Source organism: Hermetia illucens, chromosome 3 (genome assembly GCF_905115235.1).
Source record: "Hermetia illucens chromosome 3, iHerIll2.2.curated.20191125, whole genome shotgun sequence".
Lineage (NCBI taxonomy): Eukaryota > Metazoa > Arthropoda > Insecta > Diptera > Stratiomyidae > Hermetia > Hermetia illucens.
Window position 1 is genome coordinate 124,070,249 of NC_051851.1, and position 72,089 is coordinate 124,142,337.

General features: G+C 40.3%; 1 protein-coding gene across 7 annotated transcripts; it reads left to right on the top strand.

Annotated features, from left to right (window-relative positions):
- The first annotated feature begins 7,008 nt into the window (after positions 1–7,008).
- Positions 7,009–44,799, top strand: LOC119651159 (glycine-rich RNA-binding protein 3, mitochondrial). Of its 7 annotated transcripts, none has more exons than XM_038054571.1 (7): positions 7,009–7,146; positions 7,214–7,317; positions 9,187–9,258; positions 19,594–19,855; positions 29,806–29,877; positions 29,977–30,139; positions 44,107–44,799. In XM_038054571.1, the coding sequence occupies exons 3-7, from the start codon at positions 9,210–9,212 to the stop codon at positions 44,293–44,295; spliced, it is 735 nt and encodes a 244-aa protein (XP_037910499.1). In that variant the 5' UTR covers positions 7,009–7,146; positions 7,214–7,317; positions 9,187–9,209; the 3' UTR covers positions 44,296–44,799. The 7 variants fall into 7 exon arrangements, with proteins under 7 accessions (XP_037910499.1, XP_037910506.1, XP_037910501.1 ...); XM_038054572.1 differs by lacking the exons at positions 7,009–7,146; positions 7,214–7,317 and adding exons at positions 8,833–8,975; positions 9,047–9,122; XM_038054575.1 differs by lacking the exons at positions 7,009–7,146; positions 7,214–7,317 and adding exons at positions 8,833–8,975; positions 9,047–9,101.
- The last annotated feature ends 27,290 nt before the right edge of the window (positions 44,800–72,089 follow it).

The window sequence follows — 72,089 nt, forward strand, 5'->3', positions numbered from 1 at the left end:
TATGCTGGTACTGACGATCATCTTAGAAGTCTTTCGCGAATAATAGACATGTTCAGTCGTGATATTCGGATGGAGTTTGGATTAGACAAGTTTCGAATCTAAGCCACCACGAGCCGCATGCCGGACATAGCATTGGTGACCTCCACATCGAAGCTATGATCAAGACAGACTTCTACAAGTACCTAGGAATTCTGCAAGGTACCCATGCTCGAGTTGGTGATCTGAAGAATGCTCTGCTGTCCGAATTCCTGCGACGTGTAAAGCTGGTGCTGAAATCGCATCTCGCCGGGAAGAATAGAATAAGCGCATTGAATGTATTCGTTACCCCTTCACTGGCTTATGCAAGACCGATCGGGAAAACGTCCAGCGGTGGATACAGACAACTATGTCCAAATTCCGAATGCATCATCCAAAGTCTGCCATGGAGCGGATGAACCTGCCTCGTGACATCGGAGGTAGGGGCGTGGTTGATGTGGCGACACAACGCCATCGCCAAGTCCACTCGCTGCGCGCTTATTTTTACAGCAAAGAGCAGGAGAGTCCCTTGCATGCGGCTGTCTGTAAAGCAAATTGTGGACTGACTCCACTTAACTCGAAGGATCGATCTTCGTTTCCTCTGAGTGGTGTGAAGTCGGACCAAGTGCGGATTGATGGATGGAAGTCGAAGGCAATGCACGGTGAACACGTGAATTGTCTTTGGTAGCCATTTGTCGAATAGATGGCTATGTGCTGTGGAGCTCTTTGCTGAAACGGAGGGATTCATGTGTGCCATTCAGGATGGCGTGGTTGCCACCCGAACTTATAAAAAACTCATTATGAAAGAACGGGTGGAGAACGGCCAGTGCAGAATGTGTGGTTCGCCGTTAGAAACGTTGGACCATCTCATTTCTAGCTGTACTGTTATGGCTACCGGTGGAATACATCACTAGGCATAATACTGTATGTAAGGTTAATTATCAAAGCCTTACATACAAGTATGCGCTGATCACGGGAACATGTCCAGTCTTCTGCTCTGGTTCTGCTTACAGCATGTATTGGGACCGGCAAGTTCCGACTGATCGCCATACACCACATAGCAAGCCTGGCGTACTGTTAGTTGACAAGGCGGGCCGCGTATATTATTGATGTTGCGGAAAATCAAGGAAATTTGGCGTCCCGAACGGGTTGTTGTAGTTCTCATAAAATTGTCAGCTACAGGTATTGTACCTAAATCCCTCATGGCTACCCTTGATATCCTAGGACTTTCACAAAGTCTGGTTCCAACCATGCAGAAGCACATCATTCTGAATAGGTGATCGATGTTGCGAGGAGTACACTACAGTACTCTGTAGGAGGCAATGCCGTCAGCATTGCGCTACCCCGAGATTATTACACCCCGGCGGGCAAGATGAGAATTCAGAGGCAAGGGATGTTTGTCCTTTTTGGCTTTTTTAATTTTTTATAATAATAAGGTTTTGTCTGAAACAAAAAAAAAAGTTTGAAGGAAATTCAACTATTATTAACAAAGTTTTAGAAGGTGGAATTTTCGTTGATTGCATTGCAAGACGTGTATGACGCCATATAAAGTGGGCTTATTTGAACAACAGGAAGCATGTGAATATCTTATTTTTAGCTTTTTTTGCCTTTTCAGTGTTAGTTGTATATCAGCATCAATTAGTCAAGGTGGACACATGTATATGCTGATGAATGTTTGATGATTGTTTCTTTTCTGGGTAGCTAATTGTTGGAAGTTTGAATAGATTTCAACTACAAAACAATCTAAATTTTACAGAAATGATACGAGATTTATACGATTACTAATGTTCAGCCAAACTATGAATCTGATCGATCACATTCAACTAATAGATAGAATGTAAAATTACATGTAATGGTGATAAAATTGATGGTGACCCTAGTGATGTTTTCCTTGAGATCTGAGAGATTTAACAGAAAAATGTACGCATGGGAAACGCTGTTCACTCAATACTCTCTTTAATTTGAGATGAAATTACGCCCGAATTTTGTCGCTTCCTCTCCACCTTGGCATCTTTAGGTCTAATTCATATGAAAGATGCCTCGCAGTCGAAAAGTCCTACTGCGAGTTACGAGAAGAGGAAAAGGGGGTCCTCTAAATAAAAAGAAGCTTGAGTTTGGTTATTTTGAGCTAGACAAAAAATGTAGGAAAAAATTCAATAAAAATATAAAAAAACAGCTGAAAATCGTACAAGGTCTCCAATTAAGGAAATAATCCAAAAACAGAAAAAGCTGATGGGAACCGACCCAAATGCAACCTAAAACAGCGGTGGCTCGGCACGTGTAACTGTTTGGCTCCACGTTGACAAACCACCTCAGCTATCGAGCAAGATAAAGACTAAGGAAGAATTTCCTACGTTATGACGGATTCATGGATGCCACCGCACTTGGTACAAACTCCAACATCGGCAAATGTTTGGCTTGATTTTGGGGACCAAACATAGCCATCCACATGCTTTCAAGTGTGTTAGTGTTTTCTAAACAGGCAAGCATAGCGGATGACTTTGACTTTGCTCCGTGGATTGACTACTTACTTTTATCTTATGATCAAACGTTTGGATGCGACGCAAACGTTTGGGGCAAATTTTCTTTCATTTGTGCCAAAAAAAACGACACTCGATCAGATCGGCTGTAAGCGTTTGCAAGCCTACTTAAACCAAGCCAAACATTCTATTCACACATTTCGATTTGCGACGACTTGTTGAGGTTTGGCATGCGTGTAGATCTGTCATAAGAACATTTAGGTACAGGGTTCTTCCATTTGCATGTAGCTCGTAATGAATATGCATTGAGCATGTCAGACCATTCATGTTAGAATGATCTTGAGTTACAGTAAATTTGACAGGAAACTGACAATTTTGATCTATTACAGTTTAGTCAACATCAGAAGGTTATGGTCATGCTTCAACTTATGGTTTAGACTGACACTTTCGTAGGGAAAAAACGGACGCAATCCTCCTCTTTACCCGTCATAAGGGAAATTACACTCGTATTAAAATTGAGGATCATTACTAAGCCGGCCATCGAAAACTTGCGGGGAATAAAAGATGCGAAACTCAGTTTTAAGCCATATGCTTGCGACAAGGCATCTGCGGCAAATATGGGTCTAGCAAAGATAATGCCGAATAGAAGAGTATTTTTGCAGGCTACTTATAACTAGGATGATGAGCTCGATTTTGCTCTATGCAGTCTCAATTTTGGGAAAAGGCATTTCAGTCGTGGAGAAACTGAGCACACATTTTTCCACCAGACCAAAAGAGCGCGGCCACAAACGCCTTGTATAGAAGAAAGGAGATCAAAGAGCCAGTTACATCAGTAGCATGATGTTATCCCTTATGGGCAGGGGGAGTGTCGAGGATGGTTTTAACGGGTAGAAATCCCACAAACTGGCATGTCTAGGCTAGTGTCTTTTGAAGAGTTTCGTCGTCTCACTAAAAAAGGCAGTAAACCGATTTCAATAAGGTCTTATTTTACACAAAACCTTGAAAATTATTACTTCCTTTTCTTTTTGAGCTCTGAGGAAGGAATGACATAATCAACAAAGCTATAAATCTTTTTAGTGCCATCTTTTAGGGCATTAAACTTTGTTTATTTCCGATATAACTGTAATTCTGTCAAATTCTCTGGTAATATTAGTGATTTTTTTCTTCTATCATTACTGCAATATTTATATATTGCAATGAATTTAAGGTAACGTCAAAGTGCTAGGAGACACTACAGCTAAGAACTATACGCTATTGTTTAGTTGAAGTGAGGGATCCTAAGTTCACAACCACTTGCTATTGGACCGGACCACATGGAGAGCAACTTACTCTCACGTCTTTTTGGTCCATGGATCCCTCGTTTGGGGCATGCCACCCAAACATTCAAGAAAAAAAAGGACAAACGATTTCTTCCAGGACAGAGGGAACTCGTCAGACGATGCCTCACCTCTGTCCTAGGAGCAGCGTGACCGTGAGTGGCATTAGACGGAAAACGCTCCTTTGTATATTAGGAAAAACACGGCAAGGGTGCGAATTATATCCAATTGAAACTATTGGCAACTTCAAAGTGAACTACAGTAACTGTTTAACTTTCTAATTGGTTGACTGTATGTTACACATTCGTAGAAAAGCTGAAGGCATTCTGCTTTTGTAACACATGGTTTTATATTCGGTATATTAGGGAAGTCAGGCCCTTTTGGTTCTGCATACCGGCACATTGGACCCAGTGATGTAGAAAGTACTTATCAAGACCTTTAATTTCACATCCCACTATGCTATATTCGGAGAAAAACCGCTCAGACCCACTTTTTTGCAATTCAACAAAAAAACGTGTCAATCACTGTACGCTTGGAATTTAACATCAATCTTTACGAAAAGTGCGTATAACAGATATGTAAAGACTTTATAATGCCCTAGAATACAGTAAATTAACGCAAAAAACACCATTTGATCCATCATGGCTTTGTTCACAACAACAGGATTTCCACTAAACTTTCCAATAACATGTACTATTTTACAATTTATAACATACTACAAATGTCCGATTGGCTCAAGTGGTTAGAGCTCTGGACTGTCGTAGCAGAATTTGTTATCGCGACTGGATGCCGCATACCAGTTGACTCAGCTGTAATGGGTACCTGAGTCCAAACAGGGTGATCATTTCGGGCGAATGCAATTCTGACCACATTGCCACATACAGTGTACTGTAGTGTGCTGTTATGAAATGAAGTGCTCTAACGCACTTCAAGGCCCTGGTGCAATATGGATTGTTGTGCCAACGATTATTATTAATATTTATATTACTACAAACGCTGTACTTATAGGAGAAACTTAAAGGGGACAGATCCGGGGATCGGGGTTATTTTCAGGCCTGGATTCAAAGTGTGCTGATTTGTTTTAGACTTTTCGGATAATTTATTGCGTTTACGTTCTGACTCAACCCCTTCCCATTCCTTTCCGCAAATAAAAAGAATCAAAACTAAGACAGACCCGTTTAAGATCTTCTATTTTATAACCCATATGGCTATATTCAGAAAAAATTTTGTCTCGGCTTGAGTTTATTAATAATTGAATTGCTTTCATGGAATGATTCTCATATATGAGTGAATCCCTTAAGGGGGTCATCCCGTGTGAAGGCCGTTTTTTTTTAGAAATTTTTTGTGCAGAGCTGGAGAAAGATACAAATACGAATTCTTCACCATAGATTTATTAATATCTTGAGCGTGCATAGTAATTTTTCCAGCCCGATTACATAGTTCCTTATTGAAACGCAGAGCAATTTATACACCCATCTCCAAAAAAGGTGTTTTCCTGCTGGCACGCTAGAAGGCGCTGCGATCATCTTAGAGAAAAAAGTAAACGGCATTTTAATGTACAGACTCAACTACAGTCCGTAAACTAGAATTATTAAAAAATACTAAAAACTAAATTTTTGGTGGCGTGTTAAACTTTTTTTTTAATTTTGGTGTTTTTTTACGGCTTCTTCAGTGCATAAAAAAATAACTACTGAATGAATCGCAATTATCCTAGTTTGCGGACCGTAGAAATATGCTTTGAATAGGTCGTGAAAATTTCAAAGAATTTGGTTGGATAGAATTTGGGGTATGGTGGCAGCCGATTTTCAACATGCGGTTTCGAGAAAAACGCATTTAAAAAGTAGAATGCAATTTTTAGCCATAAAACCTTAACTGACCATTAATCTGTTATACCTGGTCCATAAACCTTGGGTTTCTTGAAGAAACACATGTACGGCCTTCTTGTCCTTTCAGCGAAGCCATTCGAACGTCATTTGGACCGATAAACACGAGCTTTATTACGGCGATCGACATAAATCTGGCATGTGACGTTTTACGTGTTTATCACTATAATTTCCGAATGACTCCGAATATCAAAAAATCGCTTTGCCCATATATTCTACTCTATATCTAAATACAATTGATGCTTAAAAAGAAATTCGATTCCGCGAATCCGGCACACGGGAAATCGGAAGCTGGACGCTCCAGGTATGAAAGATTTTGTGTATTTTTTTCTAATAATATATTATTTGTGCATTTGCCTCATTAGTATGTAGCACTTAATACATGTATATATTATGTGAGAATATCCACATTCAGTCTTGAATTTGCAAAGAAGCGACAGCTTTGATCTATTATAACTTTGTTACTAATTGTGCGATTTCCACCAAACTTGGTAGGATCATGTTCCATATTATAACTTCATTTGAACAGATATCGGTATAGCAGGCATTTCGGAGCCTAGACACCATATAGTGGCAGCCTCCTGATTTTTTTTTTCAGATTTTTCGGTTGGGTACAATTGTTTCTGAGAACGGGTCCGTTAGAAAAAATGATCACTTTCGACCCCCCGGACTCCACACCTTTCCAACAAATGTCAAAGCTAAGACCGGATTCCAAAAGTACTAACTGAAAAATTTCATTTGATACCCCACATGACTATATTTGATGAAAAAAAATTACACCCCCCTTTTCTATGCAACTCACTGTATACGTGAGCGTTCACAGTTGCCACCTTTTCACTAAATTTGGTGTGAATCGCTACAACCGTCCTCGAGAAATATATGTGATGGACAGACAGACAGACAGTAAAGTAAAGAAGAAATTTAGGGGAGAAAGTTAGAGGAGTCAATGAAAAATTGTTGGTTGCGAGTTCGTCAATCTTTTTGGGTTATTTTTAAAGAAGTAAAAGCTATAAAATTTCCTGGTTTGGTTGTAGCTTTTTAACGAGTGAGCTTACTTATTCTATAACTCGGTTCATACCCTTATTTTATAAATGAATAGCCTAAATATGTAGACAAACTCACATTATCACTAGATGAAGTAGGAGATATTGCCCACGATAACAACTATTTTCCCGCTAGTGATTTTAGCGTCTTAACAATGTATCCACAGAAATGCATGTATGTATTGCCATATGTATAGTTGAGATGTTGCGGATTATTTGTAAACACATCCGTTCATGCTTAGAAGTTACTGTGATGTGAACAACAAGTTCAATAATATTAGCACCCAGATTGCTAATCTTAGCGACCACACAATTAACAATGATTTGACTGCTTCAAAGATGGCCTGGCGAAATACCGGTTCTTAAACGTTGATTTTAGATTTTTTGGATATCTCTGCACGATCGCCGGGTGAGAGAGTGATTATGCTAAAAACAAATCATTTTATATAAAAGACATCGTCTACCCCATTCGACAGGTAATTGTTGATGTGAGGTGTGTCGTACGGACGCGAATTGTATCTTTTGTGGAAATTAAGCTGATTTGAACAACAATTTTTCGCCTGAGATCCGGTCAATTGGTGTAAGCATACGTTGAATATTTAGCACCTTTTTATCTCTTGTGAATATGTGGTATAAGTGTCGTGAAAATCAGATGCATACTTTGCAGTGCAGGTGAATGTATCCTAGTTCTATCGTCTCTGAAGCAGACATTGCAATAGTGCACTCTATAGTTACGTAGTTCCTTTCTATCCGGGGCAAATGCAAAACGAATATGTAGACTGGCAGCCAAACTTCAGTAAGCTGAACGGCATGACGTGGTCTTGTTGTGATGAAAATGTTGACCAGATATACTCGTACACGTATGTTTACCTTTTGAAGGTGATCTATAAGATTCAGCGCCGAATAGTGTTGAGTTGGTTACGTGCCTGTATGCGGTTTGTTTTTATTCTTCTCTTTGATTGTTCCCATGGTTTAGCTTGACCATGAAGCGTCATAAATGAATAATATTTATGAGAATTCAAATCCAACTCCACGGAGAACAGCGTCGAAACTAGTTAGCGCCTTCATAAATAATTTTTTTTTTTGAGTAGATTGGATTTACTTGAAATTTGGCCCTGTACAAGTAGCGACTAAAGTGCCACAGGTGTTCATTTTAGTTAGATGCCATTTGCCACGATATATTTGATCCTTTTCATTTGAAAATTAGCAACATTATAAAAAGCGATTTATCACTGATACTTCATTGAGCCCACCAGTATCTGAATGTTTCAATAATTTTCGCTGCCTGGAGAGATCACGATATACTACCAAGTCATCTTCTGAATGATTCACTGCCAATACTTTCCTCGCATATATGTATGTTTATCAAAACCAGCTTCAACTTTCATATGCCGTGGGAAGATGATATTGACTGCAATGAACTGCATTGTAATATTGATTATTAACCATCTGAAAGTGTCTTGAGCGAAAGTCAACTTTTAGGGCATCAAACATCTCCATATTTTAACATACTGTGATTTTTATGATTAGGTAATGGTTTATAGAAGAAAGACCGGATTCACAGTCATGCCTAGCTTAAATGAACATTTGAAAAGGTGATAGATGACAGTAGATTATACGTTTCAGAAGCGGCTTCTATGAATAAAATCAGTAAATTATAAAGGTAGATACGGTAACTAATGATTGATTATACGTAGAATAATCTACAGGTAAGAACCATCTTTTCATTTGCCATTTACCAATAACTTTATTTATTTTATCGCGTTTGTGTCGGCAAAGTTGTTATTAGCATTTGTATTCTGCAATAAGTTTATGTGATCATCGTCAAAGCCGACTACATAGTTGAAGCGCAATTACTAATTAAATGGGAAACTAACCGCAGCTATCAAGCAATTGTCCTAGAACCTGTGATCGTTTACGGAAATATCGCATCAACATCTTCCAATATAAACGTTTAAAAATAATCTAAAATTAGCTACGAAAACACGTCTAGTGAAAATGACTTAAACAGTCGTGAGTGCCACGAGCAATAAATTGTCTATGATCAGCAGAAATTGATAATAAACGTAAGCAAAAACGTAATAATTTGCTGTAGTATGTTCGCAAATTGACAAGTTATAGGTCGTGCTAACCCTAATCGGTTTGGTTTTTGCAAAAAGTTCTAGTGGGTGTTTCATTGAATTATAGGTAGGAGTGATCAAATACTATAGGGAACAGGGATCGTTCATCATCTATAAGGTAAAACTGCACTAATCTTAAGGTACGCATTAATTGAAGAGAATATGTGCTAAGGTCACTTCTTATCGCAGTTGTCTCCTGTATTTGTATGTATACCAGACGCAAGAACCACAAGTGAATCTAAATGTGAATCTATTTTCAATCTTTGTAAATATTATATTACTCGTAAGTGATCAGAGCAGTGAATTGAATAATTTGTTTTGACTTACAGATCTAATAAGTGAATTGCGGACCATGAAGTCGTTTTTGTTATTCCTAGCGGTGTCGATTGCATTTCAGTCAGGTAAGTCACTTTAAAATATTACGATTCCTGGCCTTCTTACCAATTGTACCTTTGCTGAGTGCCCAAATCTCATCGCATTATATTGTCTATTTAATATAGAAAGTCGTATGTAATGATTTCAGCTTCTTTCGCGTCACAAATTTTTAAGATTTTGTTTTAACAATTATCAATATTGAAATCTGTTTACTGTCTGTCTGTCTGTCAAACGCATTTTTCTTGGAAACTGTTATAGCGATTAACACCAAATTTGATGGGAAGGTGGCAACTGTGAACGCTCAGGCATATAGTGAGTTACATCATTCTAAGTCGAACTTAAAAGAGGGAGTTCCCATACATACAAAAGGGGAGTGTACTTGTTTTCATCAAATATAGTCATGTTAGGTATCAGTTTTGACATTTGTTGGAAAGGTGGAGAGTGCGGCGGGGTCGAAGGGGATCATTTCTTTCACGGCACCCAACCGAAAAATCTGAAAAAATCAGGAGGCTGTCACTAGATGGTACCTAGGCCCCGAAATACCTTCTTCTTTTTTTCAGCGTTTGCCCCGTTCACAAGCGGGATCGATTTCGCCATTTTATTTGATCAAATCCCCATTCAGCGTATCAAGTCACCATTGTTTCGGCCGGCCTTTTGGTCGCCTACCATCGGCTTCGATGTTCAGACCAATCTTGACAAGTGAATTCTCGTTAGCGCACAGTTTTTCCACGATCGATGCAACCCCATATCGATCGCGGATATCCTAATTTCGATTGTGATCAAACTGATTCACGCCAATACTGCAACGCAACATCTTCGTCACTATTACCGCAAGACGCCGTTCATCGTCTTTTATAGTGGGCCAACACTCAGAACTATGTAGAGCGACAGTGATTGTGGCTGTTTCATGGGGATCGGTGGTCAAAAACTCAGTTTTATTGCGAAATACCTTCCATACTCAAATAAAGATAATATAGTATATTATTATGATTTTTAGTAATTGACAATAAAAGCCCTCTTAAGTTCACTCTAGAATTATGAAATTTCACAGCAAATTAGCATAAGCCTACCAAGTTTGGTGAAAATCGCACTATTAGCAACAAAAGTGATAATAGGTCCAAGTTGTCGCTTTTGTGCAAATTCAAGACTTTGCATGTCAATATCACACGAAAGTGGATATTCTCACATAATATATACATATATTACGTGCTAGGTACTAATGGGACAAATGCACACTCAAATATCTTTATAAAAAAAATACACGAAACCTTTCATACCTGAAGCGTCCAGTTTCCGATTTCCCGCCTTGTTCTATTTTGCTTTAAAGATTTGAAACTGACTCGCAGCCCCTTTTTCGAGTTTCATTCTTTAAAGTATATGGAAGGTTTAAAGTTTTGTGTAAGAGGCATCGTTATTGAAATAGATTCATTATTCATTTACTATACTATAATAATCAGATGTTAATGCGAAAAATATAAAATGCCGTACACATTGCATTAATTGCATAATTTTAAGGGAATCCCAACCCATGTGAAACAGGGATAACACACTTTTTGCTAGTAAAGCTGTGATAGGTATAAAATGAAAAATTTCTTGGAACGGTGCCATTATATAATATTTGGTCTTGGCTAAAAATAAAAATATAGTAAAGAGTCCAAAACTGCAGTCTGCAAAGAATGACGAACCACGTAATTAGAATCTATTCTGGCTAAATATAAAAAAAACGCTTGACGAAGCCTTAACATCAAATCTGAATCTTAAAATACAAGTCATCCCCATATAGTATCGTAATAACATTCTGAAGGGGAATACACAGGGGGTTTAGAAATGAGTTGAACTGTATGCCAAGTGATTCTTCATGTAGTTCTAAACAAAACTCACGTTTTTTTTCGGTTTGAGTTGCGATAAGTATTATAATTTGCAAAGGAAATCGCCGCTCCTAAACTACAAAACTAGGAATAACTCAACAGCGACGATAACTGGAACATTTAAGTGAATCGTATCGTACATAAGGCTTCACTCCAAAAAATGATAATTAACCTCTAAAATACAATATATTTGTGAGATTAACAGCTAAAGAGAAACATTTTGTTTGTCTACCCGAAAATTTTGTTTAGCTTCCTGGAATTTTAACATACACAATTACTAATTTTCTAACTATACATGAATCTCTAATTGTAATAAACTTTATCAAAATTTTATCTTAATTTGGAAATGTGAACCATAAATATGAAAAACACACTGAATTTCGCATGCTAAAAAAGAACCTTTAGGGGAACAAAAAGACATAGTGGACATTTTCGTGAAAGAAAATTTAGAGATGAATGCTCTTAATTAATTTTTTTTTATAGAAACTACTCAAAACGTCCACTGCTCCCTTATTGAACAGTTTGACAACATTTTGCTTGATATGTTTGCAGCATTAGCAATTTTAGAAAAAAAGAGTTTCTACTTTATATACAGTTCCGCAAAATGCTGAAATTTTCTAAAGAAATTTTTTATTAATTATTAATTTATTAATTAAATTTTTATTAATGCTTAATTTATTAGTCTAATAATTATATGTTTATATATGATTTGCTAGCAAATTTTATATAGAACAAGGTGTGTAGTATCAATTTTTGAAAAAAGGGGCCTTAAACTAACCACTTTCATTCTTGCCCTTTTCGTCGATATTTTGGGCTGAAAAAACGTGCTCGAAGTAATTTTTACAATTTATGGTTGATTTATCAAAAAAAAAAAAATTGTTTAAAGTAATTTTCTTAGTTTATTGTTGATTTATTGTGTTGTTAGAGAACAATTGCCCGAGAAGCTGAAACTCTTTGTGGTTAAAGTGGTACTCTCTAAGGAATTCAGCATCTCGCAGTCCGATTCCGTAATACGAACCCCATTGCAAGAACGATGGATAGTGGATGCCCAAGGAAATCAACTTAGGCCTTAGGCCTCCGTTTGTCCGTATTCTGTGAAAAGGTCCGTTTAAAATTGCGTCCTCATGCCTCAGCTTACGCCGACAACCCGACATAACATTATGTCTAGGCATGCAAAACTGATTGCCATTAACATCGGACAAAAACTATTACGCAAGATTATTTTACGCAAAAGAGCACATTGAATGGAGTGTCATAGGCTGGGCCGCTATATCTTATGGTTCGACGACCCAAAATGTATAGCCTTTTCAACAGAAGAGATGGGTCATATCCGAATACCTCTTGGAAAACGCTAGGACTATTTGACGTCCTAACGTTTTCCAAGTGCCGGTAGTTAAACATGAAGGCGGATCTCTAATGGTACCATCTTGTCTTTCTCATGAAACTGTTAGTCTAATGTTTAAGCTCGTAGGTGTAATGACTGCAGCCAAATACTGTAATTTTTACTGCGATCTTATGCATGACAATAATCCCAAGTTTTCGGCTTCAATGACGGCCGACAACCATGAACGTCCTTCAATGGCTTGCACAAACCTTTGATTTGAATTCCACCAAACATTTCCCGAAAATCGTTGGAGAAAAGATTAAGGAACGTAATTTCACAAAAAAAAAGCAAGTCGGGAAACCGGAAGCTGGACGCTTCAGATATGAAAGGTTTTGTGTATTTCTTTTATAAAGACATTTGAGCGTGCATTTGCTCCATTAGTATGTAGTACGTAATGCACATATGCGTATGTTGTGTAAAAATATCGCTTCGGAGCCTAGGCACTATATAGTGGCAGCCGTTTGATTTTTTTCGGAATTTTCGGTTGGGTAGTTTCTGAGAATGGGTCCGTTAAAGAAATGATCACTTTCCACCCCCGCAATGCCCACTTTTTCCAAAAAATGTCAAAACTAAGACCGGCTTCGGAAAGTACTAACCAAGAGTTTTCATTTGATACCCCACATAACTATATTTGATGAAAAAAAAATGTATACTCCTTTTCCGTGTGTGGGGAGCCCCCTTTTCCCCCTTAAATTCGACGTGTAATTATGTAACTCACTGCATGCGGGAGCGTTCATAGTTCTCACTTTTCCACCAAATTTGGTGTCAATCGCTACAGCCGTCTCCGAGAAAATATGCCACAAATTATTGAAGCCCAATTGTTATTTTTTTCGTACTCGTTAAAGTTTTTGACACAAAAATCATATTTCATTTAATTTCGGCTTAAGTATCGACGAAACGATAAGAATGGAAGTGATTACTTGCTAACAATGATTTTCAAAAAGTGAAATTATACGTCTTATTCTGTATAAAATTCTACAGACCATCGTGCTGACCCACAACGGCTCAATTTTCCACTGAATCGCGAAACCACATCCTGCAAAGAGGATGTGTACTCTACACCTACCTAAGGTCCTATAAGTCGATCTCCAATGATGCCTCCCAAATATTTCAACTCAATTCGGTTTTCATAATGTAACCAGTAAAAAGGGCACAATAGTTCCTCAAGGACGCGGTGCGACTTTCCCTTAACAGAATAATAATAGTAATGACGATGCAACAAAGAACAGTTCCTCTGTTTTCTATAGTTAATTAATTAAAACACTTAAAATTAGATTCCAATTATACTGTAGATTGATTCTCTACTTATTTAGGATTTGTCGCAAACACATGTTTCAGACACAACATGTGTCTTTCTTCAGAGCTAATTATAGAATTGCATCCTTCTCTATATTAAGCAATAAAGAAGGACAAATTTTATGAAGTAAATCATAGTAACATTTATAATAGCAAACCAATTTATCTGTAAGTTTCCTTTCTCAGTTTAACTGCTCTTAGGAAACCCTAGTAATTAAAACTCATTCTAAGTGAAAGTTTAAGGGAATCCTTTAATGAATAAAACTTTAGACAAATCAATTTTGTCAATTGCCTATTACGGAAAGTTTTCACCTATTTGGTGTCTTTAAGTTCAGATATTTGATGAGATTTCCAATAAAGGGTTTTCCATTTATATTAAGGTAATGTCTGCTTTTTCCTTCACCAGCACGACTGAATCACGCGTCCGTCGCGCTTTTCAGGATCGATCAAATTCCTAGAATGCTTGCGATTACCTTTTCCGGAATTATTTCACATTGCTGCCATCCCCTGCACAGTTATTTTCTAGTAGCTTTTTAGAAGTCTGCAGTCACATCGCTAATTTTCTATGAAAGACACAGTGCGCTTAATTCGCTAGAATGATCCAAGGGAATCATTTCCACGATGACACATACTGCCTGATCTTCCCTGGTGCGATTGACTGGTATGCCGAGCTCACCCGACTTCGGTTCACTACGGTCTCCAGTGCTCTCATTCAGATAGGAGCCTTGTATAGCGAGATGGATTTCGCTATTCCTGCGATTAGCAGCCGGTGACTATATTTTGGCCCCTCCCTTATATTAGGCATCATTCTTGCTAGGGATGAACTAACATTTGCTGCCTTTTCTCGCGCATAGTCCGAGTGCCCCTTCATGCTCAATTTGGCATCGATTATTACCCCGAGGTATTTAATGATGTGAGTGTCCGGATAGCTCAGTGAATAGAGCACTAGGCTGTCGTACGGAAGGGCATGGTTCCAATCTCACTGGTGGCAGTGGGACTTGAATCGTGACTTGACGGCGGATACGTGTCGACTCAACCGTAAATGAGTACCTGATTCAAATCAGGTTAATAATCTCTGGCGAGCCACACTGCCTCCTACATGGTACTGTAATTCTGTAGTGTACCGTTACGGTTTTGAATGAACTCCTCTAACACACCTCAATGCCCTGATTCGTCAACGATTGTTATTATTACTTACTGATCGATTTTGAAATGACCTCGTAATTACAAACCCGGATTTTGACAGTATTTTTTTGCTGCGGTTGGTAATAAGGACCGCCTTTGTCTTTTCGTCCGTCAGGTCCATTTTGCAACCATTCTTTCATGGCATGAATAGTTTCATTCCCATAAACTTCCAAGTCCTCGGAATGCTTCGCAATTACCATCACCGTTGGCTGAATAAAAGACATTCCTGACATCTAGCGTTATGCGTAAGCAGTCCCAATGCCTACCGAGCCGGATCCGCGACCGTTGCTATCGTATCGACCGTAGAACGGCCTCAACGAAACTCAAACTGACGCTTCGATAGATCCCCGCTAACTCGATGGACGGAAGCATATACCACCTTCTCAAACATCTTCCCTATAGTGTTTAAAAGACAATCAGAGGGTTCGCCAGATGCATTTTTGGGAATTCTATAAAAGAACAAAACCCTACTTTTTCAAACGGGTGCTAATCATTGCTTCCACAACTCACGATTCAAATGTGCTGCTGCGGTCCCCTTGGAGATATTCTACTTTCTTCCTGTTGTGATCAAAGAACTGCAATTATTATGTCACTTGGGCGATTTTTACACAAGAATCTTGTTCTTTACAACTTTAAAAGATTCGACTGGCTTAAAGCATATCAGTACAAAAACTGGAAAATTTGTTGCGAAATTTGACATTGTTACAAAGTTGATGATTCGCTTGGGCATCAAAGTTTCTTCGTGAATAAAAAAAAGCAACTTTTTTCTTATCAGGGTGGTTAACCCTTTTTGCTTGTAGTTTTCAATTAACCTAACAAAATTGAAGCGTAGAGGTTGATTCCACTCGATCAATTTAAAGTCAAACGCGGAGTTCGACAGGGTTGTATTCTCTCACCAATACTATTCAATGGGTCATTATATCTCTCCTCAAACAGCTTAAGTATAGTGATGACGTCTGTTCGCAATCTCACTAAATTATTGACATTGGCTAAACGGCTCTCGATTTGGAGAATGGAATTACAATTTTGTAAAACAATACGCATATATAAACATATATTTATTTAATAAATATAATAATGATATATAATTCGGAAATCAGCCAAAGGTTTGTTTTAAAATTAAAGTGTTACATAAGTCCTTGTACATTATCTAATCCTTACTTATTATAGATAAGTTTCAGCGATATGGTACAGATTGAATTATGGAATTCAATATTTAAATAAAGTTAATGTGTGAACGACTTTATGTTGATATAAACTTGCATAATTTTCGCCTGCTATCGTGAAATAATTCTTTACTATTATGAAACAGTGGGTAAGATCAAATTATTTCTAGTATCTTATTGTCCGCTATATACATTATGAGCTAATTAGCACAACTTGTAAATGTTGTGCTTTGTACAAAATCAAAATGAACCAGTTTATGATGAGTTTAAGGGAGAAGGATTTCCATACATACAAAAGCGGGTTGGTACATGCAAACCGGGTTCGTCAAAAATTGTGAAACCTTCGACGCAATACAAGCTGCGTGATTGCTCATGAAGAAACGCCATGGCTCTTTACATTACTTTCTTGAATTTAAAGAAAACGCTTGTGTGAACAGCAAAAAAACTCATATGGTATGCATTATGGCAACATCTAATATTAGAAGAACTCTTGCGTTCGGTTTAATGGCTGCGTCTATCGATCTGAAAAGGAAAGTTTGAAGTGAATTGTTTCGTATGTATGTTGGTGTTCATCAAGGAAGCGCCCTCTTGCCACTCTTTTTGGTTCTTCTCATGGACACTGTCACATGGGATATTCAATGTCCAGCGCCCTACACGCTGTTTTGTGCAAAAGCATGTTTTCCTAGAAAACTGGTCATCAGCAATTTGCTTAAAAGTACAATAATCGCCCCACGCAGCACAGTCTAAGACCGAATCTAAACAAAATAGAATTTTAAACGACCGACCTCAATGAAGAAGGGTATCACTGTCAGTGACAGCGACCTGTCCAGAACTGAGGATTTTAAGTACCTTGGAACAATGTTACTAGCCAAAGGTAAACTGCTTGATGAAATTGCTTCAAATATCAGTGCAATTTGGATTAAGTGGTATTCCACAACTGGTATTATTTGCAATCGACGCATCAACATCTCAAATCCTGGAGTGCCGTTCGCATCTAGCTTATTAGCTAAGATTCGTCTGAACATCGAAGTCGATGGGAAACGACCAAAAGTTGACCTAAACAGCGATAGCTTGACCATAAAGTCAGACCAAACCTATGATCCAGAAAATTGGCGAAATCGATCTAGCTATCTAAACACCATTTATAATCATGGAAGTTAATAACCAGAGGTAAGGTTAAATTTTAAAAATGTTAAACCAAATTGGAGAGCCGTGAACCCCACGCGGAGACAAACTAGATTACAAATTATCAATTCTAATCATTTGAAACAAAATTTCATCCAACTCCTTAAATTTTCTCACTCTTTGTAAAAATCAAGGAATGTTATTTTGTTGTTGACTGAAAACACGCCTGTTTCATTAACCACTGACGCTATGACCTCAAAACTTGACATAGATGTCAGTTAAAGTCTCACCCTTACCCTATCCTTAATGCTCAGGAAATTTCAATTCAAATGTCTTACTACTTTTTAATCAAGGTGGCATGGTTACCAATCACTCTTAGAACGACTCACTCGACGTCCATCTTGGGAGCGCGGGCCCCACTGCAAGGCATGGTCAGCAATGCATTTGTTGCTCCCTTAAGGTGTGACCTATCTAGTGCCACTTCCACCTCCTAATCACATTGCTACAGGTGATAGGTCTGAGCGCCGACCAAATTTTTCGTTAAAAATAGTGCCAGGCCAGCGAATTACCATGACAGAATAGTCTTAACTTGATTTTGTTGTTAAGATACTACATTTCTAGATTTTAAATAAGACAGCGAGAGTGGATCTAGCGTTGTTAATGCGCCAACCGACTTCAAGTTCGGTGCAACCGTCGGGAGAAACCGTTGCCTAAATATACAAATTGAGAGTGCAATGAAGATGCAACCCTAGCGGACTTTGCTTTGGAACTCGAGTTTCTCTGAAATTTTACCCCGATGCAACTAACATTCCGCGCCATCATATGTTCTTGTGCTATTAGTTACTCCGGAATTCCCTTCTGTGCAGAGGACGCCTGTTCAAGCTGTCGAAAGCTTTCTCGAAATCGATGAAAAGCAGGTGAAGCGAAGATCTAAACTCTGCGCACTGTTCCAAAATGATCCGTAGGATGTCGATGTGGTCAATGCAGGGCGATTTAGAGTGGATATCAACCTGCTCTCTGTCGATCAAGTTTTCGAGGTGTTTTTTAATGCGTTCCAGGATTATTTTAGCTATCATCATTTCGACGAGAGGGGGCACGCAGATACCCCTCCAATTAACACACTCAAAATGGACGCCCTTCTTTGGAATAAGGATCACTCTCGAAGTTCCAGGATTTGCGGGGAGTGCAGTTACATTGATGGTCGAGATGATTCCTCTTCTGTTTCGAGGCACAGTCCATACTCGCATAAGACGATATCATCCGCAAGAGGAGAAACTTCACCGGATGCCATACGTTCCTCTTTCGTTTCCACCTTTCCAGCTGCACGCTTTTGTGGATGAAGAGTCGATCATTAACTTTCTCCACAGGATTATTGACTTACAGTAGTCAATTGATCCACTTCGGGAGGTAGGTGATGACCTGCGCTTGAGAACTGACATTTTGCTGGTCGATATTCTCAGTCAGATTAGAAAAATTCAAATAAAAATGCACATTACCGTAAGAAGTAGAGGAATACTCTTCGGAGTTTGAGCATTTTACTTAGTTTAGGCCCAGAATGTCCAGATTATATCGTTGGGATTCTCGCTCGAGTTAAAAAAGTGAGTATTCTGGTGACCCTCTCGTCCCAGATCGTCTCTTGATGGTCACTTCTCTTCCTTTGTGGGTGACTCTATGCCTACCTCCAAAGTTTTGATCTCCCAAGTTTGTCACTTTAAATACCCGAAGACGGTCGACTAGTGGGTCGCCCTAGAATCCCAACACGCAGCACGGTAGGAGTGGCTTCTTGGGAAATGTTGGAGGGGGTTGATAGAAGACGGTTTTTTTTTGAAGATTTTTACAGAGTTCCAAAGTTTGCTGCACTTGTTTTTCGTTTAGTCCAAGAGAGAATTTTCCTGAGTGTAGCATGTGCCTCTTTAATACCAACCAATAAAGTGGGTCGAAGAAAAAAGGAAGATGCTCGGACTCAAAATCAACGACGATGACGAGAATAGCTTTTCCGATTTGTTTCAAAAACAAAAAATCGAAAATGGCGAATGATTTGTCAATATTAAAATTAAATTTCGGATTTGGGAATAAATTGTGAAAATGTTTAGTTCTTATTAATCAAAATTTTCAGTAAGATGGTATGGAGATTAAGTAGGCCCAACGTCTCGTTCTGGTGTCCGGGGTTCAAATTTTGCTTTGGTCAAGGGAATTTATGTGAATTTACCGGATCAAGATCAAATTATACTAATTAGTGAATCAGTATTTTATTTTACTTTTCCCCATATATATATATGCTTTGTATTTTAGATGTTTGCGTTTTTTTTCTATTTTGACTCCCTTCTTTCCTTTTAGTTATGGCTGAAGTCAACTATCGTCAAGTAAAGACGCCAGACGGTGGTGCATATTATGGCACATTCAATTCTAACGGCGTAAGCGGTGGATTTGGTGGTGGATATAGCTCAGGTGGATTGAGTGGAGGTTATGGAGGCTCTTCTGGAGGGGTTCCATATGGTGGTGTATTATCAAGAGGATCGTTCGGCGGCGGCTCTTTCCCTTCTGATTTTGAAAGCTTTATTACCGGACAGCTCAGTAATCTGCAGAACAGTTACGCAAGGTAAATATATGAATTATAAGAAGGGACAGGATTTATGGTCAATATTCGCATGATCATCTGGATATTTCATAAAATTGAATTTGTGTACAGTGTACTGTTTTGTGTTTAACTAACAATAAAGATTTCGAATGAAAAAATAACTAACTGGAATGTTTGTTTATACATAAGAACGAGGGAAAGAACATATATATGCTGACCAAAAACGAATGCATATTTTGTGAACTTGTAAATATTGGGATTTATATAAATATTTCCATGATGTATACTTTACATGCCTTAGTCCTTTTTGGGTTGCTCAGTTTGCCGGAATGCTTTTTTGTTTTGATCAGTTTGGTTTCTGCTTTTGTTTTGTTTTTTCCATTTTCATAGGATGTACATTATTTGGGACACTACGCATGTGTTTGAATACTAAAGTTTTAAATATTTACTTTAGTTGTATTTTTATAAAGTCCTTCGCGGCATCAATCTCTAGATGTCCATCATCCGCCACAATTTTTCTTAGGGTATATATTGTTTTAAGGGTTTTTGTTTTTGCATTTCATTAGTCGGGAAATTCTCTCAAGTACTGAATAACTGTCCGATTATTGTTCAAAATACAGCAGTAATAAAGTGCAGAATTGATAGAGTAGAGTTATTTAGGTATAGTCGAAAAATTGAAATAACTACGATAAGATATGATATTCGTGCCGGGATTTTAATATGCGGCCAAAAAAGAGGAATTCAGAGAAGGTACTCATTCACAGCTGAGTCGACTGGTATCCGACGTCAAATCACCATACAAATCCCACTGCCGCCAGCGAGATTTAAACCGCGACCTTCCGTACGACAGCCTTGTGCTCTAACCACTCGGCAATCCGGACACTTTCATGGGGGAATTTTATCATATTTATGAGAATTTGGGCTGTTCAGGAATCAGAAAGAGTTCACATATTGGACGGAACAAAGGTGAAAAGACAATGGTATGGTTTTCTTAGGAGTTAATGTCTATATCTAACACAGTAATAGAAAAAAAATATTTCACTTGGCATAATTGAACCAGATTAGGTTTGGGCAACTACCAGCGCAAAGTAAGGAGACACTCTTATAAAATCAATCACTATTTGTACACAAGTGAAACGAAAAGTGGGATAGGTAGGTAAGGTATCTGTACCCGCTGTGAGGAAAATAAAAATCACTAGTAGTTATTTAACCTTGATAATTTTCGAAACATCCTTTAAACACGGATAGCTAAAATACTATCTAATACTAAGTATTTAACTAAGTATCAATACAACCATTGAAAGAGGATTGGCATTGTTCAACGATTCCGTTGGAGAGTTGTAGTCAGAACAGCTTCACTAATACGGGTTTGTCCAGCTGACAGTTTTATGATGATATCTAATAGCATATGTATATTTTGTTGCCTATTATACTTTCTTTCAGACTGTGTTTCAGTTTCATTATTATCAAGGCGTGTCAGATACAAAAGAATTTTTCCATACATTTACTATGAGAGTATTCATACAATCCAGCAGCAGGCGTTCTGGACCGGAACAGATGCAGCACAGGTCAGAATTCTTACGAAGGACATTCCCGTGCTGAAAGGTGCCCAGTAAGGAAATTGAAAAGCTATTCCATTGGAAACGAAGAAGCATAGACATGCGCATGAGTTTTTGCAGGGAATTGCTTCGTCGGAGGCCAATCAATAGCATTTCCACTTCTGGCTGCCGACATTCCAGATAAAATTAAAAATTTTCTAAATTAACTTAAGGGCTTTCAACATAAAATTCACGCCTTTCCAAATCAATTTCACGATTTTTTAATTGAAATTAACTTTTTTCCAAGTCGATTTAACAATTTTCCAAATGAAATTGACATTTTTTACAGGATCATAACAATCTATAAAAACAAACTATGTATGAATGTATATTCCCACTTTTCACACATAGTTTTCTTTTAGATTATTTAATAATTTGATGCTGTAAATTTAATTTAAAAAAATATTAATTTTATTTGGAAAATCCTTAGATTGATTTGGAGGAAAGTAAATTTCATTTGGAAAATCGTGAAATCGATTTGAAAAAACGTGAATTTGGTGTAGAAAGCCGTTAATTTGATTTGGAACATTGTCAATTTCATTTAGTATGCCGTTAACTTAACGAGCGCAATGCTGACCACATTGCCTCCTACAGTCTACTGTAGTGTACCGTTGCGGTCTTGAATGAAGTGCTCTAACACACTTCAAGGCCCTGATCCAACATGGATTGTTGCGCCAACGATTATTATTATGCCGTTAACTTCAAGTGAAAACGCTGCATGCCAAAATGTATCTTTCAAAAATTCATGCATAATTTTGGCAAATACAGTACAATGTGTGTGAGTGCAATGCGAGTTTACATTTGATCTATAATTTCGTTTCGCAAAGATTTAATATTATACCAAATTTGTTCCTTTTTTAGTTGTAAATTTATCATCAGCTTGGATAAATTAACGAATGAATACAATCTCATGCAGAACGACTAGTAGTTGCATTCGCCGATACCAATTTTGCATGCATTGTTTAAGGTTTTGTTTTCAACAAAACCTTATCAAAATCGATTCACTGTCTGGTAATCAATCCGTGTTTCTGTCTGTCTGACTGAATCAATTGACACGAAATTTGATGAGAAACTGCGAATTCAGAACCGTTACACATGTGGTGAACTACATTGTTGCACGTTGAACTTAAGAGAGGGTCCCCATATACCTAAAAGATGATAGCAACTTTTTTTCACAATGTATGAAGGGGGTCCGAAAGGGTCCTTTACTTGAAGGACCCATTTTCAGAAACTGCCTAAACGACAAACTTGAAAGAAATCATGGTAATTAATCCGTGCGCTTGGTATGTAGGGCTCAAAATACTCCCCCTTTACGATATCTGCTCAAATAAAGTTAATAAAAGTAGATTATTATATTTTAGATTAGATGTTTAGATTATATATTTTACTGTGAATCACCCTCCCCTAAGTTCATCCAAAATCCGTGAGTAAATACACTTTAGTAGAGAGTCACTGGAAAGTTTATTGGAAATCCAACTATTATTAACAAAGTTATAATAGCTCATAATTGTCCTTTCACTCACACACTTCACAATTACTACTCCCCACTAGATAAAATGTCAGTACCACATCGAATTTAATATCGGGTATATTCAACGTACATACACTACAAACTATGTATAATTGTAACCATGGTGTACCCAGATATTTTTTCATACCTGAAGTGCCGAGCTTCCGCTATCCATCTTGTCATTAGTTTGCATTGATGAAATCATTGATGCAAGAGCGAAATACATTCTCATAGTAAATATATGGAACAATTCTTTGTGTCTGACATATTAGGTATTGGGCACACTAGCTGCTATATTCTACTACTTTCGTCTATTATGCTGAACACGCTCCGCGCTGGATACGGTAGTTGCGGGATCGTGTTAATAGAGCTTATGCTCACTTACCTACCTCGTCCCTACCCGAAAGGTATACAATGAAATTCCGAGCCTCTTTGCTGCTGGATTTGCTCTTCCTGTATATAGTCCTCTTGATTTATTTACGTTCTGGGAACTTTTGACTAAGTTTGGAGGCGAATCGAAGTAGATGAGGCGCAAATGCCTGTATAATTTTGAACATTTGTATATTTTAGGAAGATCTAAACGGGATTCTATTGTTTTTTTTTAAGAAAGCCTTGATGAACTTCTCTGTACCAAGACTTATTCTCTTAGCAAAATATTAAGATTAAATCGACGCTTCAAACTAGACTTTTTGGGATCCATCTGACGTGGCTTTGACTACGAAGCCTCACCAGAGGTTATCTGATACATACCATGTTAACCGGGGTAGTACCCCGAGGGCATATGTTCCATTTTCTCGGCTCGGTTGTTTGTGGTTGGCTGAAGCGTGATGTTACACAATACGGGTGCCGTATCTCTTAGTTGCGGTCGAGGCTTTAGATAGGCCTCGCATCCCTTGGTATGAACGCTGCATTCAGTATAAACCTAAACCGACACACATACAGCGGAGCTTTGATTGTGGTCTCCAAATTAATCCGTGTTCGAAGAGAACCGTGGGGTTGAACCAATATGGCGAGTACTCACGTAAAATCACCTGTGTTCAATTATCTTTTTACTTTGAATGTAGTTGTGAGATTAGCATATTTTAAAATATTCGGCGCTTCAAACAATGCTATTTGAAAGCATCCATTGCATATCCGAAATGTTGGAATGAGAAAATTCCGATGCATTTTGTTCATTGTAATAGAATGCTGGGTGCTGCAAGTGAATTGCAGCTCTGAAAGTAGACGCTTTTGCTCCTAGATTTGTACTGGGTACACAATGCTGCTGAGTTACTTCGGCGGCCCTTGAAGTGGAAGCTCATACTCGCGTGTTGTCAAATAGTGAATCTCACTTTTATAGTGTTTCAGCAGCTCTTGAAGTAGGGGATCTGTTTCGTTCTATTTCCAGCCTCAAGTGTCGTTCTTCGGATTGTGCATGTTTGGTTGATCCTCCAACGTTCCATTTTCTGGGTGACATTTTGAATAATTTCCAGAATTAAATGTCTCGCCAATTAGTCATTATTTGTCATGACGATAGGTTGAAATTCGTATAAGTTGATTCATTATAGGGCCGTCTAGGGGCAGGTTGCAGTGCTGTAGTCAGCACTAAAATATTTTTCATTAAAAACCAAACATATATATACTGATTTTCATAGCGATCGAGTGAGCGTGTGGAGTTGAACCGGCGTAGCGCCATCTAATGGTGAGCTACAATAACGTGGACCGAATATTTTCCATGGCAATATAACACTTCAATTTTGAAGGATTTTTCGTGAAACAAATCATTAGAATAGATTCAATGTCTGTCTATCCCTCTGCCTGTCTGTCACACCCGATTTATTCAGAAACGAATGAGGGCTGCGAAACCCTTTACATATAGGGGAAAGGAGGGTAATTTTTTTCCACAGAATATGATCATGTGGGATATCAAACGAAAGGGCATTGTGTAAAACATGGTAGAGCTAGGACTGAAATATATGGACCGAAAAGTGTAACAGATCTCGTTCTCAAAACCTATCTAACCAAAAAATCTTAAGAAATTCACACTGGTGCATCTATACGAAATCTAGGGATCAAAATACATCGCATTCCGATATCTGTTCAGATAAAGTTAATAATTACGTACGGACATATTTTAGAAATTTACTCGAAGATCCCCTAAATTCACCATAGAAGAATGAAATTGTACTCGACTTCCCTGCTACATAGAAAAAGCCTCTGGATACCGCTTTCTCATTACAGGAGGGGCACGTATCATCTTGTACAATTCTTATTCTGAACATAAGGCCAGTCAGAGTGCCCCCAATACCCCTTTTTCCTGCTTTTCGAGAGGACAAACTTTACAGTAGGTTAGTTTGGTTCTCACAGGGAAAGTTTGGCGTGTTTAGCAGCATTTAGGTTCTGCCAGCTGCCATTATGGGAAGCTTGTGCCCAGTTTTTGACAGCAGCGTTCAGACCAGCTCAGACATAGGGGAGACTGAACCCTCTTTTGCCGAAGCGTTTGAGATTTCATTTCTCTCCACCCAGAGTGGTTCCACTGTATTGAATCTAGAAATAGAGTTCAATCGATTTTTTCATTCCTGAACGATTTTCGAGGTGATCAAAGAACTACTCAACCCTCTCAGTGCGGCCTGGCTACTGCTGCAGATTGCGATGAGCCTGCTCTTCAATCACTCACCCCAAGGATTGCATATACTTCAGCTTCGAAAACCGTTGCATATTATCGCAAAGGGAAAACCGACTTTTCGTTTTTATTTCAGAAGTAGGTTCCGGCTTCAAAACCTTGTTCTGTTTTTGAGCCACTGGGGGGAAGGCTTCTGCAAGAGTTGAGGGATGGCTACTGTACATAGGGGAAGCGGCGATATCTATGGTTAAAGACTTTGCTTTAGACGCCTGGTGTTCAATCGCGTCTAATGTGCCTGATATTTGACATCCCCTCCGTCAATAATAAGATTTCAACCGCGAATTTACCAACTGCTGCGTGAAATGAACAAGTGGACTGGCCACAAAGTCGGAACCAAACTGCTACATTCTCTGTGGCTGCAGAAGCTCCCGGAGAGCATACAGGCCATCCTGGGATGATTGGATTTGACAAAATTCATGAGGTCCATGTGCAGCTGGAGGTATCTCACAACACATCAAACCAGCTGGCTCAGCTGCAGCAGATGGGGACAGTATTGACAGTTACTATTTCTGAATTGGCAGAGGCCGTCGATGCTTTGTGTTCAGGAAGTAGGACTAGATCCACCTCCGAAATGGGAGTTCGAGTAGTAGGCCAAGTTGGTTCTCCAAAAATACTGCGAAATGAACCATCCCTGCAATTTCTCAGCAAAAAGATAGACTTGCCGGGAGTTCTGGCGACTGCTACTCGAAATGTAGCAACACGTCGCTTCATAATTTCCGATCTCTTGAGCCGGCGCAACTACCTGGTCGATACAGGCTCTGAAGTCCCAGTTTTTCCCGTATCTCGATATCATAATTTAACACCGCAATCTTTGAAACTCGCAGCATTTTTTGTTGATTCACACGTTTGACTATAGGCAGGTAGACTTGCGTCTAAGACTTTTATGAGCGTTTCCTTGGCGCTTCATTATTGGATTTCCTGTGCCACTATGGATTGTCGGTGGATTTATAGTACATAACAGGTCCCTTATTGATCCCACAACTTTCCTCACGTCATCAGGAAGAATCTCATCCTTGTCGCTCAGTACTCCTTTTATCGTTCTTGAAGACGTTGCCGACATACGTATTCGCACACTTCTTCAAAAATATCGCAACTTCACTACCGAGCGTAGTCTCTCTGGGCCCGTTAAGTATGATGTGCAGCACGATATCAACACTGACACTCCCCGATTCATTCTAAAGTGCGCATAATATCACTGCAAAACCTATCAAGTGCGCGAAAAAAAATCAACGAACTTTTTAAGCAGGATACTTGTAGACCTTCAAACAGTTGTTGGTCTTCTCCATTTCACATGGCCCCTAAAGCCAATGGCGAATAGGTGGAGACTGTAGACACCTAATTACTCAGACGATTCCAGACCGATAAACCATCCCACTCATCCACGATTTTTTGCACTCTATCGCAAACTTCCGTATTTTCCCGACTTTGCACTTAGCCAAGCCATACCACCGAATTTTTGCAGCTCGTGAAGACATTCCAAAAATGGTAATCTGCATAGCTTTCGGACTCTCCGAGTTCACTAGGATGACTTTTGGGTTGTGCAACGCGGCACAAACCTCTCAGAGATTCATCCCTTCGGTGCTGCGAAACCTTCACTTCTGTTTCGTATATTTGGATGTTATTCTGGTCACGGCTTCCTCTCAGTCCGAGCATTTAGAGCAACTTGAGTGCATTTTTGAACGTCTCCTTGAGGCCGGTCTATTATTTAACATTGAGAAATGCAAATTGCTGCAATTGTAGGTGAGATTCCTTGGCCATCTGATTATCCCTGAAGGCATCCAACCGGACTCAGTCAAAGCACAAGCGATTATGAGCTTCCCTCTTCCAAAATCTGTTCAAGAATTTGTACCGTCCTTCCTTGCACAAGACCGCCCACCATCAATCGACTCTTAACACCCATTTGTCTTGACCGAAGATCAAAGACTCACGCCTGATTCTGAGGTCCTCAGAGGCTGTGCAGGCTTATGAGACTACCGAGCAACCGCTGGTGGATGCTACACTTCTGGCATTCTCTCAGTAAGGTGCAGCCGTATTCTTTGATGTCTCAGACATTGCCGTAGGTGGTGCTCTTCATCAAAAAGTAAATCAAATCTGGCAGCCGTTCTTTTCCCGACAGCACAATCTCGCTCAACGGACTGCAGTAATTATGATCGTGAGCTATTCCCTTGAAGGCCTGCCTGTATTTAATTCACAGTGTTCACGGACCATAAGCCACTCACTTTTGCTTTGAAACAAAAGCCCGAAAAAGCATCCCCTAACTTTGGCACTTGAGCTTTATCAGCTAGTCCATTTCCGATATTCAACACCTGTCTGGGAAGGATACGTAGTTGCTCATGCTTTGTCACGTGTGTCAGAGGTCCACGTCACCATCAGATGCAAAACTTCAGACAAGGTACCAAGGCCAAATATTTCGGCCGATTTGCAAAGGAAGTATTTTACGTCGTTCACGGCATTTGGACAACGAATCAGTTAGTCACCATAAAGTATTTCTGGCCGTCAATGAACAAGGACATTAATTCATGGGCCACACCGAGCATTACCAGAAGCGCAAAATTACAAAATAAGCGAGGAAAGAGGTAGGCGTGTCCCCTCGGTTTATTAAACGTTTCCACCCAATCCACCCCGATTTAATTGGCGCTTTGCGGGGATCGCACGGTTTCAGATATTGCCTCACAGTCATCGATATGTTAACACGGTACCCCGAGGCGATACCTCTGAAACATATTGCTGCATAATCTTGTGCTGAGGCCCCCTGTCGAAAATAGATCCCACGCTTTGGTGTGCCGGCAATTATAAGCACTGACAGGGAATGCAGTTTGTATCGTGCCTTTTCTCAGAGGTGAGCGAACTCCTCGCGTTTATACGCCACCAGACAACCGCGTACCACCTGCAGTGCAATTGGCTCTTGAAAGGTGGCAAAGGGCGTTATAATGATTCAAGACGACCCCTATTGGTCGCAGGTCCTGCCAATTGTTCAATTTGGCCTTCGGATAGCCAATTGCGAAGAATTTGCTGCAGGTCCCGGGGAGCTGGTATACGAGGAGAACCTGAGAATCCCCAGCGACCCAGTTCTCGACATCAGGCCGGAACTCAAAGCTACCGGTCTGTTGCGTCTACTGACGTGCCCGGGCATTATTAGGACGGACGCCGCTCGGTAGCCAGTGCAGGTATCTTTCGAGGGCCCCTGTGAAGTCCTCGAGCGATGCTCACACCATTATATAGCCTTAACGTTGGGGGCACGGTCAAAAGAGGCTCCTTGGCTCGGCTAAAGCCCCTTTTCCGCGAACAAAGCGCAGCCACGAGGAGAGGCGCGCGATACATCCATTTTGACTGACAGCTGAGTTGAGGGGCCGTGCATCTGGTTCGTCTCTGAAAACTCTTTTGGTTTCAGCTGGGGGTTGAGTATTGTGGCGGAGCGAGCACCTTGCGTCTCGCACCCAATTGCGAATCACGTTGGCCATGACATCGAAAAACAATTTTTGACAGCGAAAATTGTTTTTCGATGTCAGTGTAGAAACAGAATCGGAGAAAGTTAGTGGAAGTCAGAAGTTGAAGGAAAAGAATTCAGCGCTAATTTAAGTCAAAGTACACTGTTATAGCTGCAGAGCCAAGTTGTCATGGTGACTGAAATCACTTTTCGGTGTTTTGATTTTACGTGAACTTAACATTGGGATGGGAAATAAGAGATTGAAGGGAGCGTAATGAGAAGCAAAGGGGTGGTAAAACGTGAAAGGAAAAACTGCTGCATATTAGCAAATGAACTTCCTCGTCAGCTTGTCAACAGACAAAGCGAACGAAATGTTACCCATGCCGCAAAGCCATGGGCATTATATTATATTTTTGATATACATATTTAGAGCAGCATTGATATCTTGATTGAAAGTAGCTAACCTTATGAGTCGAGAAGAATTTGGAATGATATTGACTTCTAAGTAAAAGTAGTAAGAACTAGATGAAATTTTAGTATCGTGATTTTATTAACCATTAGTAGGGCATGGAACATAAATATTTATGCACGAATAAGTCTAGCTCATTATGGAAAATAAACTTTAAACACTTTCATAGACACCAAACGCTTTTGAAGTATATCCGCGCATTCATAATCGCAAAGAAGCGGATATATTTTGTATATTCAACTGTCCCGCTTAATTCCTTCTTTCAATTTAGACTAAGCTATCTAATAAAAATATTTTTTCTCTAGTGGTGTTTCTATGATTCGCGCGACTCCAGGTGCAAGTGTTTATGCTTCCACTAGCCTTACAAATAACGACAAGTAATTAGTATAGAAAGTTTGTAACCCTTAGCTAGAATCTAGGTGGAATGTTCCCATTAGATTGACGCTTTTTTTCTAATTTTCTACTTTCATGTTCAGTTTGTATCAGGATCATTTACGACAGCAGCAAAAATTCTTCGATAAACTACAACAACAAGCTCAATTTGCTGCTTCTAATCCAGGAGCAAATTATGCAGCTTCGAGTGCATCATATGGACCTCAGGGAATTCATCAAACCGCATCAGTGTATCCAGAAGACCCTGTAAGTATATACTAACTCCAGCAAAGCATGCGTTTTCAAATATTTCTTTAAAATAGTTTTTTTCATGGTTAAATTTTGATCTAATATTTCGTCACTTTTCGATCTTCTGCAAGGTATAGGCTAGTATGTCTTTTGCCAGACTGTATTTACTGTTGCGCTAAACTTGTCGACAAAGCAGGAAAATAGAAAGAGAAGGAAACTCGTAGGAAAGTTTTCCAATTGCTAGTTAATGTGTATGTTCTCTGTATTCAGTTATTGAGTTCACGGACTTAAAAAACGTTAAGGATTTCCTTTTTAACATATATTACAAGGTGGAGTTAGCTCACTCTAACTAGGTCTCCTTACTTCTCTGCACACCGCTCGTAGCGCCCCTATTCCCGAAACTATTTGAAGCAGTTCTTTTTGCTTCCCCGTTGGTTGATCTGGCGACTTTTTCTGTGGCCCCACCATCAAGGATATGTCAGGATCGATCGCCGCAAAAAAGTGTCCCGCTAGAAAGTTTCCGTCGCCCACCCTGGGAACATACCCGACATTTTGTGAGAGTTCTTTCACACTCGTTGTTCGGATCGCCGACGCATTAAAATCACCTGCTGTAATTATCGGCCAACGTCCTTTCACATCCATAACCAGAGCGCTCAACATTTTCATCTTCGTTCTAATGAAACTTTTCTCTGAGTGCTCCATTATTTCTTGAAAAGCTTGTTCTCCTTAACCCCATAGTGCTGCTTGACCCTTTTGATTCTTGACCCAAATGACACCACGGTGATTTCGATATGACTCATTGACTGTAGCCACATCGATATCTTCCTCTGGTTTATGAGAAGAGGTCTGGCAGTGGATGAGGTTCATTTATATGAACCTTATCTACGATTTTAACTCTTGTCTATATCGTTGCAGAGTGTAGGGATCTCCGGCCTGCTAGCCCTTATGTTCGCTTCCCGCTCTAAGGACTTTACAATTTATCTCAAAAATTTGTCCGCGGTTATATCCTTGAATTTCTCGAGCTCCAACATAAAGTCTTCTTTCTGGAATCGTCCAATGCGAGTAGCATTCTCTTCAAAATTTTTGAGTTTTGGATCTGCCTTCGCTCTTCTGAAAATGCCAGCGCATGACCCTTCGTCTCGTTTGTAAATTGTAAAAACCTCCGGTCTTATCCTCCTTGCATCTCTCTGGTGTCACTTTTCGCCAAGTTTCCAAATGCTTGTGGGATCCATTCTCTCTCTCCGGAATAACTGCTACATGGATTTCGCCGATAGTTTCAGTCGTCCTTTTCTTCTTAGAGGTTTGCTGCTCTGTTCATTTGTTCAACTTGTGTTACCTGGCCTAATTTTTCACTCAGCGTTTTCACTCCTCTTTCATCCTGGAACTTGCCGTACGCAAACTTTATGCATCTTATCCTGGCTCTTATATTATGATGAATATTCCGGCGTTCTCTGATAAATTCGCAGCGCCATAAGATTTTTTTAGCCAGTGCAATAAAGGCAGCTCTCGATTGACCGCTGCGAGGTAATTAGGATTCAGTTTTTCTGTCCATATCCCGGGGGTGGCACCTTCAATCGCGGGGGCCTATGCCGATAAGGATGGGGAACTATGAAAAGCTTCTTCACTACTGTGGCACTGCGGTCGTTGGATATTGACAGCCGGGAGCCCGGCATGAAGTTCTCGAAGCCCTGCACCGTAACTTTAGCTCTCTTCTTCTCTTCTATGTTCGATTTTATTTCTGGATATCTTTCTCATAGTCATTTTTATCCATGCTTGGGCGCTTTTGTTCCCACCTACCGGATCTGTGCACAAGTATGGCAATGCACGTACATATCCAGATGCGTGCATGTGCACGCCCATGACATAACCGTATTTCCGTATCTGCACGAAGGAACGTGTCTGATGGGAGATTTGTAAACCCCGCACAGATCGGCATTATCTTCTTCTTTTTCTTCAGCCTTTGTCCCGTTCACAAGCAGGGTCGGCTCGTCGTGATCGGTTTTGCCATTTGGCCCTATCAAATGCCTGATCTGAATGCAATCTCGAGGCTTTCAAATCCCCATCCAGCGTATCAAGCCACCGTTGTTTCGCTCTGTCTTTTGGTCGTTTACCACCGACTTCGATGTTCAGACCAATCTTGGCAAGTGAATTCTTATTAGCGCGAATTACGTGACCATACCATTGAAGACGCCTCTCCCGGATTTGTTCCACGATCGGTGCTACCCCATATCGATCGCGGAGATCCTCATTTCGGATGTGATTAAAACGTGTCACGCCACTAGTCCAACGCAACATCTTCGTCTCCATACCGCAAAACGCCGTTCATTGTCTTTTATAGTAGGCCAACACGCAGAACCATAGAGAGCGAAAGGACGGACGACATTGCGGTAAATTTTAAATTTGAGACGTTCGTTGAAACGTCGATTACAAAGAACACTAGTTGTGGAACGTCACTTCATCCAGGTTGCGTTAATGTGTGAAGCAATTTCATAACGCAGTTCTCCATCGGCTGATAGCGTTGACCCGAGGTATTTAAATCGCTGTTCTGGGGCTGGGCAGATCACTGCCGCTGACAGGGATTGTACCTGTTTCATGGGGATCGGTCGTCAAAAATTCAGTTTTATTCAGATTCAATCTGAGACCGTGTTGCATGAGGCGATCATTCCATTTTTGGACAAGTTGCTCGGGATCAATTTTGCTATTAGATGCTAGGAAAACATCATCTGCATAAAGCAGTGTGCAGGGCGCTGGACATTGGATGTTCCGTGTGACGGTATCCACAACAAGAACAAAAAGGGGTCGTGAGAGGGCGCTTCCTTGATGAACACCAACAGAGACACGAAACGGTCGGCATCATCCTTGTCAGAATCATATTCGCGGAAGATGCTATGCACAAATGTACTATACGTGCTACTTAAAATTGAGCTATTATTATCCCCCTGATGCATTTGATGACCCGCTTGGAGACAATGATGATTCCCTTTTGTAATCTCTCTTACAGTGTTCGATGATAAGAGCCGCTTCCGTTCATGTCTCCGCAAGTGGTAGTTCAGCGCTCCCTAGCCCAGCCATAGCTTCGCATGAGTATAATTCAGTATCCTAGAGATGCTTTGTAACCACAAATTGCATTATGTCGTCGGTGTAACCCACCACTGAAGACTCCTTGGGAACTGGAAGATTAAGTACATCATTGTATATGATAAACCACAGTTGTGGTCCTAGTACGGAGTCCTGTGGGACACCGCAGAGATAACTTACTCCTTGAATGCGACATTGATATCATGCCAGAGCCTTCGTTGTTACTGGTATAGCAATAAGGCAGCGAAACAAGACAGCTGGGGGATCGCTCGAGTTCCAAGTCAGCATCACGCAATCTATTGTAGATTATACTCTCCAACATTTCCCTATTGTGTCTAATATGGAAGGTAGCAGCCCAACTTCTGACGCTTTCATGATGTGGGAAATTTTCCCTTGGATGTGCATTTCTGAACCAACTTAGCAAACACGCTCGGCTTAGACTTCATGGTCGGCAGACTGTCTAGATCTGGAGCTTTGATGTCTCCTATTCAGGAACAGATCTGCAGCAGCTTGTCTTTTGTCCCTCAGGGAATAGCCGCCTGTATAATTTTTTGGAAGAAGCAAGGCCACCTGATCTGTGTGTCTCAATGACTTTAGAGCAGTCCCATAACAATTCTATAGGGATTCCTCCTTCTGTGGGCTGCCTTATAGGCGTGCTCTTTTCGCCCTGGTCGGTCTTACCTACTCTGAGGGAAATCGATCGAAAGTTTAACAGTTCACTATTTCACCAATAGGGTCGAGTGGGAATGTGCATGTCCTAGGACGTGTCGCATTCTTTGGTGATTTATTGCGTTTCTTCATACTCGTAGTTTTCCATTTTATATTGTATTTACTAAATATTGTCTCAAAGGGGCATTGTCTCAAAGGTTTCTTGTTTTTGGACCGAGGTAGGATTGCCTTCGATGTAAACGGCCATCGCGTAAGCAGGTTCGAGACGATCGATGGAAAAGACTTACCCGTTTTCCTATTACCCGGTGCGGATGTTTGAGTGGTTCCGCAGCACGATTGTATACTTTAGCTTTGATTTGAATCCAATTCCTATAGTCGGTTTTGACAGAAGGCCGAACTTGGTTCTGTGTACCAATTGAAAGGTGGCGTTTCTTCCTAGTTGGGGTGGTTTGTATTAGTTGTTGAAAACAGTTTTTCGGAACGGATGAGTAATGTAAAGCTTTCAGCTGACCCCCTGGAATTGCTATAGTGGAATCCCTGTGTCTCCCTTTGGAACGATTTGTAGCTCTTCGCTGGAGGACTGGGATGCCGCAAGCTCTGTGTAACTAGTAATAAATAGATAACGTTGTCGTAACCGGTGGATAACTAGGAATTCCCGGGCGTACGGTCCGTACGTCCTTTAGACGAAGCTTTGCTGGAGGACTATTCGGATCACGAATTCAGATGCATCGCAGAAGATAGCGAAAGATGGGTAGAGTATCGGATGCGCAAGCAGAGTTGCCTGTTCCAGTGCCTTTTGGGAAATTCAAAAGCTTCGGTAAATGCGTAGGTTCAGTTGATTGATAAATTTCTTTTGATTTAGCCGTGAAGGATCTTGATGTCTGATCTGGGCATGAACTTTCTACAAAAATTTAACATACTCCAAACTGCTCTGTGCTGTTTAATCGGTTGATTGCGGGTATGATTGGATCGCTTTAACTTTGGCTGACAAGAGCCATGTTCCCCCTTGAGACCAGGTATCCTAAGAAAGCCACTTCTTGCAACCCAAAAACATATCTGCTTGGATTCATCACTAGTTCATGTTGTTTCAACCTTTTAAGAAGAATTCTTAAGTGGTGGACGGGTTCTTCAAGTTAAAGCAAAGCGACAAGATCAAAGTGCAAACCTTTCAAAGCATCGCCAATGAATCGCTGGAACATTTACGAAGCATTCCGTAAGCTGAATGCCATAAATGGGAACTGGTAAAATCGGAAGCGAGATGTGTTGGCAGTTTTCCGTATGTCATCCATATGCAAGCGGCAGTTCACGGACGTGTCCATGAACTAATGGTCTGGGTTTTAAAGCAACTGACGTTGTGACCATATGATGCTTAGTTCAATCACATCTCATTCTTTCGGCTCCATCTGAGCGAGTTATTCCCTGAAACTCATGCAGGATATCATTATGTTGTGTGCCTTCAGTAATTGCCCTCATGGTAGCTGAATCTTGAAATTTCGGAGACAGCGGTGCTAAAGATCTGAAAGGAGTTAGTAAAGGGCTAAGAAATCTGCTTCGACTATATGTTTACAAATAAATAAAACTCCAAGAAAAATCCTGTCAAAATTCGAGGTTGAGTGTGAGGTTCCTGACTGCATATGTGGCAATGGCTGTTGACTGCCGAAAGCTCGAACATAGTCCTCAGAATTTGGGGTGGAGATAAACGCACATATTGACGCCTGTGTCTGTAAGGAATGATGTCCTCGTATTATTGTCGAATGTAAACAGGTAGCACTGAGAGGATGAAACAGAGCCATTTGCGACTTTCAATGGACTCCCGATAGAGTCTCTAAAGTCCTTTTACTTGGTTCCGTGTATTTGGTAGTTTCGGCATTAAATCTCCAGTGATACGTTGTACACACTTTATGTATAAAATAGCGGGAAAGTGGCAAATATCGGAAATTCAACTGTTTCATAACTATAGGACCGCTTTCAGAAATAACAAATTTATGATGAAAAACCAACCTAGCAACTAATAGATGTCCACGACAAATGTGTGGGGTTCTCAAAGTGGCTTACAAGTTTTAAAATGCGATTTCTCATACTATCAATAAGAAAATACTGCGATCTTAAGATCACTGACGCCATTATACTGCCTGTTATCGTTGTACATTCAAAATTGATTTCCTAAAACTTCACCATTAGGTTCATGCCCGGGCTAAAATTTCATTCAATTCGTTCAACGAAAGGGTGAATCAGCCAAATCAGAGGTGGTGCTACAGTTATGAAACGCACCATAGTTCCCAATCTGATGTGGGAACTCTGAAGCTCTGCAATTTTCAAAGGAGATACTCCACCAAAACGGAATTTTTCCTTACGTGTCAAAAAGAATAATCTCCGTAGGAGAGTTTTAATTCCAAAAAAAGAAAAAAAAATTGTGACTTCAGTTTGTCAAAAGGAGGGACCTCCAAGAGTCTTGTAAAGATGCCATATTAAGGAAAACTAGGCGATCAGGGGAAGATGAGTAGTAATGGTTCCTTTTCAAGAAGAGAGGACAAGTAAACTTCCTTTGAACTGACTCTATTGGGTGGCAGTCACAAATGTGTTAGAGGGACCATATCACGGAAGCATCATCATCATCAACGGCGCAACGACCGGTATCCGGTCTAGGCGTGCCTTAATAAGGAAATCCAGACATCCCGGTTTTGCGCGAGATACACAAATTCGATATTCCTGAAAGCTGTCTGGCGTCCTGACCTATGCCATCACTCCATCTTAGGCAGGGTCTGCCTCGTTTTCTTTTTCTACCATAGATATTGCCCTTATGGACTTTCCGGGCTGGATCATCCTCATCCATACGGATTAAGTGACCCGCCCACCATAACCTACTGAGCCGGATTTTATCCACAACCGGACGGTCGTGGTATCGCTCATAGATTTCATCGTTATGTAGGCTACGAAATCGTCCATCCTCATGTAGGGGGCCAAAAATTCTTCGGAGGATTCTTCTCTCGAACGCGGCCAAGAGTTCGCAATTCTTCTTACTAAGAACCCAAGTCTCTATCACGGAAGCATACGCAAGAATATTGTGGACAGAAAAATGAAAAAGGATGACGTTCAAATGGATATCTATGACTAGTGCGTAGCCAGATATTCTGGAAGTTCGACCGAGGATGCCGGCGTAATGAAGCTTAAAACGAAGCTTACTATCAAACGCCACGCTGAGATCGAGAGGGAAAGTTTTCAATGAATAACATAACGTATAGCATTTGCTCACATTCAGAGCTAACATATTCTGAGCGCACCACAGAGTCAGGAAGTTTGATTGAAGGCAGCTTTGTTCAGTAAGAGAATCAACGCCGGAAAATATTATAGTTTTAGATCGTCAGCATATAGAGGAGAAAAGCAATTAAATTAAGAAGGAAGGTAACGGAACGGGCTAAAAATGGCACCCTGGGGAGCCCCGGATAAAGGAAAGAGAGGAGTAGATACAAAACCATTGAAAGAGACTATACATAACCTACCACTTAGGTACGATCAGAACCAGGAGAGAACAGAATCAAGTCTTTTCGAGAAGTCAGTATAGACTGTATGGACATCTTTTCTATCGTTCAGAAACTTTGTGACAAAGTTAATAAACTCAACCAAATTAGTAACTGTTGAGCACTTGCTATCATGCTGTTTCTTCAAAATAAACTGTCCAAAACGATACAAGAGGTAGTCTTTTACATACTACTAAAAAAACTTGAAGATCGAAGAAAAGATAATTATTGGGCGGCAGTTTTTAGCCAGTGTAGCATCACTTTTTTGTAAATAGTACGAGCCTCCTTCCAATTGTCCGGAAAGAGACCTTTGGTCAAATTATCATATGCATAGACGGGCCACGGACAAAAGTATAGAATACCCCCCGAATTTGACAGTGGGGGCTCGGGATTCGACTGGAGATACTCCAGAGCGAGAAGAATTGATATTAAGCGGGATGAAAAAGAGAAATCCTGGTACTGGTGGCTGCGGGATGCCGGTTAGCGGTGCCGTGCTCAATTCTGCCATTTGTTTCTTGGTGGGGCTTTGTAAATATGTACATATTGAACGGGTGCTGATTTTGCCTCCAGTTGTAATTTATACATACATACGCTATTATTCTTTGTTTCTTTGTAAATATTACAACTGTTATTATTACCTTTTCTCCATATGGATGTTATTATAAAAAAAAAAGAAAAAATATATAATATAAAATATATAATTATGATAGTTTTAAGAACAATAATTTAAGTTAAAAGTATCTTTTGAAGCGGTCAAACATTTATTATTACTTCTATATTTCCTTATTTGTGACTAAGGTCAAGTGAATTCTGTCGGGGTTTTGACCATTTCCCGACAACTTATTGTAAAATTAGATTTTTATTTCTTAATGTTTCTCTTCTCTGCCTGTAAATCGTTATTCGAAAACTTTGAGAGCCCACAGTAATCATTAGATTTAAGTTATTTTTGTTATTTTAAAAGATTGTATTTTATTGTTCATTTTTCCAATCTATATACTATTGTTACCTATTTCTTAAAAAATAAAAATGATTTTAAAAACTAAAACTAACGTCAGAGCTGTCAATGAGAAATTCGTGGAAGGATCCACGTCGGAACGTGGAACGGAAAGGAATTAGAGGAATAAATTGAAGAAAAATGATCCCGGAGAAACTCACATGGAGATTCAAGTGAACTGGCAGTAAAATTGGCGAATTTAATAGTAGCAACCGGTATTGCGGACGAAGAGTGAGAAGTGCGGCATGCGGCCTCAATTCTCAGCGTGCAAGTGATTCAATCCCCGCTAAACATAGCTAGTGCGTCCTCATTGGAAGCAGTTTTAATGGACGATCTAAAGGCCACAAAGTTCAAACGATCTTCGGCAATAGCAAAACGGCGGAATCTCAACCAAAACTGGTGTTTCACATTCAGGGTATAACGGATATCAGCGGTAATCGAAACAGTATTTTCGTAAATGAATGAATGAAACAAGGTAGACATTTTCACGTTCATCATAAAACGTGAAAACGATTTCAAAATAAACCGAGTCACTAAACAAAAGATAACCATTATGAGGAACATTGGTGAAAAACAGGTTAAGGATTCGGTTGTTCTGATTGCGATGGACCTTGAATTGGATAACGCAACAATTGCCAGAAGTTCATAAACGCTAAAAGAGCTAAGGATAATGGAGTAATATATTTTTGCATTACTGGAAGATCGGGAGAACTAAGTCATTTAATGAATGGAAGATTGAATTCTCCGCACAAAATGAATATTTGAGCAGCAGAACATCTGAGAGTGCATCCAAAAACTCTTCGGAGGATCTGAGTGAAATCATGCGGTGTTTCCAACGATTTATTATTTGAAATAATAAAAACTTGTTGTTTTTTTTCGTTGGTGTGAATATTTATTCTTGCAAATACCGACATTTCGGGAACCACTTGTTCCCTTCATCAGTACTAACAAGTTTGTCACACCAACGAAAAAGAAACAACAAGTTTTTATTATTTCAAATCTTCGGAGGAGTTATATGAACAATAATGGCGCTGTAGGGACGGACACATAAGAAGCTAACAGGAACCACAGGAATATGCTGTTTAATGATGATAAAGGCATCTCCCGTGAATGTTTACCTCATACTGTGAGCGTCAAAAATAAGTAAACACTTAATTTTTTCGTATTTAAGCTTAAATTTCATAGCAGTTACTGATAAAAATTAACATGCTTCATCACCGGTTAAAAGTATTATATAATAGAAGTTTAAATCTGAAAAAAAGTTAAACAAAACAAAATACCGTTTCAAAAAATTATTAATGCTTCAAAATACTGCTGATTTTACGCGTCAAAAGAAAGTATACAGAATTTACTTCTCTAAGAAATAATATCCAATTATTAATTAGAAATAATTTTTAATATTTAGTTTGTTTTCCATGTGACTTTAGAACAGCATTCAATCTTTTAGGCATTGATTTGACAAGATTTTTTGTAATATCTGGAGAAATGTTGTTCCATTCTTCGATTAAAGCCCTTTTTAGGTCGTCCTTGTTGGAAATGCTTCTTTGTCTGATTTTCCTGTCAAGGTGCTCCCACAAATGCTCGATAGGATTAAGGTCTGGGGACTGCGGTGGGTGATCAAGGGTTTTTGGCGTTCGGTATAACAACCATTCCTTAACAATGTGGGACGTATGTTTCGGATCGTTATCGTGCTGAAAGATCCAGTTTCCCGACAGCCCCAATTTGTCAGCACTAGGAGTGATACTGTCCCTCAGTATATTTAAATAGTCTATTTTAGTCATTTTAGACTCGATGAAAACTAGATTTCCAACTCCGGATGCCGCCATACATCACCAGACCATCACTGAGCCTCCACCGTGCTTTATGGTGCTTGTAACGCACTTGTCGAGAAATGCTTCATTTTTCGCTCGCCATATTTTTGGTGGCTTTTTCGCCCCAAATATTTCAAATTTACTCTCATGGGAATATAAAATGTTTTCCCAAAAGTTTGGAGCCTCATTTTGGTACTTTCTGGCGAATTTTATACGCTTCTTTTGATTCGCTTTAGAAATATAGGGTTTCTTACGTGGCACTCTGCCATGTAGACCATTTTTGTGGAGCGCTCTTCGAATTGTGCTTCCACTCACTGATTTGCCTGAAGTCTCAGCTATTTTCTTTGATATGTTTACTGCACTTGAAACTGGATTATTCCTTACTTCTCGTACAATTGTCCGCACTTCGGAGTCAGTAAGTTTCTTAGGTCGCCCAGACCGCGGTAAATTTTCAATAGTATGACGAGTCGTATATTTATCTATAATTTTTTTTATCGTACAATGATTCCTTCTAACGATTTTTCCAATTTCACGCAAAGATTTCTTTTCTTTATGTAAATCTAAAATTATTTTTCGTGTTTCGTTTGTGGTTTGCTTACCCATTATCTTAAATGTTATACTTTTGCACTTATTCAAACAAAAACAAAGAAAATCTACGAAAAATATTGGTGCACTATATTTGCTTACTTCACTTATAAACAGTTTCAAAAAAATCTGTGTGATTCCCGGAAATAATTAAAAACAAAACGAGAAGTGTTGCCACTGTATACTTTCTTTTGACGCGTAAATTCATGAGTATTTTAAGACAAGATGAATTATTTTTGAAAATGTTTTGTTTTGTTTAAGTGTTTGTGCTGACATAAACTTCTATTATATGAGCCTTTCAAGCTATGATAAAACATTTCAATTTCTATCAATAAACATTGTGCAATAAAAGTTTAAATACAAAAAAGATGGGTGTTTACTTATTTTTGACGCTCACAGTATGTGAAAACCACGATCACAACCTTGATGAAGACGCCGGGAGGCTAAAATGAGAGTAGACCCAACCTTTCCAACATTTCTAGATAGTAAGGGGAACCACAGATAGAGTTAAGTTTCAGACGCGTTAAGAGTTTGTAACATATTAGTGATTCGAGGAATAGTACATCATAGTATTAACCGATTGTCATTTGTTCTAAGCGATTAAGGGACTAACATTCTGTATTGTGGGTAATATTTGAGACCCAAACGAATCACTTTTATAAATCGGTTATTGCTCTGCTGGGTCGAAATTGCTTTCTTACGTCTACACTGCAAATATCCAGAAGAATTTGCGCTGGAGTTTTTGGTTTTTGTGCAAATCCCAAAAGGGCTATACAAAACCGGAATAAGAAGATTTGCAAATAGAGCCATACTTGAACATCCATCCCGTAATATACACTGCAGTTTGATGAGTTTCCCCTGAGGATTATTTCGTATAATGCCTGCACAGTCTCTAGCTCTTGATTTCCTACACATCCTAGGAAATTGAAAGCTTTCAGAAGATATAGAAGGAGGATGATTCTTGCTAAAGTTCCCAATTAGAAACCTTTCATGTGGAGGTTATTAGCTGCAATACTACTGGAATACGTATAGAAACTTTTCGAAAGTTTGATTGAAGATGAAGCGGTCTGGCTTCCGACCATATAAACAAATGCCGGTTATAATGGGAGACTGCCAAAGCTGGACTTGAAATGTCTTTCGCTAAAGTTAAAGTTATGGAGATATCTATGGTTCGTAAAGACTTCAGTGTCATGCACATCTGCCTTAGCGCAGGATAAGGAAAAGTTCAATTACTAATGATTCCGACAGTCCGTTTCACCGAGTCTGACCGAGTATCTATACGAACAAAACTAACATTGTTAATCTAACCGTCTATATCTAGTTAAGGTTGTTGTTCCTCGCACTGAACTTTATGACGCTGTTGCATTTAATTCACCAAATTTGGCTTTGGTATTTATAGATATCATGTCAAGATAATAACTTAATCTAGGCCAGTGGTCTCGCTGTAATACAATATATTCCCCTTTTAGTTAACACGACAACGGGTCACCTGGGAACGGGAGATTATGCTCAGTAATGTTTTCAGAAATGGTTCAACCTATCGAATTATTGATTATCATATTCTAGGCAGAAATGTATGCCCTGATGGTTCCAATAGAATAATGTAAACTAGTGAAGTTTGTATTTAGGAATGTAAAGGAGTCCTGAGTTCGCCATCCACTTAATAGCGAATCGGGTTAATTGTAAAGAAACTTTGTTCCTCTGCTTCTGGACGACAGAATCATTGTTCCGGGTTTGAACTCAAGTTTTTAGAACAATAGACGACAATTTCTTTCAGGTCAGAGGCAACTCGTCAGACGCAGAGCAGCGTGATCGAAGTGGTTGCAAGGTGTGTTTACTCCCTTATATACAATTTATATGGGTATGAATTTAAGACAAATGCCACCTAGGAAAGTCAGGCGAGGCGCACCTAAGTTTATGTTGAGACAGCATCATACGAGTTGCCTCTGTCCTGGACGAAACCATGGCCTATTTTTGTGCACTGGTGATATGGTACCAGTCAATCTGATAGCTCAGTACCGTTAATTGGAAATATCATATCAAGACATTGGAAAGGATGCAACGAGCCGAAGGACGTAATGTCAATTCCTGTCGGTACGTGATAATTTTTGTGGAGAAGGCTGTTAGAGAAGAATTCTTACTGTACCTCATAGGAAGGGGCAGGAAAATCCAACTATCACTTGACGTGTCAAGAAGACCTTCACCTTGACGAACGCTCTACTTGGAAAAGGTACTAGTAGTGGCCACACACTAGTGAGTTCTCGATAACTAATGTTATGTTCAGTGAAATTGGTATTAAACCTGCTATGTATGTGCGTTTTTGAAATATCATAAATTTTAACTCCATGAATCGAAAATAATTTAATAAAAGCAAACCGCTGAAACCAAGGGTTGAACTAGTTGTCATAGCGGGGGCTTAAACTAAACGACCCCTTTGACTGCCGTTGCAATAGTGTCTGTTACAGTTATGTGTGTATGAGGTGGAAGAGAGGCATAGCCTTTGAGCACTCGGACCGTGTTAGTCCATTATACTCGATTCCCCCATCAGCACCGAAAATCGGATGTCTGATGTGTCCATAGGCGGGGCACTCACATAGAAAATTCTGCGTAGATCCCGCTTCCTCATTAGAGGATGCGCACGCAACTTTTTGGAGAACTCCTACTTTGGACATATGTATGTCAGGCAGAATGTCCACAAAACTTCTGCAAGTTTTTCTGCTTTTCGACAGGATAAACTTTGCAGAATATTTGTTAGTTCAGACAGGAAAAGTTCAGTAAGTCTAGCAGTATTAAGGCTCTGCTATTTATTATGAAGGGAAGCTTTTTCCCACTTTTCGATACAGGCATTAGGCAAAGCAATTGACACCTCAATTGCTGGTTCCGGTTCTGGCATCCGAGATTTCATTTGCCTCTACACTACACTGACCAGGTACCCATAGTAGTTCCACTGTATCGAATGTAGAAATAGAGTTCCATCGGATTCTATACTCCTGAACGATTTTGGAAGCGCGATTACCTCAAAATAATAGTTAAGTTGGTCTAGTCTGTTATTCTGTTAGCCCAGCAGAGAAAAAGTGTCCTTAATATGGAAACTTTCCCATATTTTCTGTACATGATGATCAGTAACTATATTATAAAAGTAACTCAGTTAGTGATACTATTATATAATAAACTTACGGCATATGAACTTGTACAATTTGTATTACCCTTGGCTATCAGAAAATCAAAATTTACGAATAACTTAAATATAAAATATTTTTCTTCTTTTCAATCTTTTTAATTGTTAGAAACTTCTTCATAAATATTTACCAAATTGTCACCTATTTTCAGAATTCACCCAACGTAGATACGAGGTTTGACGCTGACGATGGTGCAGGAGGTAAGCCCGGTTTCTTCGGAGTATCTTCAAGTTCGTTCTTTGAATCATCAAATGTTGATGGTGTGGAGAAACATCGCAAAGGAGCAGTGACCACAGTGAATGATAATGGCAAAGTCACTACTTACAAAGCTGGATTTTAATAATATAAATAATCACAACTGGTGTTGATAAACAGCACTTTGTCATTCACAAAAAAATTATCGCTAAGTTGAAGAGTATTTTATTATCCCTTGTTTTCATTAAGTATAATTAAAATTAATTATGACGGAATGATTGTAAGTTATTCTTCGATATTATTTTTTTAACCGAAAAATATGGAGCAAAACAAATGGTTCAAGAAGGAGAATTAATGATTTCCTGTTTAAGTAAATTTGTTTTATCAGCAAAATTTTAGTAAGTTGTTGTGAGCAAAATGTTTACACGAAAACCAACTGACCTATGATCGAGAAGCGAAATTTATTTCAATTTTCATTTTGCTAAAATTTAAAAAAAAACTATTTTTTCCCTTTAGTTTGGGCAGCTACTAACTCTGCTTACAATGCCGGCATCAAAAGGAAAAAGGTGCGGAAGTTTGATAGTGAATATGTGATTAGTGAATTTTAGAATAGAATTAAATAAAAAATGTGTAGCGAGGGTTAGAACTATTTTGTAGTTGATTATTATTAGTCATTGATATTTTTGACCATCACATAGATTGAAAAATAGTTACTGATTCAGGGCTTAGAAAAAAGTCGTTTCCGTTTCTCATGTAACTAAAAATATCGACAAGGGAAAGTGTACATTTCGCAAACTAGCAACAGATAATATATGAGAGGTAAAAATTGAAGAGAATATGCAGAATCCACTGTACAAAGATTGAATCAGAGGCTACGGGAATTGAAGAATGAAAATGAAACGCTGAGGATTTTGTAACTCCTTCTATATTTCAAGGTCCAGAAAATATTACATAGTCTAAACACAGGTGCATTCCTCTCAAGCAGACAGGAAGAGTGTGACCATCGATTATCTTCACTTTAACTTTCCTTTTCTATTTTTCCAATTCAAAAGCAATCTGATTAAAGTACACGACTCATGGAGAAAGTAGACGTTAGGGAGATATGGCATTATTAATTAAATCGTACGTTACCATTAATAAGAGGAATTATCATCTACAAAAGAATGCAACCTTATCGGACTCTATCTTGAATGTCTCTCTGTCCGTCCCTCATTCTCAGAAACGGTTGCTCATATTGATATGAAATTTGATGGAAAGGTGAGAACTGGCAGTCCCCTCGCATGCAGTGAGTAGCATTGTTCTACACTGAGGGGTCTCCATATCTGCAAAAGGGGAGTGTAAAATTTTGTTCATCTGAAAATAGCCTTGCTGCGTATCAAATGGAAGGTCTTGATTAGCACACAGCTTACCTCATTTCTGACACTTGATGCCAAAAAGTGGAGTACGGAGACTGGAAAGTAATAATTTCTTTGACGAATCCGCTCTCCGAAACTATTCAACCAAAAGATCTAAAATAAAAATTCAAGAAGCTGCTACTGTACGGTGTCTAGACTTCAAAATACCCTCCATACCGATAAATTTGCTGCAATCTAAGGCTGGCCTTAGACGATTTCATCAGTCAACAATGGATCAATCGATCAAAAATGAACTGATGAAATGATTGATGGACTGACGTTTTTATGACAAAAAGCCACTTTTGTTGCATGTATTTGAAGATCCAAACCGTTCGGAAGTCATGTTTCGTTTACAAAACAATGACAACTGCATTATACTCAACTCGTCATCAATCCAATTTTATTAAATTAAATTAAATTTCTATCAGTTCATCATCATTGCTATAATTTTGTCATTCAGACTGACGCCAGCCTGATGAAATACTGATCGTCTAAGGTCAGTCTAAGACTGAATGTCAATATCATACTAAAATGAATAGTCTCACATATTAAATACATAACCATTGCGAATGTGGAAAATGTATTCATGTATGTATATTCACACCTGTTTGTGTCGAGTTTCCAATTTTGGACTTGTTGGCAGTGTAACGAAACCAACAAGCTGATGATGATACCTCAGAAATATTGGGAGCGCAAGTGTTATAATTTGCGGTGCGATATTGTAGGAAAGACATAACGCTGTTTATCTTGCTGTTATAAGGTTTAAGCCCCGGTACAAATACGCTGCAAAAGCTATCAGGACGATGTGCCATTTCCAAGTTAATAGGAAGAAAAACACAGCAAATGCTGATAGTATTTACACAGGACGCCAATAATTACATGCGGCTAACTTCCCACCTGATAGTTTTCCAGACTGCTACAGTTACCTGTGGGGCGCGCGTCACAATCCATTACACCGGCAACTAGAAGTACTAAAGCTTCCATTGAGGACTGCACCTGCAACAGTGTTCCATCTCTTATCTTATCGTGACCTTATAATAATGAGGGAAGAGCTGGTTATAGTATACCCATAAACTATAGTATGCCGTTTAGACCAACAACCGACTGCCACTTTATTATCTCTTCTATTTGCAAATTTTGCAACTTAGTATCTCGTATTAGGTATTCTCCAAGGTGCCTGAACCTACTTTGTACAAGTGATGAACACTGTCCCAGAGCATATATGGAGGTTTCATCACTCTCCTCACAGGATCTACAGACAGACAGATAGTGTACTCGAAGCTCTTTCTCGTCTGAATCTTGTAGTTGCTAACACTGGATGCGTGAACACTTTCGTGATAGATGTCACTTTTGTTAGCGATGTTTTAGCTAAGGATCTGCAGTGGTATGTCAGTGAAGAATATACACATAGCGACCACCAGGTCATCATTTTTGAGATGAAGCATGGTAAACGAATGAAATGGTCTTGGACGAGAGCTGAAAGGTGGGCAGCTAATAAATTTGACGAGGAGATTCTCGAAGAAATTTTGCAGCAAAATACCGGGCTTGAAGGAAGCGCAGAAAATAAAGCTTTACAGATTGGCGAAAAGTTGCGACGAGCATGTGACACATCCATGCCAAGGTATGTTGTATCCCAGAAGCAAGTTTCGAACTTTTGGTGGAATTCTGAAATGGGAGAATGCGGCAAGGCCTGCCTCAAGGCCAGAAGGTGCCGTCAGCGAAATAGAAACCGATCTGGATACGAGCAATTACATCAACAATACAAAAACACTCGGAAGAAATTACATGTGGCCATAATAAAAAGTAAAAGCGAACGCTTTAAGCGACTGTGTAATGAAGCTGACACGAACTCCTGGGGTGGCGCCTATAAAACAATAATATCAAAATTTAAAGGCAAACGCTTCCCACCGATTTCTCGCCCTATTTGGCTTAATGAAATAGTAACGGATCTTTTCCCACAGAATGTGAGTACTGCTTACCTTCCCGCTGTCGAGATAGACACCGCCGAAATTCCCATAAGTGAAAAGGAGGTCCCCGAAGCTGCAGATGAAATTGTTGGAAATAAAGTACCTGGCTTGCATAGCATCCCCAATAAAGCTCTCAAGGCAGCAGTCAAAATAGCTCCAAATATGTTTACCGAGACATTCACCACATACCTTAAAGGAGTATTTCCTACATTATGGGTGAAGCTCCGTCCTACAGGCCGATATGCCTTCTAAATAACACTAGCAAACTATAACAGATTAATTCGAATTGCCGAAAAGGATGGCGGTCTCTCCGAAAATCAGTTCGGTTTTCGAAAAAGGAGGTCTACAACGGATGCACTTGTCCTAGTACTCTAACACAGCTAAGACCGCACTTGATGAGGGCAAATGTTGCGCAGTGATTACACTTGATGTGAAGAATGCCTTCAAGTCCGTTGGATGGAGCAAGATACTTGAGTCCCTAATCAACTTGGGCGTGGCGAAGTACCTGGTGTGTATCGTTGCCGACTTCTTAATCGATAGGATTCTGTGCTGCGAATCAAATGAAGGAATGAAATCCTACCAAACGACATGCGGAGTTCCACAAGGGTCTGTCCTAGGGCGACTCTTGTGGATTATTATGTATAACGGAGTACTGACCCTAGACCTTCCTATTGGTGTGGTCTCCACTGGTTTCGCGGATGATATTGGTGTGACGATTGTTGCACGTCTTCTCGAAGAAGTCGAGCTTTATGCAAATGAAGCAGTCTATGAGATTAAATCCTGGTTAGAGAATGCTGGTCTGGAGCTCGCAAAGCATAAGACGGAAGTAGTACTTATTACCAAGCGGAGAAAGTGCACTTCCATGAAGATCAAAGTTGGAATGCAAACAATTCATTCCAAGCCTGCACTTTATTACTTAGGTGTAATGATTGACCAGAGGTTAAATTTCAGATTGGATGTGGAGAGTGCAGGAACCAAGACATATAACATCAGAGCGCTGGCTGCGAGAATGCTACTAAATATAGGTGGTCCACAGCCGAGCCGTCGACTCCTTATTTTGAAGGTGGTCAGTTCGAACTTACTGTATGCAGCCCCAGTATGGGTAGATGCACTGAAAAATATAGCAAATAAGAGAAAGATTGAAGCTGCCTTTTTTCATTGCCTCAGATTCGAAGCCCAAAGGGCTACATTAGAAGCTACAACCGGCGAGTATTTTACACCCGAAAATATAATGGAACTTATGATGAAAGTAAAGGGGATATGGACCGAACTCGAAAAAGTGATTGCAGTCATCGGAAAGAAGCTTAGGCAGGAAGTCATACGAAAGAATGAACGCGAGAGGAACACGAATATTAACATGAGCGCGGAACAAATTCAGATCCAGCCCCGCGACGTAATACCAAATGGGAGTCCCGCGGGGAGAGTGAAGAGCTTTCGAAGCTTTCCACCTTCCATCGGGAAAAAAAAGACAGACAGTGTCTATAGATATCCCTAGCTTCCCCAGTGACCAGTGAATATTCCCACTATGATCCGGAGACTATTTTTGGTTAAGTTTAAACAATATTCCGACCACTTAAGTTCGCATCCTCCCACGACCAGCTTGGATTCTTTCCAAGTTCCAGTATAGTTCCTTTAACCGTTCTTCATCGTTCTTAGCGTAGTAGCCATGAAACCATTTCCGACTCCACAGAATGTCTATGGCCCGTATGACGGCTTCACGGCCCATTTTCTGTCCACTTTGTCTGCTGCCTCATTGCATTCTAACTCTATATGGACTGGAACCCAAAGTGTGTTTAGTCTGTTAAGGCCATCCCATACCAATTTGATATTTACCAGGTAGAACCTAAGTGCCTTAACAGCCTATTGGCTGTTAATTACAATAGCAATGTTCTGTCCCCTATAGTCCTTCTCGAGCTTGAAGGAGACGCATTTATATATGCGAAACCTTAAGCACACGACGGCAATAAATGTTTTAAATGAAGTCAAAAATGACCTAAACAATTCAGTACCACACGAAGGGCTATAGCGAAAGACGATATGTGCGTTGAAGGCTCCACTTGGACTAAAGTGGAAGACAAGGAATGTAAGGTTTTAGAAGAGATTACTACGAAAGAGGAAATTTGCTAAACTTTGCGGTCCCAGCTAGAAAGATATTTTAAGATTTAGCAAGGAGTATTGCGGCACACAAATTGCCTCGATAAGTCTAGCTTTTGAAGCGGCGAAAAAAACTATTACTGCTAGCAAAGACTGGATTGGTTAGGACGTTTGCCGACTGCGAGATCAGATATACTAAAATGTTTCGGTTTTTGGAATTTGGGCACATTGCAAAAATCCGTATTAGTGTACACACCAGATCCGAGCTGGGTCGCAAATGCAGAAGAAAAGGTCAGATTGCTAAGGATTGTAGAGAAAGGCCCAATTGTCTGTTCGGGAGGCGAATAATCACAATCACAAGCTGCTGTGCATGTTCGGGGTTTAGAAAGGCGATGAACACTATGCACAAATAAGGTTCTAACATTGAACCTGGACCATTGTCAAGCGGCTCAGGACCTGCTCTCCCAAAGGTTGAAAACAAAAACAACGTCGTTATTGTTAGCGAACCTTATTAAGATTTACACAGTGAAATTTGGGTTATGGTTAAAGGCGGAAAAGTGGCGATACGGACGTCGACATCGAACCGTAGAAGGAACAAAGAAGATCCTCGAAAACGACTTCACGAGAACCAAACAAGGCGGGAAACCGGAAGCCGAACGCTTCAGGTATTTGTCTATTTCTTGCATAAAGACATTTGAGTGCGCATTTGCCCATTAGTAGGTAACACGAGAATATCCACATTTAGGTGATTCTGACATTCAAATCTCGAATTTGCAAAGAAGCGAAAACTTTGACCTATTATAACTTTGTTAGTAATAGTGCGATTTCGACCAAGCTTATGCTCTATGTTATACCCTATATTGTTCGAAAATTTCAGAGCATAGGTAGTTTCTGAGAATGGGTCCCTTAAAGAAATGATCATTTTCGATCCCCCGCACTCCCCATTTTTTCACTAAATTTTAAAATTAAGACCAGCTTCGGAAAGTACTAACCGAGACCTTTTATTTGATATTCGATATGATGATGAAAAAAAATGTCCACCAGAAGAATTATGTAGCTCACTGTATGTGTGAGCGTTTACGGTTCCTACCTTTTCACCAAATTTGGTGTGAATCGCTACAACCGTCTCCGAGAAAAATGTGTGTGGCGGACAGGCAGATAGAGAGTAAACCGATTTTAATAAGATTTTGTTTGACACAAAACCTTAAAAAGAGAGTGCATCCATCTAAATGCTGCTATGTGATACCATATCTTATGAGAGAGGAGTTTGAATCAACGGCGGAGAGGTTAGCGATGGATGCAAACGATCATAACCCTAGGTAATAGCTGGAGATTTCAGCGCTGAAGAATAGGGAAGCCGAAAAACGAACACAATTGCATTTCTGTGTATTTCTTGTAGCCCCTTCTGGTTTGAATCACGTACTTGCGAACACGTCAACACTATTCGCAGGAGAGCGATATTTTAGCTAGGGACCTTCAAAGGCATTTCCGTGAAAACTATACACACAGGGACCATCAGGCCATAGTTTTTGAATCAGGTAATGTACAAGAATATACAAGCTGTAAAATCAGCAGTTAATAAGTTTGAAGAAGAAGTCCATGAAGCTACGAAGCAAATAGCCGCAAATAACGCGCCTGTTTTGTAAAACATCCCCCAAAAGTTTACATATGTTGGTTGAGGTCTTTACCCCATCTCTTAAAGAAGGAGCATTTCATACACAGTGGAGGAAACACTTTTTAATGTACCTTCGTTTCTACAGGCCGATGAAGATAGCACTCGATGAGAAGAATGCCGTCAATTCTGCGAGATCAAGCAAAATAATATATTCCCTAATCAAATTAGGCGGGCTAACGTAACTGGTAAGTGTTGTTGCCGATTTTTAATCGTTAAATTTTTGTGTTGCGATTCAAATGAAGAACCAAAGTCCCATCGAAATTTCACAAGGATCCATCCTAGGCCCACTCCTGTGGATAGGTATGTATAGCAGAGTGAAGACGCTAAATCTTCTTACTGATGTGACTTCCATTGATTTCGCGGACTACATTGCAGTGGTAGTTGCTGCATGCCTCCTCGAAGAGGTCGAAATTTACACGAATAAAACAAGTCACGAAGTTATATCTTGGTTGGATAAGTACCTAATACTCAGTGCACATCTTTAAAGATACTGGGTTGAGAGGTACTGGTGGTTGCTTAGTTTTTTGAATACTTACAACAATTATTTTTTTGTGTACCTGAGTCAAATCAGGGTGATAATCTCGGGCGAGCGCAATGCTGACCACATTGCCTCCTAAAGTGTACTGTTGTGTACCGTTATGGTATTGAATGAAGTGCTCTAATACACTTCAAGGCCCTGATCCAATATGGATTGTGGCGCCAACGATTATTTTTATTATTACAACAATTATGAAATTAAAAATATTAATTTACATTTGCACTGTCCCAGGTGGTGTATTTAGTTTCACCTTTCTTTTGAAAAATTTGTAGGGGTTTTAGTCCTAAAGCCATTTACAAATTTTCTTGCACAATTTTTTTGTAAAATTCTCTATTCAATTGATATTATTGAAAAACGATTTGATTATCTATCAATTATTATCCTAAAAAACAAATCGACGATGCGATAGTTGAGGGGGTAGACCGTCAGTCTTTTAATATCATTGTGTTCGCCTTGTGGTTGTCTTGCTGCTGTGAGCTTATAACTTGGACAGCGGTCACCGTGATGATAGCGAAATTGGAGCACAGTCTGACTATGTGGATGCCCTATAATCCACTAAGGATTGAATAGGAAACACTAAAAACAGATCACTTAATCTTTAGTGACCGCTACATCTTGCTAATGAATCTAATTATTATGGGGGACGACAACCTTGAAGAAATAAAGATTAAAGTTGAAACCCAAGCCATACTTTCCCAGCTATTTAGGAGTGTGGAGTGTGCAGCAACCAGGGCATATAAGACCGGATTACTAATCCCAAGAATATAATCAAATATAGGAGATACAAGGACGAGCTGACAACTCTTCATTTCGAGGGTGGTCAGCTCGATCCCCCAGTGCGGGGTTCACTAGAAAAGAAAACAAATAGAAAAAAAATAGGAACTGCATATTGCCTAAGTGCACTCCGAACATTTTGCGCTTACCGAACAATATCTGACGAAGCAGCCTGCGTAATGGCGACGTTTTTACGAAAGAATGTACCTCATTAGAGAATCTTCTGCCCGGCGGCAGCAAATTGTACGGAGTGAAATTATCGTTGAGTAGCAGGATAGGCGAAACAGTCATAAGAGCCGGAATATTAGATCCGGCGACCCCATGGTAAAGTAGGTTTCGAACTAACATAATTTTTCAGTGGACACGGAGATTTAGGCTTGACGATTTGCCACGTCTCGGATAGGTATGGAATGAATGTGGACATAATCTTTGACATGAGAATCCATAGCACCCAGAATCCTCACCTTTCCCCAATTTAATTGATAATTTCACCGACATTGGCTGGATATTCTGCTCTTAAGCGAAGTGGAATGTTGCGACCTGGCAGAGCATTTGTTTCTGGCAGCGAACATCTAATCAGACCGACTACATTCCGGCCAGCAGTATCTAAATTTAAGAATTGTTTTTTGTGCGCATAATAAAATCCTTATGACACCTTTATGACGTGCTGGAAGTGTGTATCAAAAGTGTAGTACAGCATGCCACGTGATAAAAGAAATATTACCATTGTGTCGGACGCAGGAGTTGCCGCAAACAACCGCGAATTAGGTACCAGATATCGCATTAAGGAAAAGATTACAGGTCGCCATAAATCCTTTGATTGTTCTGTGAAGAACGCTGGCAGCAGGCTTGTCATTGACGGTGGGGAGCAATTAAAGGAGGGAAGGAAGGAAGGAAAGGACCCTCCACTATTACTCCGAATTGGAGAAGTTCCCCTTTTTATAAGCCATCGTAAAGGGCGGTTTTGAACTGCCCCCTAACAGAAGTCAATACATTCAAGTAGGACAAAGCGCTTGGTATTGATCGTTCTACGTGGAACTGTTCCTTCCAGTCCCGCAGTTTTTGCGGGGTCCCACTCAGTCGTAATTCCTGGGAAGTTGACATCTTTTTCGAGACGTGGAAAAAGGATATGATGGTTTAGATTCCATAGCAGGGCATCCGTCGTAAATAGGACAATGGGAGCTACTGGCCAGATATCCATGGACATGTTGACAAAAGTGCAAAAGTGACAGTGGATGGGTCCTTAATGGAGAAAAGGCGATATGCAATTTAGTGGGTTTGACTAATTAAAAATCGCCAAGGAGTGGGTGGAGGAAGAATGCAACATTTCGGGAAGTAGTTGGGGGAACGGAAACTCATTGTCGATAGCTGACAGTGAGAGCGGATAAGAGATTAGGGAGTCAACGAAGTTATATATCTAGGCGATAGATATTTTCCCCTTCACCATGTTCTGCAAGTTAGATATGGCCTTTGGGAAAGAAGAGATACATATAATCATTAAATTAGATAAGTGCTATCTGTGCCATAACGAATATTTTCGTCGCATTAGGAAAGAGTTTGTAGATTGTCACAATCTTTTAATAGTCGGACCATTCGCGATGACAACAACTTAAAAATTAGAAAGAGAATTTCACCACAATTTTCCCCATCTGGTGAAGTTTGACCTCATGTGGACTGAATGGTAAAACCTCCTCACAAAATGAGAAAAATCTTCGCCCGACTTAAGCTCTATTCATACTATGAGATACTCATACTATCTAGCAGCAGACGTTCCGTATCGCACAGACACTGCAACGAATACTTTTCCCCATGTTGGAATGTGTCCGCTTGAAGTCAAGAAGCATAGTAGCGCATGACTTTTTAAGGAATCGTTCCATTGGAGGCCAATGTATATCAAAATGTACCTCTCAGGAATTCAATTATAATTTTCGCAAATATTTCATGCAGACTGCATGACATTGTAAAAATTCATTAATTTAGTCAAGTTGATGCTAAATTTACAGCTGAAAAGGAACAAATTTGGCGCAACACTCTTTTTTTCGTGAAATTACAAATCAAATAAAAGTTCGCATTGTAAAGCAATATACGCGGTGACCCAACTGTCCTGCCTTACTTCAAGAAGGTTTTCAATGATACCAGGATGGTTTGCACTCTATTCAGAAATGACTTCCCCGAGCAAGGGAGGGGTACACAAATGAAAGAGAAAGGGTCCCCTTTCTTACTTCATTCTGGCGGCCACCCGCCTTTAAACGGCAGTGGTAGGGTTTAATATTGAACTCCAGCCCCGCAGAGAGCAGAGATAATGGGGGAAACAAAAGGCCCTTTTTTCCGGCGCCGTTGAAAAATTAGGGCGGTCATCCCGCACAAAAAGTTATATCGCTTCGAAGGGAGGTGGTAAAGATTTAACTTGAACATGAACTTTACCCCCGGAAGGTGAGCGGACAAAGAGAGCAATGGAAAGAAAAACACCCACCATACTAGCCCGTAGCGGTCATTACCCCTTGAAAAATTATGATGCCCCAAAAGGGTCTGACGGGTGACAAGAAGTGGAGGTCGCAAGGGTCGACCGCCTCTCTAACGTCCCTTGCAGATCTCGACGACGATCACTTTGTCAATTATATGAAAGAAGTCCCTTTTTGAAGCACTATAACTTCTTAAAATAGAGTGACTATCGCCATTATTTGCAAGAACTAGAGAGGGGAGACCTTCGTCTTCCTTTTGCATATCATGCTTACCCTCTCCTCCCCGGGATAAGGTTGGAAAATTCCCCATAACGTCTTCAAGCGAAAACCTTTCAGGCTTTCTTTAGTGTTATGAAACAAAAATAGCCAGTCAGCTGCAATTTTACAACTGGGTAATAGAGGAGGAATCGTATCTGCTCCCTATTCATTCCCCCTCTGGGGGTAGGGCTTTCAAAATTTATCCTGATACTATAAAAAAATGACTTTGCGGCACCATTTTCAGAGGAGGTGATGGGCAGGAGTTTTCATGGAAATTGAAGGGACTCTCCCTTTCCGCCCCCATAAACTTTCTACTGTCTCTTAATCTGGGGCGAGCGCAATGCTGACCACATTGCCTCCTACAGTGTAGTGTGGTGTACAGTTACGGTCTTGAATGAAGTGGTCTAACACATTTCAAGGCCCTGATCCAATATGTATTGTTGCGCCAACGATTATTATTATTATATATATGTATCAACTAGTTTTTCGATATGTTTCTGAAATTTCAAAAACCTCTCGACCCTGGTTCCCTTAAAAGTTTAGTTAACTGAAAGAAGCCTGGATCGCTTCCCATTGTGTAACTCTTATTCTTCTGAAAGAACCGATGAGAAAGCCTTCATTTTTCCTTTAAATCAATATTTCGACGATATCCCAAAGCGAAATACAATTATGTATCTTTTATTGGATATTATTTGGTAGTTACATGTGTAATTCCATCATCGAACAATTTCCAAATTGTGTTGCCCCAATGCGTCTATTATCTTTATAGCCCCAAAATCGTGGGAAAAGTTCATTTTCCTTGGTACTAAATCCAAAAGAAAATTACAGAAAAGTGTTATCGAGAGGAAGAAAATGAAAGAAACCACCCCAGCCTCAAAAACAGCCGATACAGAAAACAGACTCCCTGTATACTATAGATAGGACTTCTTCCACTTCGCTCTATTTCCTCAGTCTAGAAAACTAAAATTACATCACATCCCAATAACTTTCTCCAGCACACGTAGGCACGGCAGAAAAGGGAAAGCAATGAGAGATGGATTCAGTTATTGTTATCCCAGGATACCCTGAGGAACTTGAAGAAAGTTTAGGGCTTCTACGTATATAACCCGAAATATATGTAGGCAGTATGTCATTAAACTCTATCGCAATCCAATTTTGTTGTCTAAGGGTTGGATTAGTTTTTCTCGCTTCAGGATAAATAGGACGTGTCGTGCTCAGCGTTAACACGTTCAATGTCGTGCCAAGGGAGAGGAAAGGTACACAAGGACGGTGGTTTTCCCAAGCATGAAGCTAAGATAGGAATAAGATAGTATATAAGGGGTTAGGAGCATGCCATTTAATATTCGTTATTTCTAAATGGATGCAATCTCCATGGTAGTTGTCATTTTTCGTAACGTTATCGCTTCCAGGAGTGTATATAATATGTCCATCAAAACCTAGGGAGTAGCATTCACGTGTAATCCGACTCCATTCTAAATCGAAGGCACGCAATGTGTTAGCATTCACTTGCACATAACTCTTTCCCATAACAACTCTCCATTTTAGTTCAGTCTTCCAAACAAAAGTACATATCAGATGTAAGATACACCAGCTTTTTGCGTGGCATTCAAATGATTATTCTCACGATAACTTCCAAGAAAATTACTTTAATCCACCGCGTAACCGTGACAATGTTGCGCGAATCTGAAAAAAGTATTGGCCATCAGAATATCATTGGAATGAGTATTAAATTCCACCTAGCATCTGAGCGCGAAGATCTTGGCGAGATAGCACTGATTCTCGGCACGGCCAGGAAACGCGGTAACGGATAGGAATTGGAAATTCCCACTGCCACCTCTGCGGGATTTGTAAATAGAAGTGAGTCACCATCGTGTTCGTCAATTACAGGTGTTTTGTAAGTGTCGTTATTCTATTTCTAATTGGATAATTACTAACTTCCCGCACGTTCAAGATTTGGTCTTGTAATAAAAGTTGTAGATAAGCTGTTAAGATGGTCTAATCAGAATCAGATTTGGTTGATGCCGGAGGAAATGGAACGTTTTTGGTTTTAAAGTTCAAAGAGTCTTCATCAAAAGTTGGTTAATGTTGGATATATTTTATGCAATCTGTTGGGAATTTGTTGAGGGTTCTTCAAAAACTGGAACAATATCGATAAGAGAACTTAGTAGTGATGTTCTGTCTAATCTTAAAATGTGTACCAGCTCAATGACTTCCGTTAAAAGCGTAATAAAATTTCCTGACGCAATCCGCAAGTGTTCGTCTCGAGTATTTTGGTTTTTATTTTGTGAACGATTTCCATTAAGTTCCAGCAATAAAAAATACACAGCGGTTACAGCGTTAGCTTCGGGTCAGTTATGAGCAAGACATTGAAAAATGTATTGTCTGGGATAAAACTACTGCAACAATGTTAAAGGGACTAGGGTGACAATGCACAAAGGATCGGGGTATTTCCGAATTGCGCCAAATGAAGGATGAAGATGTGCGAGATATTTAAATACTTCATAATTACTGTCTACTTAAGAAAATGACCTTGATAGGAGAAGGAGAGTACTATTTAGATAACGATGACGACGTTAGTTCAAAATGAAACGTGTTTACTTTTTCATTACATTGATATTATTTTCATTATTTTTCCGTGGATTCTTCTCTACAACGCGACAAAGAGTTCACAATTCAATTCTCGCAAGTCTCCGAGCAATACATAAGAACTGGTAAGATTATGATCTTGTACAGCACCCTATGGTGACGTTTCGAACGGAACAGTTTTTGTAAGCTGAAATAGTCTCTGTTGGCTGCCAACAAGGAACGAACGATTCCGAACGGTAGCGGTCAAACGGTAGTATAGGTCCCAGGGCCAAACGTGGATTGCTACCCACGATGGAGCATAAAACCTGAGAAACACCTGCTGAACCAACACCAACAGCTCTACTACTAAACTCTATCTCCACCTCCACGTGGTGATCGCTGGGAGCTCTTGCTTAAAGAAAGCTGCAGACGGAGAAGGATGAAGGCCAGTCTCCCGCGCCTAAGAACGGGACAAATTGTACCAACTGGTTCTCCAGCTTGGGGGTTGGGTAGGGCTGACAACCCTACATGGAAAACCAACGTTACGAAGCCACGGACAGGATGGACTTTACAACGACAAACCCGGCAACGACAACCGAATAACCATTTGCGCATTTTCTCATGGAACGTGAGCTCCCTGTACATACATGGAGTTGATCTAACTGCGTTGCAGAAAATGCAACCACACCATATATTATAGCGGTCATCCAGTAAACTATGTGCTCGGAGTAGGTTTCTTATTCAGCCAAAAAATGAGACCTGCTGTTATCGGCTTTGAAAATATAAGCGAAAGGCTATGCACACTGCACTTGTGAGGCAAATTTAGAAACATAAGCCTCATGAATGTTCACGCCCCTACAAAGGAGACTGCAGAGTCGGAGAAGGATACTTTCTACGAGGCAATTGAGCGACACTCGAAGCCTGCCCCAAGTATGATATCAAAATCATACTTTGAGATTTCAACAGTCAAGTAGGGACGGAGCCCGTTTTGAGGCGATACGCTGGCTCCCATAGCTAATATAGGGATACCAGTGATAACGAACTCCGGATTATTTAGTTAGTAGTATCGCACGAAATGATTGTTGGAAGTACCTAGTTTGGGCGGCAAGCGGTCCACAAACACTTCAACTACAATCCCCTTTAACAATCAGGTGCGAGTGAATACTGGAGCCATTCACAAGCCCTCCGTAAGGGGGAAATGGATGCCGCAATAACCGCAGCCAATAGATACCCTGCAGATGAAACATCAACAAATGATCTTCACAACAACCTGAAGAGCGCTACAATTGATACGGCCACAAACATACTTGGCTCCAGCCGCATGAAAAGTCGGAACGGCCGTTTCGACGATGAATATAAGCTAGCAACGGAACGGAAGAATGCCGCATATCGACTAATGTTGTATTCTCAAAGAACGCGGGCTCGGGCAAAGACCTACCAAGAACTCCGTCGAGCAGAGAAGGGACTTCACAGACGGAAGAAGGAAGCCTGGGGGAACCAACAGGTCTGTGAACTAGAAACGTACAGTGAGCAACCGCACCAAGCGCGCTAATTCCACCAACAAGTCAACAGGATGAAGCCTTATCCACCTCGATGCTCATCCTGCCAAGACAAAGATGGAAATCTGATTTCCAATAGAATGGTCATATTGGAGTGATGGACGCCCGATTTGGAAACAAGCTTTCGTCCTGGTACATATGTTTCATTTGGCCACGCAGCGAAGTCGACTGTCGAGAGTAGACTCGAGATTGTTTTGTTTCTCATCAGTCGAAGATCTCGAGGCACATGAAATCGCCGACGGGCACTTCACACATCGATATTGTTACACTTCCGCGCTCGGAAGAAATACGATATTGCAGAGTGCGTCGACCGCTACATTCCAAGGCCGGAAGCGTTCCCAATGCCAGACCACGAAGCCGAAATCATTGCCTGCATCTTTTAAGAGGGCTGAATCTGCCGTTTCGGTACAACACTGACCAAAATAGGCAATTTGAATCGCATCTTTTTCAGTCGCTCAATCAATTGAGTAGCCGCATGGCACGACGACTTAACTGCGACATTAGTTGAATAGGTAAGTTCATCTAGCAACATCGAATATCAAACGTCGTTCATCAAGGACGTTCGCTTGCATTTCGACAAGTTCCCGGTCAGCTACGACCAAATCACATCGACAACGGTGTTCGTTTTCAATAATGTCAAAACAATGTAACATCTCTTTGCCCGTCACGATGCCATAAGAAAAGCTGTAGATACCCTATGAAAGACCGTACGCAGTAGTTGGCCGATCCGAGAAAACGTACTTATTAAACATTCGGTGCAAAAAGACGATCGTGTCGATAGATCGCTTTCATTTTCACCGACAGCAACGCTTACACCGCGCACGACATCGTCCTGCCACAGATACACCAACCCCGAACCCCCCGAGCCACAAGTCCAAGTCAAGCAGGAAACAGAGCAATGTGAACAACAGCAGCCACGTCGATCCGGACCGCGGTTCCAATGAGCAGATCGTTACCAGGTAGGATTCAATTGAGATCAGCATTATTCTCACATTGCTTCCAGGTTTCCATCACTGGTAAGGAGGGTACTGTGAGAACCAACACCACTTGTCAGCACAACTGAATTCCGCGCTGCACACGATTTCCGAGCTTTACCTTTTCTGGTGGTCCTATCATCATCATCTGCCAAGCTTCGACTTGCCTTCCCCCCCGGATGTCGTCCACGTGCGCTTCTTCTAGCTCGAACAACGAACAGCGATACTTACCACGACTAGCAAAGAAAGAAGAAATAAAGTAAATATATTGTAAATTGTTTAAAAAATAAAAGTGACTGTTATTTTCTCCCGTGTGCGGATGGCTCAAGTGGTTAGAGTGTTGGGTTGTCGTAGCGGAAGGTTGCGGTTCAAATCTAAACGGTGCAGAAGGATTTATTATCGTGACTGGATGTCGGACACCAGTCGACTCAGCTGTGAATGAGTACTCTAGTCAAATCAGGGTAATAACCTCGAGCGAGAGCAATGTTGACAAAATTGCCCCTTACAGGGTACGGTAGTATACCCTGACGGTCTTGAATGAAGTACTCTAACATATTTCAAGGCCCTGATCCAATATGGATTGTTGCGTCAACGATTATTATCATTTGGTCCGCGTATGGTAGGCAAATATTTTTCAGGTTATAAATCCAGGGAGCTTTGAAGCGGTTTAATGGTTGTCGCCACTTGTTATACAATATAAATTCTTCTCTTCCTGGCATTTCCATGCGATGACACCAATGGCAGCGTAACTAAATGGTCAGTGAACACAGTCTTGAGACTCTGACCAATATTCCCGCGAACAGATATAAGTTAAGTATAGCAAGATCGAACGCATTTGTTCTTGGTCCTCCAATTTTACCTGGTCATCGGTAAAGCCTTATACAGTGGGTGAAAACTGACCACTACATCATACATTACGGTCTATTTCTTACAATACAAAATTTAAGAAACTCCTATCATGAGAATTTATCACCTTGGATCTTCAGTCGTCTCACACTATTAGTCTTCATGAGAAGTAATTTTGGCTTAGTAGAGTTAGAAAACTATCCAACTCAAGTTGACCGAATTAAAAATATTCTTGACGTCCAGAGTCACTGCCCTACAGCACAGAAGTCAATAATATCCAAAACCTTTGATATCATATCATCATAACTAGTGTAGAACAGCCTTGCCGATACCTATATTGCCAGGGATGCTTTATATTGTATACCTTGTCCATGGCCTCTAAAAGGCAAATGGGTTGAAATGATGTAAATGTGGAAGTTTTTGAGGATTTAGTAGCAACACTAGTTTCTGCCTTTCCACTAGGTGGTAAACGCACCTTCGAAAATGCTAGTAAATCAATTACGCCTGGCTTTACCAACAAGATTGACAGCGCTTTTCAGAATTACTTTTAATCGCGAAATTGTATTATCCCCAGTTCATCCACAGATTCTCCGTAATTTTTCTCGCGTACCTGCAGGTCTGGGTTGGGCTGGAAGCCGGGAGTAAAGGGTGATATCATTTTCAAAGAGAACCTTGAACTTGTAAAGATTTTTGTATACATGTCTGATAAATGATAACTTCATAGATAGTCCCTTATCAGTTCATATTCATCTCGAGGGTATAGTAGCTCTACATCTACGTATTTTACTTATTGCCTTGCACCTTCGGGAAACGGAAGCTCGGCGCTTCAGGTATGAAAGGTTTTGTTTGTTCCCATTTTACGTAGCCCGTAATGCATACGTACATGTACATTTAGCATGTCAAACTACTCACTTTAGTCTGATATTCCTATTTTGGGTTGCAGTAAATTTACAGGGAAAAGACAATGTTGAGCTACTGCAACTTTATCAGTAATAGTACGATTTTGATCAAACTTGGGGATATCATGATTCATACATACAAATTTACTGTAATAAATTTGTATAGCTCTAGGATAAACTTAAAGGGGGTTTCTGGCCGATTTTCTGGAAAAATACAGTAATATACTATTTTTAACTTAAATTGGGTAGATATCGATATGGAGATTATTTTGAGGTCTGGACACTGTATACATAGAGGCTGCTTCCTGATTCTAAAAATGATAAAAATCTGGTAGAACCGAGAGGTAAACAAACTCAAGAAATTAATCAGAAGACTTCTGAATGAATCTGCTCTATTTCCTTGGCTAATGGTACTATCAAAAACTGGCAATAAGCTTTCCATAATGGCTCAGACATTGTTGACAGAACCAAACAAATATACTGCAAAATTTATCCTGTAGAAAAGCTGGAAGACTTGCAAAAGTATTGTGGTCATTCTGACTGGCAATAATTCCATAGCTGGACATATGTTCAGAATAGAATTTCTCGAAGATGATAGGTGTCCATCCTGTAATGAGGAAGCAAAATCCACGGAACATTTTCTATGTAAGTGCCCTTCTTTCGGAAATCAGGTTTTTAATGCTGATATGCTACAGTTCCTGCGAGTAGCATCACATCCACTCGTAGAAATCCTGCGATACATAAACGAATCCGGAATATTTTGCATTTTGCAGGTTGGTGTCTTACATTGAATTTTCTATTCGAGTTAGAAGTATAGTCTACATTTCTTAGAAATTTGTTCATTTGCTTGTCAAGGGAGGATTTCCGCATTCCGCATTCGATTTTCCCTTCTTTCGCGCCATCGGGTGAATGCGTCAATGTTAATTCAGGGACTATTCAGGTATCTTCCTGGAGGCCACGGCGAAAGACATAGCGCTTATCCGTGATGACCTTTTTGGAATGAAACTCTTCTTAAAAGTAGATGTCGATCTGGTGTGAACTTAAACTCCACTCCTCCATGATCTCTCGCTACACGTCTACGCTACGTGTGTTGCTAGGAGAGTTCTTCGTTGTTGAACAGGAGGAGGAGGAGATGCATTGTTTAGTGTTAAGTAGGAAAAGGCTGGAAAGCTCATCAGGGGAAGGCTAATATTAAGATCAAGAAGGAAAAAATAGAGATAGGAATAGCGACCGATACAGAGTAGTGCAAAACCCCGAATGAAGCTCAGAAGAGATTTAGGATGAGGTTTTATATAAAACACAAGATAGTTTTGGGGAATTGGCAGTAAAATCAGCGAAACCAAAGTTAGTGGGAAAGGACTGAGTAGGGTTGAAGGGTGTTATGAGCATGGAATTTGCAATGGGGACGGTGCCTCCCCTTTCCATAAATCATAAAGTATGTGTGTCCTGGAGCAGAGCCACTACACCATATATTATAGTGGTCATCCAGTAAACCATGTGCTCGGAATAGGTTTTCTAGTCAATCTGTTGTTATCGGCGTTGAAAAGATAAGCGAACGGCTATGCACTCTGCATTTGCGAGGAAAATGTAGAAATATATAGTAAGCCTCATTAAAGTTCACGCCCCTACAGAGGAGACTACAGAATCGAAAGATTGGTACCATAGAGCATAAAACCTGGAAAACACCTGCTGAACCAACACCAACAGCTCTACTACCAAAGGCTATCTCCACCTCCACATGGTGATCGCTGGGAGTTCTTTCTTAAAGGAAAACTGCAGACGGAGAAGGATGAAGGTGAGTCTCTCGCGCCTAAAAATGGTCCTCCAAGTTGGGGGTTGGGCAGGGTTGACAACCCTACACGGAAAACCGATGTAACGAAGCCACGGAAGGATCGTCACACAGGATGGACGAACGAAGAACCCGGCAACGACAAAGGAATAACGGTTGATGCATTTTCCCATGAAACGTGCGGTCCCTGTATATACTTTACAGGCTGCTCAGCAGCTAGCCGATAGCCTGTCCCAATATAGGGCTGATGTAACAGCGTTGCAAGAGATGCGCTGAACAGGGACCAATTTCCTGGAAAAGAGTCGCCACACCATATATAGTATTATAGTGGCCATCCAATAAACCATGTGCTCGGAGTAGGTTTCTTAATCAGCCAAAAAATGGAACCTGCTGTTAGTGGCTTTGAAAATATAAGCGGTCCACAAACATACGTGCGCCTCTAGAGATGGGACCACTTTCAACCAAATTAACCACGTGTTGATTGAACGCCGCCACCTATCATCCTTGATGAATGTCAGCACATATGGGTGGCCATATAGACTCGGATAAATATCTCGTTGGCATAGTGTTCGGGGTCGAATTACAAAAACTGAAGAACGTTGTCATTGACCCGGCCCCTACCATATTTGGCCCCACCTGCAAGAAAAGTCGGAACGGTGGGTTTGACGATGAATGTAAGTTAGCAACGAAATAGAAGATCACAATCTCCATCGTGCGGAGAAACGACTTCACAGCTGGAAGGAAGCCTGGGAGAACTAACAGGTCTGTGAACTCGAAAAGTACAGGGAACTACCGCACCAGACGCACAAGTTTTACCAAGAGGTCAGCAGGATGAAGCCCTATAGACCTCGATGCTCATCCTGCCGATTTCCAGCAGAATAGGAGCGTTGGTTTGAGTATTTTGCTGAACTGCTCAACAACCAAAATATCGGCGAGTTGGGGATCCCGCCAAATAACCAGGACGGACAAATCCTGCCATCACTAAGTATAGAAGTAAGTAAGTTTAAAAACCATAAGTCGCCAGGAGCCGATGGAATTACAGCTGAATTGGTTAAATATGGAGGCGACCAAAAAGGGCGATATCACTTAGTTGAGCAATTATAGAGGTATCACGTTGCTGATCTATAAGATATTCTCCGCTATCTTGCTAGGCCGGATAGCCCCATACGACCAGAACATCATTCGTCAATACCAAAGAGGCGTCACTCCAGGCAAATCAGCAACATATTAGATTTTCTCTCTGCGGCAAGCGATGGAAAAACTGTTGGAATATGGACATCAGTTGAACCATCTTTTCATCGACTGTAAGGCCGCCTATCACAGTATAGCCAGGGTAAACTGCACACGGCCATGGGGGAAGTCGGTATCCTAACGAAATTGATAAGACTGACTAGGCTGATCCTGACCAATGTGCGATGCCAGATAAAAGCAGCAGGATCACTCTCGAGACAATTCAACATCAACAACAGTCTAAGACGAGGATTACAAAAACTGTTTCGCTCGAAATATCTCGCCATAGGGTCAAAGCTCTTAATGTACAGGACTATAATGTTGCCAATTCTTATGTATTGCTCGGAGACCTGGGTTCTTAGCAAGAAAAATTGCGAAATCCTGGCCGCGTTCGAGAGATAGTTCCTCTGAAGAATTTATCCCCCCTACATGTGGATGCACGATTCTGTAGCCTACATAACGACGAAATCTATGACCGATATCACGACCGTCAGGCTGTGGATAAAATCCGGCTCAATAGGTGCGCGGGTCACTTAATCCGTATGGATGAGGATGATCCAGCGCGAAAATTCTATAAGGGCAATATCTATGGTAGAAAAAGAAGACGAGGCAGACCTTGCCTGAGATGGAGGGATGGCTTAGGTCAGGTCGCCAGACAGCTTTTAGGGATATCAAATTGGTGGACCTCGGCGCCAAACCGGGTTATCTGGATTTCCTTATTAAGGCAGGCTTAGACTGGATACTGGTTGTTGCGCCGTTGATGATGATGATGATATAAATTTACTGCAACCCCAAATACTAAATATCAATATCATATTAAAGTGAGTAGTCTGACATGTTAAATATACATATATTACGGGCTACGTACAAATGGGATGGTTTTGCACTCAAATATACAAACAAAGGTTTTCATACCTGAAGCTTCCGGTTTTCCGACTTGTTATAATATATTACAATGTAAAAGGCGGATGAAATAATTTCATTGTGCGTTTTCTACTGGATGTTTGGCATCAACTCTTATTCTACGATAAACATTCAAGTACTAAAAACATATAGTGGCTTATTTCAAAAGGCCTTTAATACCCCACATGATTATATCCGGTGAAAAAAAATTTTACATCCCCACTTTGCATGTATGGAGACTGGTAGACTTTAAACTCCACGTAAATTTATGTCACCCACTGTATGTGTGGGATTCCATAGTTCTCATCTGCCCACCAAATTTCGTTCGGATCGGTTTAGCCGTTTTGGAGGAAATGATGTGTACGTATAAGCATCCCCAATACATTCGCAAGTCTGTACTAGTTAGTATGGATGCTGCCTATTAGATGTACTGTGGTCCGACTCTGGTCCGACATACCAGTTTATGTTTTACGAATAAGAGTGGAGCAAATCCAAACTTGTCACATTGTTTGGGTTTTTTTTAGTGATTTTCAAAATGTCTTGGAACAGTTAAAAAAAAAAATATTTGACCCTTTTAAGTCGATTACGTGTGCGGGCAGTTATAGAGATCGAGAATTGATTTGATGAAAAGTTTTCCTTTTTCATAAAATCTTTAAGAAAAAAGCCTATAAATCATCCACAGAACATTTTGGAATAATGTCCATAGTACGAGTAGAACTATCTTGTCCCTTATCAATTCGTTACATACATCTTTATTCACCAGAAATCTCTTTAGTCCGTTTCCAAAACTAAAATATAACCAATCGATACTTATGAATTTGCGTGGTGTCCAGTTAAATGTTATGTCAATCGTGCATTTCAGACAAACTTTTTTTTGGTGTTCGGGAGTCAATTTATTACTCCATAACATATTATGTATGTTTGTATTTTGCATGGCGAGACTGGCGGAAATTTTATTCAGAACTTTTTGCAAGAATTATCTATAGATTTGATGCAGAAGACTTTTTACAATATGCCAACGGTTATTATTATTGATTGATACTAATGAGCTTTGCAGTATCCATCCATATGACACCCGACATCCCCTTAATGGTATATGGCACAGCCACCACATCTACGGGTCATCGTTGCCGGTTTACCGAACCGTTTTTCAGCTCTCTCCACGACAGAGACAGACAAAACAATTATAAGGAGCAACCTCAAGTTGATATTGGTGTTGTGACATCTGCATTTTTAAATGCTAGACAAAGCAGCGATGGCGGATTTAACGCTGTTAATGCGTTGGGTGATATTACGCTCAGTACCACCGTAAAAAAACAACATTACCAAAATAGACAAATTAATCGACAGCCTCGATACTTTGTCCAATGATGCAGATCGGAAGAGTGCGATGACTCATCAGACCGAGAACCTAAATTTGTTGGTGTTTACCTTTAGTCAGACTCTGCCTATAGAGTTATTCAATCAACGTCCATGAATCAATAAAACACCAATCATAGTGAAGGTGTTAGAGGACAGGACATGGTCCATTGAATCCCTCCATGTTCTCCGTATGGGACAGCATTGAGAATGTCAATCATAACAAGAAGAACAGTATCGTAGACAGCATATAATCTGCTCCAGCGTAGGGCATTCCAGATACACATCCTGTTGAAGTTCATACACTGATACAAAATGATCCCCAGGGTGTTGATGTGTGGAGGAGGATCCAAAGTGGGAACCAGATTGCTTTCTCTTCATCGTTTCACAGACGGAAATTGCATTCTCACCTAATAACATTCTTGAAGTTCAATCTGTAGTCCTTCCCCTGGCGTTGCATCTCATTGTCTATTCAAATTGGTAGTTAAGTAAACCTGCGAAAACACTACAAAAAGTCGCATGTACCTTTTAACTTCACCAGTTTTGAAAATCAGTAATAACTAAGAATGTCCCGTAGGGTGGGAATTCCAGAGCCCAAGTTTTCTTAAAATCGAATGCAGCAAGGATAATAATTGAAGATGTGATTCATCGTGGATTTTCTCTCTCGACACCGAGACACCGAGATCACGAGTTTCACGACTTGATACGGGTTTTCAGAGCGGTATTGACTTGTTTAAATTTAACTGCGTCTTTCGACAGATTCATGCTACAAGAATCCGCCATTAAGGACACACGAAAATTTGTTAATTACATGAAAGGGAGTGAAATGTAAAAAGGCATATAAGCGCGTATCGACGGGAGGGTCAAGTTCACTACTTTTATTAGACTTTTAGAAAGCGCAGCCTTTGTGGTTGATCTTACTCAGCCCGATTGGTTATTAGGTCATCTCAAAATACTACCAGTCGTAATGTCTTTATATGTTTTTTTTCGCTAATTTTACTCAGTTACTACTACCGATTTTTATACGATATCATATAATTGAAATTGTCTTTGTCTGTATTAACTAATGAGATCTCAATCAGGTTGTCACCAATTTTTTTTATTTTCTGAAGAAATCGCTTCCTAAACCTGCACTGGTGGTCAAACGGTAGTTAGGTCCCCGGGCGAAACGTGGATTGGTACCCACGATGGAGCATAAAACCTGGGAAACGCCTGCTGCAACAACACCAACAGCCAAACCCTATATTCACCTCCACGTGATGACTACTGGGAGCCCTTTCTTAACGAAAAGCTGCAGTTACGTAGCCACGGAAAGAGCCTCGAACAGGACGGTTTTTACAACGACGAACCCGACAAAGAAAACGGAATAACGATTTGCCCATTTTCTCATGGAACGTGCGTTTCCTGCACAGACTGTATGCTGCTCAGTAGCTAGCCGATACTCTATCCCAATATAGGCCTGATGTAACAACGTTACAAGAGATGCGCTGGACAGGAACAGATTTCCTGGAGAAGACCTACTTCACCATATATTATAGTGGCTATCCAGTAAAACATGTGCCCGAAGTAGGTTTATTAGCCAGCAAAAAAATGAGACATGCCGTTATCAGCTTCGAAAACGTAAGCAAATGGCAATGCACTCTTCTCTTGCAAGGCAAATTTAGAAATATAAGCCTCATTAACGTTCACGCCCCTACAAAGGAGACTGCAGGGTCGGCGAAGGATACCTTCTACGAGGCAGTAGAATGAACCCTCGAAGTCTGCCCTAGATATGATATCAAAATTATATTTGGGGATTTTAACAACCACGTAGGGACGGAGCCCATATTCAGATGATACGTCGGCTCCCATAGCATACATAAGGATACAAATGATAACGGACTATGGATTATTTAATTAGCAATGTCACACGAAATGGTTGTTGGAAGTACCTGGTTTGCGCGAAAAACGGTCCACAAATAAACGTGGGCCTCTCCAGATGGAACCACTTTCAACCCAATTGACCACGTGTTAATCGAACGACTCCACCTTTCAGCTTTGATTAATGTCAGAATATATAGGGGGCCAATATCCTGTTATATCCTGTTGTCATTGTGCTCCGAGCTCGAATAACAATACCCACCTAGAATTCCCTCTGACAATCAGGTGAGAGCTAACATTAAAGCCATCCACAACACAGTCTTCCATAACACCTATAAATGCATGTAAATGGATACCAGAATAACTGCAGTTAACAGAGGTCCTAGAGTTGAAACATTGACAAATGATCTTCCCAATCACCTGAAGAACGTTATCACTGATACAGCCACATACTTGGCCCCAGTCGCAAAACAAATCGGAAAGGCTGGTTCGACGATGAAAGTAATCCAGCAACGGAACGGAAGAATGCTGCATATCGAATAATGTTGCATTCTCATAGAACACGGGCACGCACGGAGACTTCTCGCGAACTCCGTCGAGCAGAAAAGCGACTTCACAGATGAAAAACGGAAGCCTAGGAGAACCAACAGGTTTGCGAATTCGAAAAGTACAGGGAGCAACTGCATCAGGCGCGTAAATTTTACCAACAAGTCTGCAGGATGAAGCCTTATACACCTCGATGCTGATCCTGCCGAGACAAAGAGGGAAATCTGATTTCCGACAGAATGGGCATATTGGAATGATGGGTTGAGTATTTTCATGAACGGCTCAACAACCAGAACATCGGCGAGTTGGAGGTCCCACCAACTGAACACAATGGACAAATGCGGCACCATCAAGCATGGAGGAAACAAACCGTGCAATTCATCGGGTTAAAAACCATAAATCCGGTTCCGATGAAGTTACAGTCGGACTAGTTAAATATGGAGGCAACCAATTACACCAAGTGGTTGATCAACTTATGCTCAAGATGTGAGACAGCGAATCAATATCTCACGACTGGCAACGAGGCATTATCAGTACAGCAATTATAGACGCATCACGTTGCTAAGTACGATCTAAAAGAAACTCTCCGCTATCATCATCATTAGCCCATAGCAAAGAGGCTTCACTCCACGTAAATCGGCAGCAGATCAGATATTCTCCTTGCGGCAGGCGATCGAAAAACTGTTGGAAAATGGATATCAGTTGCACTATCTTATCATCGACTTTAAGGCCACCTATGATAGGATAGCCAGAGTAAAACTGTACACGGGCGTGAGAGAATTCAGTGTCCCAATGAAATTGATAAAACTGACTAGACGTACCCTGACCAATGTGCGAGGCCAGAAAAAACCAACACGATCAATCTCGAGATCATTACACATTAACAACAGTCTAGGACAAGGGGATGTCCTATCATGCGTCCTCTTTGACCTGGAAAAAATGGTCCGTAATGCTGAGGTAAATGCGAGCGGCACCATCCTTTTTAAGTCCATCCAACTACTGGCCTATGCTGAAGCTATCGCCCATATGGGGAGAATAACCAGTGACGTACACACTGCCTTCATTCAGATCGAGCAGACGGCGATTAGCGCGACATGGTATCGTCAGGACTAAGAACGAAAGAGCCAAGAACATCAAATCGCAAACGAGAATAATAAAGATAGAAGTCTACAACTTTGAGACCGCTGATAACTTCTCATATAGGGTCCAAAATCACATACGATGAAATCAGTGCTCGTTTGTTGACAACCAACAGACTCTATTTCAGCTTACAAAAACTGTTCCGCTCGAAACGTCTCAGCACAGGGCCAAAGCTTTTACTATACAAGAGAATGATCTTGCCAGTCCTCATGTATTCCTCAGAGACACTTAGCAAAAAAAATTGCAAACTCTAGCCGAGTTCCAGAGAAAAATCCCTCGAAGAATTATTGGCCCCCTACATGAAGATGAACGATTCCGTAGCCTCTATAACGATGAAATTTATGACCGTCTGTTTGTGTATAAAATTCGGCTCAATAGGTTAAGGTGGGCGGGTCACTTAATCCGTATGGATAGGAGAATCCAATCCGGAAAGTCTATAAAGGCAATATCTATCGTAGAAAAAGAAGACGAGGCAGATCCTTATCGAGATGGAGCGATGACGTAAGCCGGGACGCCAGACAGGTTTTGGGGACATCGAACTGGTGGTCCCCGGCGGAAAATTGGCATGTCTGGAGTTTCTTATTAAGACAGGCCTAGCTTGGAAACTGGTTGTTGCGCCGTTGACGATGATGATGAAACCTGCACTGCCCTTGCTCTTACATCAATTGCACGATTGCCTCTTTCGTTCAGAAACAAAACTATCTTTTTTCTATGAAAAATCCAGAATCTTTTTTTTCACTTACTTCATTTGGTTTAAAATTCAACTGAATGTCTACCCTCAATTTATATTCCTTTCACCATCTGCGATTTGTGTAAGTGTAATCTCCCGGTGCTTCTAGTGATTAAATTACATATTTGAATTAATTAAAACTTGTCTTTTCTATTCGCTAGTAATATTTTTGAACCTTCCAAATAGCAACATTTAGGAAACCACTTGTTCCATTCATCATGAATTATTTCAAATAGCTTATTATTTACCATTAGTACTACTTACTGGAAACTAAAAAAAAATACTTAAAGGAAATGTCCTTTGCTTTCCTCGATGTGTACCTTTCTTATCCGGCTCTATAGCGAAATGGGTACTGCATCACTTTTTTGTGTAGTCGA

Bases quoted from the DNA above. Each gene is read 5' to 3' on its own strand.
- LOC119651159 (XM_038054571.1), top strand. From the start codon at position 9,210: ATGAAGTCGTTTTTGTTATTCCTAGCGGTGTCGATTGCATTTCAGTCA. The intron at 9,259-19,593 runs GTAAGTCACTTT...CTTTCCTTTTAG, and splicing joins GTCGATTGCATTTCAGTCAG to TTATGGCTGAAGTCAACTAT. The intron at 29,878-29,976 runs GTAATTAGTATA...TTTCATGTTCAG, and splicing joins AGCCTTACAAATAACGACAA to TTTGTATCAGGATCATTTAC.